At 32.7% G+C, this 72,089-nt stretch overlaps 1 protein-coding gene across 1 annotated transcript; it reads right to left on the bottom strand.

The window, feature by feature from the left end:
* Positions 1-13,248: 13,248 nt before the first annotated feature.
* Positions 13,249-67,566, bottom strand: LOC114328396 (F-box/LRR-repeat protein 6). Its single transcript, XM_028277235.2, has 11 exons — positions 67,408-67,566; positions 49,060-49,438; positions 46,393-46,663; positions 41,071-41,324; positions 36,472-36,629; positions 36,212-36,381; positions 32,644-32,769; positions 31,932-32,099; positions 24,254-24,473; positions 18,117-18,276; positions 13,249-17,737 (listed from the first exon to the last, which is right to left on the bottom strand). The coding sequence occupies exons 2-11, from the start codon at positions 49,326-49,328 to the stop codon at positions 17,488-17,490; spliced, it is 2,046 nt and encodes a 681-aa protein (XP_028133036.2). The 5' UTR covers positions 49,329-49,438; positions 67,408-67,566; the 3' UTR covers positions 13,249-17,487.
* Between the last annotated feature and the right edge of the window lie 4,523 nt (positions 67,567-72,089).

Genomic DNA, 72,089 nt, shown 5'->3' with positions numbered 1-72,089 from the left:
ACATAGGAAGGTAAAACGGTTGGGTAAATCCAGTAAAATATCACGAAAAACCCTTAAAAACTTGGTTTTTCGCATAAACGATGGTATGGTCCTTTTCATAAGCATTTTTCAGTGCGTCACAAATGATAGAAAAAATGGTAAGTCCGTTTTATAACATTTATTCTAACATTTTAGTTAAATCTGACAGTTGTCACAGTTTATTTGCAATTTGGCATAAAAACTAATCAATTGTGTTTATTGCATTTATAAAATGGTGTTTTCTTTGATTTGTATAGTCTTAGAATTATACAGATTATATTCGTAGATATATTAAATAATTCGTAAATATTTTTTTTATTATAGCGCCATCTATCGACAACTAGAATAAATGTTGTAAATGTCTGTAATCACCGGCGTGCCTTTTTTTCTGTCACATACAATTTAATGCGTTAGGAAGAAATCGAAAAACTGTGACGCACTGAAAGATGCTCATGAGAAAAAGAATAGTATTTGCTTTTCGAGGGATCAAAATATTTTTTTCATATATTTTTGAACATGATTACTACATGAAACATGATACCAATACTACATCATCAGTAGATAGTTGTTTCGCTGTTATGTGATCCAACACTAATGAGAATAAGAACTAAGAACCGAGGCTTGGTGCAATCCTACTTTTACACGAAATCGTGGTAAATATGACCTATATTTAGTTTAATTTAGCTCATCTTTTTATTCGTAAATTTGGTCTCTGTTTTGCAACTGAATTTCTATTACTCAGGACCTTGTTTGTGCTCTTGAATCTTTAAAAGTACCTTGTATTATTGTAACTTTTATTTCTTTCTTAGATTTAAGAACTGTTTATTTACGAAAAGTGGACAAATCAATTTTTGACCTTAGTTATATTATAGCATTCTTAACAGCTCTTTTCTTTGGTTTACTGTGTAGTAGTGCCTTTGTATTCGGGGCACTAATAACGAGCAGTTCTGTCATCACACAAACACTAAATCGTTTTCACCATCTTACAGCATTAAAAAAAAAAGGAAAATCTTAAATCATCCATGTCTGTCTATCCGTAAATACAAATCATCCATTATTAGAAGAGATAGAATGACAAATGAGGTGAGAAATTTGACTCTGACTTTCGGTTCGATAGTTGCAACTGGAAGGACTGTCTTTGAATCGCCGAAATAATTCAAGCGATATAGTATTCGACGGGCCTTAGCAAGACCAGAACAAATATATTCTTACGGTTTTTATATAACTTATAAATATGTAATATACTTCATAGAGACGTCTATGCTTTTAAAAGAAAACTTTCCATTTACCCGGCCAATTTAACTAAAAAGATAAAATAAAATAAAACTGAAACATTTTAGAATAGTGCTCAATATAATTCTCCCATAAAATATATTTTTTATGAATGTACAAGAGGTTCTTAATAATTGAACGACATTATATTTATTAATTATATATATCAGGTATCCCAAAATAATGCGTTTATATTCTTATAAGTGTTTTTATTGGTGGCTAATAATAAAACTGACCAATTAACCAGAATTTTGTTTTCAGACAATGATTTTCAGTATGAAAATGAGTCATTTTGTAAAAAAAGTTTATTGATGTCCTATTTTCAATTAATGTATCCTTAACTAATTTTAATAAAACTTGTTAGCTTTATCTAAGTCTTGAGATATAATAAAGACATAAATGGCTACACCCGATTAGACTATGGATGCAAAAATGGACACCATAGTGAGATTAGTGATGTTGATTATAGTTACTTTCGAGTATTCGTTACAAATCGTTACTTTTGTATAAAGTAATCATATACAGTATTCGTTACTTTGATTACTTTTGTTAGGTACTTTTGTATTTGAGTACCGGTAATCATATCGAAAATCGTATTTCTCAGTGGGTAGGTTGTGGATACAATAGTCGTTACTCGCTCTGATACGATTGGTACGAATAAATCAGAGTAATCAAAGTAGATACAACAGTCGTTACTCGCTCTAATACGATTGGTACGAATTAACGAAGTAATCAAAGTGGATAGAATAGTCGTTACTCGCTCTGATACGATTGGTACGAAGTAATCAGAGTAATCAAACTAGATACAACAGTCGTTACTCGCTCTAATACGATTGGTACGAATTAACGAAGTAATCAAAGTGGATAGAATAGTCGTTACTCGCTCTGATACGATTGGTACGAAGTAATCAGAGTAATCAAAGTAGATACAACAGTCGTTACTCGCTCTAATACGATTGGTACGAATTAACGAAGTAATCAAAGTGGATAGAATAGTCGTTACTCGCTCTGATACGATTGGTACGAAGTAATCAGAGTAATCAAAGTAGTTACAATAGTCGTTACTCGCTCTGATACGATTGGTACGAAGTAATCAGAGTAATCAAAGTAACGATTTGGCTCTCTGTATAGTAATCGTTACTTTCGGTATTCGTAAGTAACGAGTACTTTGTAACGAATAGTTACTTTTTCAACTTCACTAAGTGAGATTGTACGGATTGAGTCACATAAATTATTGTGGATCTCGTCTTATTGCAAGAAAAAAAATGAAAGATACCAAAATCTTGTTTTAGCTGCCAAAATGAAGTCTTTACACAAGAAATCCTCTTCAAAATATTGAAGAACACCCATTTGACATGTTCTACGTGTCGGACTTGTTAAAATGCTCAACATTTTTGTCGGACAAACATTTTTCATATATTATATAACGTTGGTTATTGAAGAAGAGAAACAGAAAAACAACCTGCTAGTTTTCACAATCATAAACTTGCCAGGATGACACGTTTATCACGTTCCACAAGTAAAGCTTCCCCTGTTCCAGTGTTTCCATACATCAAAGTTTGTCCAACTCGACACCGTTAAGCTATGTCGGCTTAACGGTGTTATTTTCAGCTTGTTATTAACAAATTTATTTTTGGTACACGGGATCCAGGACTATTAACACATTGTTGTTAACATTGGTGATAAGTTATATAGTTTAGAAAATTACTTATTTTACGAAACATTTTAATACTTGAAAATTTTACACTTTTTATATCAGACTCGATTTGCAGCGTACTTCTTATAATTGATTTTCTTTTCAATTGTATACCCATATAAGAACAAACGCCAATCTTCGGGATACCTCACACACATACCTATATAATTGGTGTTAACCACTGTTTGTTAAAGGACAGGTACTGTACAATTTTATATTTCCTAAAATTACAAAAAAGAAAATATAACAAATATATATATTTTTCATTTTAAACTAGCTTACTTGTAATAAATTTAATATCAATATAAAATTTATAAAATTAAATAAAGCCTAAGTTACAATAAATACAAATTTTGAAAACAATAGTAAGGGCGATGTACAGATTGTCCCTTTAAATCTGGTGCATAAGAAAGTGTTACAACCTTAAGCAAATGTCATTGGCAACAGTTATATTTAAAGCGCCTTGTTTCAGAAAGCTTTGCTGGGTAAAAATTGATGTTTTCAAATAAAAGAACTATGCGCAGAGAAAATAGAATATTAAAATTTAGAAGAGATTCATATACCAAAGAGAAGTCATAAATAAAGATAAAAATGAATATAAGAGGATCCATGTAATAATCAGGAAGAAGACATGCGAAAACACAATTTCATAGTAAAGAATGTAGTGAAATTGAACACTATGAAAAGAAACACGATACATTTCATCTGCACAAGAAATTAAAATAGATCGCTGGAAACAACTATTCCAAAACAAAAACAAACACAGATATTAGATATCAACGAACCGTTAAAAGAATGGAAAAACTACATTTTTGAATTATTTTAACATGAAAGAATAGAACACTATACACCTACATAATATAATACAGAAACTCTGCGGCACTACATGGGGTCCACAGCATCAACTTTAAGATGCTCTGCTCTTGGCCTGATATATCCGGTGGCAGAATACTGTGCACCAGTGTGGATAAATAGCAGGCATACCCACCTGGTGGACACCCAACTTACCCCCTCTACAATCTGCTAAAGCGTTGCAGCAATCCAACTTTGACTTTAATACCCGATGGAGAGAAGATTGGGAAAGTAGGACAGATCCGCATTACCATAGTCTACCGGACATCATAGGAAAACCTGGCGAATTTGAACGTCCCCGTAAGATTTGGGCAGCCCTTAATCGAATTCGAACAAACTGTGGAAGATGCGCCGACTCCCTCTACAGATGGGGTAAATCCCCTCGCCTTCTTGTGACTGCGGCGCTGCAAGACAGACGATCAGTCACATTGTTCAGGACTGCCCACGCAGAGCATACACAGGCGACCCTATAGACTTTGTAATGGCAACCGAAGGGTCAATCGAATATATAAAAAATACTGGACATCTGTTTGTGATGCATTGTATAATGCATAAATCTAAATATATTCTGTGATGTACTTAAGCCAGACGCTAAATAAAAAAATAACTATACACCGATTGCTATAACAAGTCCATCTATAACAGAAAGTCTGGTTAGATAGGCAACACAAATGGCAAAAATTGAAATCACTTGACCCCGATGAAGTGAGTGCTAAAATACTAAAGTTTTTGAGAGAAAATGGAATAGGACTTTTCAACGATTGTCATTTGTTTCGAGCTTCTGTCATATGTTGTATAATCTGATTATATGACATATGACAGGAGCTCGAAACAAATGAGATGCGTTGAAAAGCCCTATTAAAGCCCTGTGTGGTTGCTTTCACAGAATTTATGATACTGGGATATTACCAGCTGATTGGCTTAAGTCAATATTCGTCAAAATACCAAAAAAACATCGTGCAAAGACATGCACGGATTATCGGACAATAAGTCTGATAAGTCACGTTTTGAAAAGCTTTCTGTGATAAGTATTTAGTACGTTCTTTAAAGGTAAAATATTGCAAAACCTCTAAATTTTAAAGAACCGCTTGGATTGACATGAAATTTGGCATACACATATCTAACAAGTCAAAGAAAAAAGTGATATTGTGCCGATGTGTGCTTTTGCCCTAGGGGTGAGTTTCACTCCCTTTTGGAGACAACGGTATGGAAAATCGACATTATTATTTAGGGCGGCTGTCAATAAAGTCAGAATAGCGAACATGATAGCAACGATCGGTAACGTTCATGAAAATAGAAGATGAAAAAGATATTCCAATTGAAAATATGTCCAAACTTAATTTAATATCATCACCTCCCATCACCATACCTCATTAGAGCATCACTAGATTGTCTCACATCTATTAATGCTTCCTAGTGTTTCTAATTCTATTGTTTCTCTTATTGCTTCCATTCTGTAGGGCAGAACCAACAAATTGTAGTCACTCGACACTACAAAATGGAAATAATAAGGGAAGCAGAGAAATAGATGCACAAGAAAGCCTCAATAGAAGAGATGGCATCCTAAACAAATACTCCACATGTTAATGACTAAAGAACACAAGAACAGAGCATCGAAATTTACAAGAAAAAATCGAAAAAAAAAAACGAATCAAGGTAGAGGCCGATCCTACACATCACTGAAACCAGGCACACAGTTATATTCTCTTTGTCAGAGAAGAGATAGTTTAGACACATTGACGACATTTTTTTTTCGGAAGCCGTCTGTTACTGGTCGTATAGCTGTCAATTATTGACTGATGGCAAATCGAAAATCTTTAATTTTAACGCAATGTATAACGTATCGAAAGTGACTAATGATGATTAATCGAAACGTTACGAACCATTCCTGCCGAAAGGAAAACTGTTCGAAAGAACGAACAACACGAAAATCTATATCCTATACTATAAAAACAAGAATGAAAAAGCCGTAAGAGGGTGTAAACAATTGAGATGTCGCTCTCAACCTTCACTGTCCAATTACAGCAATAATCACCAGAACAATAAACGACCCTAAAGAAATAATAAACGACCCTAAAGAAACGATAAACGACCCTAAAGAAACAATAAAATTTATTTATACAATAATTTGTATTTGTTAAGATTGTAGCACTATTGCTCTATCCAACTATTAAAAGGACAACCTGCAGCATCCAACAAGGGATTAGTTTGTCATTGGGATAATTCTAATTTTGTTGTTGATTCAGCAAATGGATTTCTTTAGTATAAATGTATTGCTGATCATATAAAAATATGTTTTTTGCAGTTTGAGAGCATTTGTACCCTTTTAAAAACGTGACTTTTGGTACATTACGTTTGTTTCAGCACTGCATAAAATAGTTTATAAACATTGTTTGAGATAAGACATTAAAACTTTGCGGAGTCTTAAACTTGTACTTATAGCCATTCAAAAAAACGTCACTCTTTATCCCAATTTCAAAAATTCATTAGTTGAGGCAAAAATGGATTATGAAATTGTTAATCAGGTTCTTCCAGATGTTCAGATATATTTCTTTTAACAATTTCTCAATGTCAGCAGCAGAGATGTTTACTATATACCTTAATACAGATTTTTAAAATAAATTTAGCAACTAATTGAAATGGTCAGCTCAACCTACAAGAAAAGCAGACAAAATATGCAGAACAAAGAAGAGGAGATACGAAAACGACAAAATACTAAGGTCCACTTGCACCAACAAATAAACGATTGATTTTTTGATGTAGATTGCCCTTTTATTTAAAATACGTTGCACCAACCATTACTCAATTAGAACCGACGGATTTTGAGCTGTCAAAAGCAACCAACCGATTTTCTGCAGTTATTGGAATAATCGACTGTTTTAAACTCACTTTTAAACTGTTTATATTTTTTAGTGGCCTTAGCTTAGTTTTTAAAAAGCAGGCTGGAAAAACTATTTCGAAGACCTGCTAACAGAACAAGTGAGGCCTATAGAATCAAAACCTGCTAAATCCATGTTTAGAAATTTTTCAAGAGACTAAAAAACATTAAAAATGTAAATTTTCCACAAAGTATCCGGCATTTCTCAATCAAAGGGGCATCAATAAATGTCATAAAACGGCACACTAATTTGGTATAGAGGCATTTTTCTGCATGCCCCTTAAATCTTCTGAAATGTGTACTTTTAGTTTGGATTTAGCAGCTTTTGATTCTAAGCACACATAATATTATCCAAATTCCTCATTTTCAAGTGCCTTTAGGAATAATTAATGCACTAAAATTGGGTACTGAACCATTTTGTTAGGAAAACATACAAAATTTACAAAATAAGAAGTATTTTATTAAAATAAGAACATCTACGGTTTCGTTTTGATTAAAATCTGTCTTCCTCCATCCCCCGATAGTACTATTTCTAGGTCTACATGTTGTCAAGGAGGCTCTGAGGAAGACAGATTTTTACCATCACGACCGTAGATTCTCAATATAAATTAAAACAATTTATATAGCAGTATGGTTAGAACGCCCTCTAACGGGGAATAAGCGAAATGAATTTCGACTCGATTCAAGTTCTCTGTTTACCCAGGTATAACCATACCAAAAGGCACTGCTAAGAAAACATTCCACTTTGCGTTTCAGAGAACCCGTATGAAACGGGTCTGTGTACTCTATACAGTGTATGGCATTAGTAAAATAAAAAAATCTACGGTTTCGTTTTGATTAAAATTCAATTCATTTCAAGTATTTTATTGTTCATAAAAGTAATGGTACGGCAGGGTTTGATTCTAACATCAACATTTCACTGGTATTTTAAAGCGGATTTAGAAGGTTTTGAGCCGAAACCTTATGCATGTAGATTAATATACACTTAAACTTTGAAAATGTGTAAAAAAAGGGAAAACGAAAAATTTAGGATTTAGCAGGTTTTGATTCTGATGGGCTCAGGTACAAACACACCAAATTCAACAACGGATTTCGAGGTATCAGAAGATCAGAACCAAAGTAATGAATTATTAATACACTCTGGGCCAAAATTAACCATCCAGCTTAAAAATGGGCCATATTTGATGTCTTATATCTCCTAAACCTGTTGTCCGATTTAGGTGATTTTTTTAATATGTTATTATAGCCTTATTACTTGGCAATATCGTTATACTAATATTGTTGCTAAACAGGGATATTTTCATTGTATACCGGGTGTACGAATCAAACTGTGTTTTTCTCTTAAAGTTCGCATCACCCTGTGGAATATTCTAGCATTTGTAGAATACTGCAATTAAAACCTAACTATAGCCTCATGCTTTCTTAACATTTTGTTATTTGCTTGATTCGCTTATGTTGGATAATAAAAAAGTTGGGTGCTTTAACAACTAGACATGTTCTTTATCAATACAGGGTGTTTTTAAAAAATTTTGGCAAAGTTTAAATGGTAATTCTGCATGGAAAAATAATGACAGTTTGCTTTATAAACTTATGCCCGCAAATGCTTCGTTTCCTGGGGGTGTTGAAATCGATAGGGGGTGTTGAAATTTTTCTGACAAACTGACGATTTATTTATTACTTTAAAACGGGTTGAGACATGCACATGAAATTTGGTGGGTTTTAATACGTAGTTATTGCACATTTTTTGGCATACAATTAAGCCTTTATACGGGTAATATGATGGCTCATATTACCCGTATGCGCGTCAATGGTGAATATTAAATTCTTAATTGTATGTCAAAAAATATGCAATAACTACGTCATAAAACCCACCAAATTGCATTTTCATATCTCAACCGGTTTTAAAGCAATAAATAAATCGTCAGTATGTCAGAAAAATTTCAACACCCCCTATCTCGGAAACGAAGCATTTGCGGGCATAAGTTTATAAAGCAAACTGTCATTATTTTTCATGCAGAATTACCCCTTAAACTTTGCCAAATTTTTTTTAAAACACCCTGTATTGATAAAGAACATGTCTAGTTGTTAAAGCACCTAACTTTTTTATTATCCAACATAAGCGAATCAAGCAAACAACAAAATGTTGAGAAAGCATGAGGCTACAGTTAGGTTTTAATTTCAGTATTCTACAAATGTCAGAATATCCCACAGGGTGATGCAAACTTTGAGGAAAAAACACACTATCATTGAGAAACTATCACATGAGAAAAAAACACAGTTTGATTCGTACACCCGGTAGGCAATGAAAATGTACCTGTTTAGCAACAATATTATTATAACGATATTGTCAAGGAATAAGGCTATAACATATTAAGAAATCACTTAAATCGGACAATAAGTTTAGGAGATATGACATCAAAAATTACCCATTTTTAAGGGGGCCGGTTAATTTTGGCCCAGAGTGTACTTTCAGCTCCGGACCAATATCAGATATTTGTCTCATGAGCCCATTTATACAGTCATTGGAAAATTGTTGAAATGTAAACACGGTAGCCGTGTCGGTGGCACCTGATTGATAACAGTGTGAACACGGTAGCAGTGTCGGCGGACTTGAAAGTGTTAACATATTAACATACCCACCCACAAGACAGGAAATAATTGATGCCATTAAAGCACTGAAGAATAATAAAGTCCCAGGTATTGACAATATACCAGTAGCAACTCTCAAAATTGTGGGTGGGTATGTATCACACAGAAGCGCAAGTAAGAGTTTAAAATCAATTGACAGATCCCTTCCAGATTACGAAAGGGCTAAAATAGGAAGATGGGAGGTTGGCTCCAACTCTGTTGAATATGTATGGAATATGTTGTAAGTAAGAAATATGTCCCTAAAAAAATTGCACATTTTCTCTCTCGTTATTAACAATTTTGATGTCCCTGTTTTGTAATTACAGCCGTTATTGGTTTAACTAGTATCTTAATATAATATGTACTATTACTGTACTCGTATACCAGATTTCAGACATTGAAAAATTGTTTATTTTAAGAAACCACGATACTGAAATTTGGAAGATAAAATAAATATTTTTTTCTACAACTATCGTTACACGCAATGAATGACAAATGACAAGAAACGACCTCACAGAGCAATCAACCAGTTGATACTTAACTAATTTATTAGAGGAAAAAAATTGATATAAGAATTATATTGTTTGATCTGTTTCCTAAATTCAATAATTTAAAAATAACAGAAAAAGTCTTTTTGATCTTGCCCGTTGTAAGGAATATTTTTATTTCCCTTCTGTGCCCTGTAGTATACAGTGATGAGCGAGCTAATAACCGGCAAAATAGCTCAAAAGATGGAAAATGTATTAAGTTTTGAGATAAAAAAGAAATGAAACTACTGGAGGTGTGATTTTATCGGTATTAACTTATAATTTACTCCATTATGGATAGTTTCCACCAAGCGGTCTAACTGTGTATAATTTTACATGCATCTGATCTGGGACGGAACTGACGTCACATACTGTTTACAATTTCTGACGTGAAGTTCGCGGTGACAGGTGTTTTTGTGTTTAATAAATAATAAATATTTTATTTGGTGACATATTTTAATGTAAAACACATTGTAGAGCAGGTAACATTATGTATTAAGGAAGTATTAAGTCAATAATTTAATGCATTCCTGTTGGTAAATCAAGAAATTATTCCGGAAACCAAGAGTCGGCCATTGTTATGTCAAGTTATCGCCTACTTTTTATCAGCTACTTTGGACGCCGTTCATAGGTTCTATCCTGGGTATTTTTATATCAATGGTTTCCACCTTTATACCTTTAAACGTCAGCTAGTTAACTTCGGTCATAATTCTAATTCTACGTATGACGTTCTTTCAAATTCAGTTTTATCAGGGCCCGGGTTAACTCTACTGTTAACTCTACCTGCATGGGTATTTTGGCCAGCACTCAGAATAAAGGAAAAATCCCTTAATCATCTAAAATTTAGAGTTAATAACTCAATAATTTCAAATTTTAATATTTAGTTATTGCAAAAAAAGTCACAAATGTGGGATTTGAAACAACCTTCGACAATAATTCTGTAGTGACAGGAGTGAATGCGAGACGTCTAAAATTATGGTAGAAATTAAGTTAATTTTAGAATAAAAAATTACTACTAATTAAACTGTTTTTATGTATTTACATTTGCTTTATTGTCTTCAATTGATTTTTACTTTATTCGAAATCAAAATGTTAATGTCATACGTAGTTATGAGGAAAGCAAAATATTGGAAATGAATGGATAAAATAATAATTGGACAATATGTCAAAAATTACATACGACTAGATAATTCAAATCTAGGTAAAATAACAATACAATCTTTTGTATAAACATTGTGTAATCATCTGGGTTCTTCACTTCAATTAACCGAGGCCACATTACGCAATCTTGTAATGATCGGCAGTTGTCCCTGAGCTATAAAGGTTTTTGCCTTTGTTGTATTTGTCCCATGACAATTCAAAACTGCCAGTTAACTAACGAGAAGAAGAAGTAGAAGCAGATTATGTAATGGTCGGCAGTTATCACTGTACGAGAAAAGTTTCTACCTTTGTTGTATTTGTCCGATATCAACTCTAAATTGTAGGTGAATAAGGGATTTTTCCTTTATTCCAAGACGATGAACTAGCCAAATAGCCATGCACGTAGAGGCCAATAAACAAAATAAGAAGAAGACATACATATTTTATTAAAACTAGGTTTGAAAGAACGTCATACGTAGAATTATGACCGAAGTTAACTAGCTGACGTTTAAAGATATAAAGGTGGAAACTATGCATAATGGTAATGTAAATTATAAGTTAAAACCGATAAAATCCCACCTCCAGTAGTTTCATTTCTTTTATCTCACAACTTAATACATTTTCCATCTTTTGAGCTATTTTGCCGGTTACTAGTGCGCTCATCACTGTATTTCAGTTATTTTCAAATGACAACATAACCTTAAAATCTTATCAGTGACGCGTAAGGGATCTTGTAGAAAAGAATACATTTACTTGTACGCATGCTTAATATTATTTACCAGTAAATTAAGTAACTCATTTGAAAATACGTCATTTGTATATTTTCGAGTGATCATCAGTTGAGAGCTCGCTGAAAAGTCTACAATCATTTTATGACAAAAAGAAACCAAATTCTCAACGGATGGACACCCAGAAAGATACAAAAATATTGTATATCCAGTTACCGCCACGCTACTAGACACGCGGGCACATTGAGCTAATACAGTACTGGACCCTTCACTTTTTGCACTGTATAGAAATCAATATAAACATAGAAAGTTGACAGTTTATAGAACAATTGTTGTATTTGAAATTTATAGTTGTCATTGTGTTAAAGTTGTAAAAGTTATAAAGTATTGTAATATTGTTGGTATTTGAATAAAGTTTTTTTAAAGCAGAGTAACACATTACTATTAATTCATGTATTTTTTGCATGGAAAAAGAATTATTTTGAATAGTTTCATGACAGTCACATGACCAAACATAAAAGTCACAGGTGAGTACGAGCCAGATTAGCCCAAGCTTAGTAATTAGGTACCAGTGGCTACTAGCGTGGCGCTTACTGTATACAGGGTGTCCCGGAAAATAGTGCGTTCCTTCAAGGTACGGGCTAAGTGCACCATTTAGAGCAAAAAAGTCTGATAAAATTTTTTTGTAAAGTCAACAGTTTTCAAAAAAATAATTTATTAATTTTAATGCATTTGATTAATGTCCACAGAAATGCAAATAGAGCCGGCAACGCTGCGTTCCTTCTTCTGTGTAAAAATAATTTTACTGGAACTCAACTATCATGAATCATCGACCATTAGGCATAATATTATGTATTGATAAAATACTGATAACAGTGATAGAAAAACAGCATAATATTTGTGTTTATTAAATATCTAATAAATAAAGTTTGTATAGTGTTTTAACTTGCATGAAAAATTTTTATTACAATCAACTTAATCAAGCTACGTCTTCAAGAAGTATCTATCAGTAGAACATGTTACAGCCCATATATTAATACTTTTGGCATTATTTTGGCACAAACACCATTTCTCGTACAACAAGCTAGAAACCATCTAAAATCCTTAAACTTCGAGGTAAATCGCCTTGGTGTATGAGGTAATACCTAAATCTTGCACTAATTATACACTATAGGTACTGTAATTAACATGATACTTGCGATCGAAAGCATGACAATACCACAACAATACGATGTCTCGGGTTACAGGTAATTATGATATGACTGTTTGTGTTTACAATTTTAAATATCTTCGCTATATCAAAATAAATAAAATTGCCGGGTTGCCAAATGTAAATTTTAGTAAAAGACATTATTTTATTTTTTTGAGGCAACAGACGACTTTAGAAAAAAACATAAGAAAGTTTTCTTTTAAATGGTGCATTCTACCTACACCTTTAAGGAACGCACTATTTTCCGGGACACCCTGTATACATAATATTGAATAAAAAACCAAAAATAATACATCACATAAGATAATATTGTGTAATTCAACAAATAAGTTACAAAAACCCCAAAGAACAGTTTCTATTTCTTAAAAAATTGGTTTTTCCAAATAACAGGTTATAATTGCAAATGAGGACTATATTCAAATGGACTTGTCAAAAATATTTACAAAAAATTATGGTATAAAAAATAAAAAAAATAACGTCAACAATAAGTCTCAATCAATAAAAAATTAAACATGTTAATATAGTTTGTCATTTCATAAAACTTATTAATATATCTGACTTTTTTGCTAACTGTTTTCTGTATACGACCACATTACTTTTATTCCAGATCAAATTACGAAGAATAACGATTTTGACATGATTCGACGCCAAAAAGTTACACTTTTCATAGAGTGAAAGAAGTAAATTGAAATATTAAGAAAACAATAGATACTACGGTATACATACAGTAAATCATTATTTTGATCGATGCATTAATTTATATGTATATGTTACTGGATATATACGTATTGTGATAGTTCCTACAAGCATTTCTCCTGATGAACATTGGTGATGTGAGCCTTTGATATCGTAGCTAATAATTTTAGCAACCTATAGAAAACAAATATACAACCAAACATACAAATACTTGGGAACCTGGATTTCAGAAAATAATGAACAAACAATGAAAATACGGGCAAGGATAGAAATAACAGGAAATGCGTTTGTATTGTAAAGACCTTACATTAGAACTGAGAGTAAGAGTTCTGAGATGCTATGTGTTTTCGATACTGCAATATGGACTTGAAAACTGGACACTGAAGCATGAACACGTAAATAAGTTACAGTTATTTGAAATGTGGTGTTACAGGATGATGCTTAGGGGTCGAACCCAAAATCTCAACACGCCTAACTTCACGCGCAACTTTGATACGAGAAATATAAAAAAAATATGGATAATATTTTTGTACACCTTCAATTTACCGTGACTTCTCGTAGACTATTACCAATAAGGTAGAGTTGTTGCTATTTTGGGCCGTGCCCGATGCTTAGAATAGCATACGGACGTATTAGATTAAAAAGATTAAAAAACCCAAAATATCTCCTAGGATCAGCAAAGATAAACTTTCAAATGCGGAAGTGAAAGAAATAGTAACCGATAAATTAGAAGATCAGTTTCAGAAATTGGGAAATAAAAATTCAGAAGAACAATTATGGGAGTCATGCAAAGAAACATTGGAAAAAGTCCAAGAAGACCATCTAATGGAAAATCAGCGTAGGAATAAGCAACAGTGAATGACAGAAGAGATATTGAATTTAATGGATGCAAGAAGAAAATATAAGAATGCTAATCTGACAGAATACAAAAAGCTAAACAGTATGATTCGAAGAAAAATAAGATCAGCTAAATCAGAGTGGCATAAACAACAATGTAAAGAAATTGAGAACTACGAGCGTATCTATGACGCATTCAATATGCACAAAAAACTGAAAGAAGTTGCAGGACTGAATAAAAAATGTAATCCTCCACTAATCGAAGATAAAAACGGAAAAATTATAATCGATATCGAAGGTCAACTAATACGATGGACAGAATATATAAAGGAATTATTCGATGATGAAAGAAGCGAACTAGAAACGCTAAATGACATAAGCGGTCCTCCAATATCTAAGGAAGAAGTGCAATACGCTATAAAGAACGCAAAAAACGGGAAGGCGATCGGACCAGATGGGATTTACGTAGAAACACTAAAGCTTTTAGGTGTCGAGGGCATTAAGATACTTACGAAATTGTTCAACTTAATCTATGAAAGCGGAAAAATTCCTAAAGATTGGCTTAAATCCTCATTTGTTGTACTACCAAAAAAACACAGAGCCACAAAATGCAGCGACTATCGCACCATCAGCCTAATGAGTCATGTATTGAAAACGTTTCTTAGAATCATTCATCAAAGAACATATAGAAAAATTGAGGAAAGAATCTCAAGTACTCAATTCGGTTTTCGCTGTGGCCTTGGAACGCGTGATGCACTATTCGCAACCCAAGTTTTAATTCAGAGATGCAGAGATGTAAATCATGACGTTTTCATGTGCGCGATTGATTTTGAAAAGGCCTTTGATAAAGTTCGCCATGAAAAAATGCTACATATTCTCAAAACTACCGGTCTGGACGGTAGGGACATTAGAATAATCGCAAATTTGTATTGGGGCCAGGCTGCATGTATTAGGGTTGCGAATCAGTGCTCTGAAGAAGTAAAAATCAAGCGCGGAGTTCGACAAGGCTGTATATTGTCACCAATGTTGTTTAATCTTTACGCTGAAACAATCTTAAATGAAGTCTTGGAAAACGCAAAAGAGGGAATACTCATTAATGGTATGCTTATGAACAATATCAGATACGCAGATGACACCTTGTTGCTGACTGGATCAATTGAACATCTTCAAGCGTTATTGAATCGAATGGTGGCATTTTGCGCGATATATGGACTCAAACTCAACGCAAGAAAAACAAAGTTTATGGTTATTAGTAAACAGGCAGCCGTAAATAATAATAACTATAACGTAACAATCGGTAATGACTCAATTGAACGAGTAAGTAATCTTGTATATCTGGGTACTCATATTAATGAAAGCTGGAACCCTAGTACAGAAATAAAAAGTAGAATTGCCAAAGCAAGAACAAGTTTTATGAAATTTAAGAAAATCCTGTGCAGTCATGATCTAAATTTGGAACTTCGCATAAGAATGGTCCGATGTTATATATTCCCAGTACTACTTTACGGGGTTGAAGCATGGACACTGACAGAATCGCTTTTAAAAAACCTAGAAGCATTTGAAATGTGGGTCTACCGCCGTATTCTGAAGATAAGTTGGGTAGAAAGAGTCACAAACGAAAGGGTTTTGCAACGTTTGAATAAAAGTTGCGAAGTAGTGAACACGGTTAAAAGGCGCAAATTGGAATACTTTGGTCATATAATGCGTCACCCAGAAAAATATGACATACTTCACCTTGTCATGCAAGGTAAAATAATGGGAAAAAGAAGTGTGGGCCGCCGTACAACTTCTTGGCTTAAAAACCTACGCCAATGGTTTGGGAAAACTAGCACTGAACTATTTCGTGCGGCTGTAAATAAGACAATGATTGTTAATATGCTGCACAACATGAGAGCCAACGATCGACAAGCGGTCTCGGCACCTTAAGAAGAAGAAGAAGAGTATTGCGAGAAATGGGCAAAGAATACGAAATAATAAATACAATAAAAATAATAAAGTTACAATATTTGGAACACATAATGAGGGGGCAGCAGTATGAAATGCTAAGACTTATAATACAGGGAACGATAAGAGGAGGGAGCAGTATAGGAAGAAGGAGAGTGTCACGATTGAAAAATTTAAGAGACTGATTTATGCAGTTCCAAAGAAACTTTTCCGAGCAGCAGTAGATAAAGATAATTTTTACGGCACTTAAACAAGAATTATCCTGCACTTCTGAGTTATTTTAATAGTACAGTCGAATAATGATTTCCTGTATCCACGTTTTTTTTTCTATGCCACGAACATGACGTACTAATATTAAATTTCAAGCATCAAATGTTAACTAGCCATCTATAAAAAGCAAGTTAAAAATATCGTTAATGAAAACAGTTATCTTGTACATAATCAACAGTTACTTAAAAGAAGATATAATCACAGTACTAAAAACAAACAGTAGTGACACTCTCGTCGGCGCCTTTAAGTTTTTGAAGTCTCGTTTTGTAGAGGCAGCCATCTTGTTATCTATCATCTGAGGCTAAAAGTTACGACCGGACTGGCTCAATGAAAATTTTTTCTGGTAATCAAAATTACTAAAAGCCCTATTGTAGGGCTTAGGGTTAGAAATATTAGACGAATTAAATAGGTCAAATAAATTATCAAATCTTTGAATGATCTCAATAGTTCCAACAGCTTCAAGAGGCAACATGTTAAAACGAATGTACAAGGTTAAACCAGCAGCAACTGTGCTACTACGCATCTGAGTTGCTAGTTTAACCTCCAAACTACTTATTATGATTGAAAGTATGCAGAAGCGCAGTGAGAATCACTCTGCACGGAAAAAATGCGTGACTTCATCAAGGTCACAGAGTGTCATTACTGTTTGTTATATATACTGGGATATAATAAAGAATCATGTTCGTAAAAATGACAAAGACACATTCAGTTTCCCACTTTTCCTCAACTCACGCAATTGACAATAAAAATCAATCCAAAAAGAAAGATTCTAAACACGTTCAACAAAGTTCTTATTCATTTCTCGGTGAAACAGTCGTTTGCGCCGGTGACTGGTCAGTTTCCGATTCGATCGCTTCAGTCTTTGGCTTGTCCTGCAAACTCTTGCGTAGTTCGTCCACTTGACTTCCGGTGTAAAGACGTTTTATCCCGCGAGGTAGCGCTCGACACGATTGTAAGTTTATTGAATACAATCTTGGGCATTTTTCCAATACTGCTTTCACTGGTTCGAGGCTGACGGAGGAGCCGCAAAGATTCAAAAATCTGAAAAGAGATTACGATTTTATTATGAGTTATGTGGCAGCAAAACAAGTCCACCCACCATCATATTTTTGGACAGTTATGTTATAAGTTTCGAAGATAGTCAAAATTTATTTTTCTTTATGCTTAATGAATATGACTATTGGCGTCTCAAACGTCGTTACACGACTGAGGTGTCGTTTTATTGTTACACATTGGTTGCTTTATTATTTCAAATTGGCGCCTAACGTGGGGCTTGTGCATTATTGTGAACTCCCCTTTCTTTCAGGTATATATGTAAATATCTAACTGAACCGCTTCATTTGTTTATACAATCATATCAGGATTATTTAGATGCACTATTTTTTTTTTAAATTAGTTTAGACGCTCGATATTAGCTTACCTTATTTTCGACTCTGATCCCTTTTCGGCTAATGCTAAAACAGCAGCATCCAAAGGATTTGTGGCCGTGCTCCAAGCTAAATCAACCTCAACCAGACTGTGAGACCATTTTTGAACAATTAATTCCAAACCAGAATTCTGCAGCCTGGTTATATAACAAGCTGAAAAGAATAATTTATTTATAGTGCAATTAAAAGAACATGTTTAAAAGAACAAGAACTGTCTTAAAGATAATTATTAAATTGTTTTCGTTCAGAGTCATCAGAATAGATGTCACCTGTGTATGCTACCATTTAGACGCGAAAATTTCTAGAGACGTCTTATCGGTCTTTGTATGTATTTGAGTGTGTAAACATGACAACAGACACAGATCATCAAAGATAATAGTGGAAATATCATAACAAACCCAGACGGTATCGCGGAGGTTTGGAAACAATATTGTGAAATACTATTCTCTAACAACGACCCAGACCATAATACAGAGAAAAGTTTGAAAAAGAACCTCAAATATTGAAATCTGACATTGAGTCGGCAATAAAAAAGCTAAAATGTAGAAAAGCACAAGGAGAGGATGGAATAACAGCTGAAATACTCAAAGAAATGGGAGAATTAGGGACGGAAGTAATGCTTAGAATTTGCAATGAGATCTGGAATACCGGAAAGTGGCCAAATGACTGGGGTAAACTCACGTTTATTCCCATATACAAAAAAGGTTCTCCGACAGATTGCAGTAATTACCGAACAGTAGCGTTGATATCTCACGCGAGCAAAGTACTTCTAACAATAATCAATGAAAGATTAAAATCCATTCTCTTACCGCAAATTCCACAAGAACAATGCAGATTCGTCCCAGGTAGGGGAACAAGAGAACACATTCTTAATATTCATCAAATTATCACATATTAACATATTTATGCTTTGTTGACTACTCCAAGGCCTTCGATAACTTAAAATGGGATAAAATGTGGCATATACTTAGAGAAATGGGTACGCCAGAACATCTAATCTATTACAAGCACTTTATGAAAATAACACCGCTAATGTAAGAGTTAATAATGTGGTTTCGAAAAACTTAAAATTAAAATCTGGAGTGTGGCAGGGATGTATAATATCCCCCATTCTATTCAATATATATAGTGAACACATTATGCGTCAAGTTTTTGAGGAATGGCAAGGTGGAGCAACGATAGGAGGAAGAAAAATAAAAAACCTACGTTATGCTGATGACACTGTTATATTGGCGTCTTCACCAGAAGAACTGGAAGAAATTATGAATAGGCTAGGAACGGTGAGTACAGAATATGGTTTGAAAATAAATATACAGAAAACCAAAGTAATGATCATCGATAGAATCAGAAACAACCAACCGGAGATAAGAGACTTGGCATGTTACGAAGTGGTCAGACAATTTAATTACTTAGGCTCCGTTATTACTAACAGTGGAGGATGCGAAGACGAGATTCGTAGGCGCATCATAATGGCCAGATCGGCAACAGCCAAACTCACAAAAATATGGAAGAATACTGGCATTACAAAAAACACAAAATTACGCCTTGTTCGAGAGTTAATATTTACTATCGCCACCTACGCTTCAGAGACTTGGACTATCAAAAAGGCAGATTCAAAACGTATAATGGCATTTGAAATGTGGGTCTACCGGAGAATGTTGCGCATACCATACACCGCACATCGCACAAATAATTCAATATTAGCCGAACTTAACATAAAAACTAGACTCAGCACAACTATCAACCAAAATATACTGAGATATTTTGGACATATAACTAGAAGAAGGGAAGACATGGAAAGAATGATAGTTGAAGGCAACGTAGAGGGCAGAAGATCCAGAGGAAGATCTCCATTACGATGGTCGGACCAAATAAGGGAAATGACTGGTTACTCGTTCTCCGAAGCAAAATAACACGCACAGGAGAGAGAGGATTGGATAGAAATAGTCAAACGACTTACATGACGCCACTACATCCTTACGAAGGAGAACAGATAGAGGAGGAGTGTAAACATATACGCATGCTTAATGATTTTTGCCCTTCTCAACCTTTCCCGACCGATGCGGGATACATTCGTATCCCACAAATCGAAATTTCGTTGTAATTAATTATATTTGGTCCCCATTTGCTTTATCTATTTCTGTATATCTATTACTAACCGCAATGATATGTAAATTTTGTAATCCAAATTAACTAGTAATAAAAAACTTTCTTGTGGAACCCGTTTGTATCCCACAATATGTGGTTCAAGTTTCCCATTGCATATCTGTTTCGTATTACATGTATGCCTCATAAAGAATGAGAAGAGGATAAGAAGAATGTGTCAAAATTGTACTAAACCAGTGGGTTCAAATCATAGCTTTGCCAAAATAACAATTGTATGTATTCTTTGTAAGTATGATAATACGATGTAATATTCCTGTATTATTTTTTTAATACTTAAATAGAGTTTGATAACAATGATTTTTATTCATTTAACAGATCACTTTTAGAAGGTCACTAAAAATCCCTTAAAATCTGCAAGTGACACACAACTTCGAACTGGGATCCATTTGTATCCCGTTCGGCTAAAGTGAAAGTTTAAGACCATCGGCTGGGAAAGTTTAAATACATTTTTAATTTTTCCTAATTATCAGATTGGAAAATACCTTATTTAATTTTCATTTTAATATCTATTGAAAAAAAAACAAAACTTTTTAATATTATTGGATTTATTTTTATTGTTTCCAAATACCCTTTTTAAATTAACCATTTACATTTTAGATATTTCAAACAATGGATTTTCCTGTTAGTGGATCATTGTCTAGATATATTGTTTTATCAGAATAATTAATATTCAGTATTTTATAGGTTGATTGTAATTTGTTATGGATGATAAATTTGGAATGTAGTAAAAAGATATGTTCAATTGGAGTTCGAAGTTAGTATACAGAGATTTTTGATTGTAATGAGTATTACAAGAATTACATTTTAAAATAGGAAATGGTTAAATACTCGAATATACGCTCTGAGCTTCGCTGGTGTCGCTCCTAGCGGATTACTAATTCAACTTTCACCGGTAATTTTTAAATTTATTATTTAATTGTTATCGCTTAATATTTCAACGCTAAAAAGTAATTAAATTGTAATAGATTTTTTTAAGATTTTGCTAATCATTTTGACGTTCTATTGATGAAATATTAATTTCTTACTTCGGATACTTTCACAATTATCGTGTAGATGGCACTAAGATTAATAGATTAATTTATAATTACATATTACGGAACATTAAAAAAACGTAAATTCAGTATTTAAAACGTAAGTATATTTAAGGTAAAAAATACCACAGCTTTGACCAACTAATATTTTTTATAATTAATGTTTTTAATTTTAAATTAATCACTTTGACATTTATGTCAAATTTCCGGTAAACGTTTACAGACTTGTCACTACTGGCGCTCGCGAATTTACAAATATCCCCTCTACGTACGAGCTCACAGCGTATACGAAATTTATGGGAATAAAAGGCAGATATCGAGCACTGAGTTTATTAAATCTTGTTCAAGCATACTTTTGCTCCTAGAGCATCATCAGAGGCGTTTCGTCAAATCAGGAAGGTATCCTACAATGCCGTAACATTTGTTCCATGTAAGTAAAATGATGGTGGAAAGTAACACATAACACACACTGCACAATGGACCAACAGATTAAAATTAAATTAAATGCCGGTACTTACTTAGTTTTTTTACTGTTTAATTTTACTTAATTTCTGTTACTGTTCTCAGTTTGTTCCTGTCCAAATGGAGTAGTTGACTGTCAGACAATATATGGATCTGCTCTTTTCCAAGTGCTCTCTAATTACACAGGCCAACGATGAAAAAACTTTTTTGATAAGATTACCTTATGTATTTTAGTGTACTGAGTCCGAAAAACATATTACAAATGCTGTATCACCCACCATTCTTTTACAATTTAACATTTAAAATTGCATAATTACCTTTGAAACCAAGATGACTACTAAGGAAAAAGAAGCTTGTATTGCATTTAAAAAAGTTGTAACCAAATTTCTAGGTAATGTGAAAGACCCTAACTACGACTTTATAGCAGCTAATTTATTAGATAAGTTTTTTAAGATATTAGATTAGATTTAAGATTTGGGATGTCAAATGAGCCTCAAAATCCACCTTTTGCATAACCATCTTGACTTTTTCCCTGAAAATCTGGGCGACGTCAGTGAAGAACAAGGCGAACGATTCCACTAGAATATCAAGGTGATGGAGAAACGATACCAGGGACGTTGGAACACCAATGTGATGTGTAATTACTGTTGGTCATTTCATCGGGAACAACAGAGTGCCTCGCATAGGAGAAAAAGCTACTTTAGAAGTTTTACATAAAAAAGGGAAAGAAAATATAAAAGCATTGGGTCCTGGAATGATTGCACAGACCTATACTATTACAAAATAAGAATTACATAAAAGGTTTTATTCTAATAACGTATCATTTTAATGTATTTCGGTATTTTGTCTTTTTCAAATTATTATAATGTATAATTAACCAGTGTCATATTGTGGGAAAACTATGGGTGATACGTAAAATCTAATTTCAGATTCATTTTTAGCGCCAAAAAATACATAGGATTCACATAAATTTGTAAGAAGTTTTTAAATTTTTTTTTGTTGGCCTGTTATTTCCATTTGCACATTGCAGTATCGCATAAATCTCTGCTTTTCTTAGATTTTTTTTAGTACATTCCTGTCTCTACACCCTCTCTAGTCTTGGATCCGTTTGTATACCAGATGTTACCCTGTTGGTTGTGGTACTCCTTGTTACTCTATTATTCCCGCCTGGAATAGATACTGTATGCATTCTTAAAATTGTATCTTTTTGTCATGTGATTCGGTTCCGCATTAAAAATGTCCTTCGTCACAGACCTTTTGATACTCATACTCTCTTCATAGCAAAGTTTCAGTGATTGTTTTATTCTGTAGGCTCCTATTTCTTGCCTCACTTTTTATTATCAAATGCAACACAGGGAGGCTTAGTAGAGCCGCCATATCTGCTGTTAGAGTTTGAAATTCTTATCAATGTATGATTGTTAAAATTATTGTATTTAATTAATTTTTAAAAGAAAATACCATAAACAAAGATACAAAAAATATTACAGCCGAGCAAAACTCGATTCCTGAGCTTAAAATAGGTCGATTTAAGCTAACTTATCTTAGTACGAAAGTTGATAATAACTGAAATCAAAGTCAAGTCAAAGTTAAACTTTTATTTTATTTATTCATGAATATTTCCTGACAGGCATGAGCTAATAACACGAAATTTGGTAAGCGGGGTTTTTTGGGACGAGAAATCTAAATTCGCCACCAAAAATTAGGTATTGCCCAGAGAACGCCACATACGTCGTTCAGCGCTCATTTAATACGTTCAATTTTTTTTATCCCTCACTCTACATACTTTTTGAATAAAAATTTTTATTCTCTTAATATTTTTACTTAAAAATGATATACCACATCCACCTCGCTAAACTTAACCGTTTTCCAAATAAACGCATTTTAAATCTGCGATGCCACATAATAATTTAAAAATAATCATAAAACCATAATAATTCCGTATTTATGCTATTGCATCGACAATTCCATTAAAAAAAATTTGCGATACATTTATGTATATGTATTGATATTATGCAAACAATTATGTTTCATCGCAGATTTAAAATGCGTTTATTTCGAAAATGGTTTATATCTGTTTTAAGTGAAAATATTAAGAGAATAAAAATTTTGTTGAAAAAGTATGTAGAGTGGCGGATAAAAAAATTTAACGTATTAAATTAAGCGCTGAAAGACGTATGTGGCGCCCTCTGGGTAATACATCATTTTTGGTGGCGAAGTTAGATTTATCGTCCCAAAAAACCCCAGTTTGCCAAATTTCGTGTTATTATCTCATGCCTGTCAAGAAATATTCAAGAATAAATAAAATAAAAGTTTAACTTTGACACCCTGTATTTCAGTTATTATCAACTTTCGTATTAAGGTAAGTTAGCTTAAATCGACCTATTCTAAGCACAGGAATCTAAGGTTAAGCTATGGCCCATTCTTTACCAAACGTATATTTTTAATTTCGAAATAATACTAATTTTTCTTACCACTCAAAAAGAGATGCTCAAGATCCCAAGCCGGTACTCTAACCAATCCTGAATCAGTTAGCTTGCTGCATCCCCTGACATCCAATAGTCTCAGTTTGGTGCTATTCTTTAGTAGACGTTCTATGCAATCGTCGTCCACTGATCTAGAAGTAGTCGTCTGATCTTCCTCCAGTCCTGCAAGAGAAAGTTCTTCCAAACGAGGAAATCCAGGAGACGCAACCTATGGTAGAAAGAGGAAATAATGAATCTTTTGTATTCAAGAAAGCTCAAAAGTGATAATTTAATCTCGAAATTTTTAAAAGTTAATAACAGTAGGCTAATGTTAGTTTTTATTACTTGTACCAATGCTTGTACCAATAGGAAAACAAGATTGAAATGGAAAGAGGCTTTTTTGTCTTCACTTTCAATCTGTTTTTAGCATAGCACAATAAATAAAATTTTTGGTGGAAAATAAATGTTCTACACATTGCTCAATATGTACAGTCGGAAAAATGAAAGAATACCCATGAACGATCACATCAATCACTTATTTTGTATTTGCTGTCTTTTTCTATAAATAACAAACGTTTGATATAGAATAAGACAGTGATGACAATAAATACAAAATCAGTGATTGATGCGATCGTTCATGGGTATTTTTTCATTTTTCCGACTGTATGCAGTCAATTCCTGTATCATGTAGAATCAGTTAAGACGTAAATATGAGCAAATTTCCTTTCTTTTTTCTTTTCTGAACTTGCAGAACAATTAGCAACGGAAGATATACAAAATTCAATGTTACCATTATCCAAGAAAAGTGCAGCTTCAAGAAAAATAAAATTGTATGAATCTTCAGAGTTACAGCCTCCTATTATTGAGGAGCCAATTTTTTTAACTTATAAGTACCATTCCGGGTATGAGCGGCTCATTAAAATTAGAAGTGATGCTAAGGAGTGTTAAACCTTATACGTTTTATTGAAAAAATTTTAGGATCATTTGTAGGTATGTATAAGCGTGGGTCCTACAGCTTCTGCCGCTTCCCGCATTTCGATTTCCCGCTTTTTCTATCTCTCCAGGTATCTTAATCAATGGCTCTGTCTGTCATGGTTTCCATAACACCTTGTATCCAAGACTATGCGTCGTTTCCTTCTATTGGATTATATTCCAGAGCTCTTTTTGGCCATCTGCTGTCGTCCATCCGTGTGTACATACCATATTAACTGTCTAGTTTCTATTCATTTCGAAGTTTTATGTACTCTATCTGTTTTTCTTCTAATTTCAGTATTAGGTATACGTTCGGCTCTTGATATGCGAAAAGCTGTTCTCAGGTAGTCCATTTCAACTTTTTTCTTCCCTTTTGCTGTCATTTGCCAACACTATGCTCCATATTATGTAAGAATGGGCTCTCCAATTACTATGTAGATTAGTTTTCAAAGTAGCTCTGTTGGACCAAAGTATCGAATTCAGAATTTAATACTATTCCTGCCTTGTTGCACTCTATAATCGATATATCGTTCCGTTGTTCCTTTACTGCCAGATAATACTTCCCAAATATTCGTATTCGTAGCATGTTTTCATTTGTCTAATTTCCAAATCCGGGTCTTCGTCTTCACTGCCTGACATATTCTTCATATTCTGCCTGACTTGTTGACATATTCATACTCATCCCCCATTTTTCGTATTCATCTTTGAGTTTTCCAAACATATAATCTGCATCTTCACAGCTTGCAATTAGTACTTGATCATCTGCAAAGAACAGCGTTTAGTCCAGAGAAATAAGGTTTTTGTCGGGACACTTAAGCAGCCAAGTTGCAAATGGATTTTTTGGGTAATATATACCTAATACATTATAAATACAAAAATGCCCGTCACAGTTCGGACGAGAAACTTAGTTATTAACAAATAAGGGTCAAGAATGGCAGTTTTTTCGTTTAAATCGCCGCAGGTAAAAATAGGGTAATTATATATATTATTTAGAGTATTCGTATTTTAGTAGATCAGCCAAAGTTTAAAATGGCACTTTTTGAATTTTGGTCCGATCATTTTTTGCTTCGGAAATTGCAATATAAGACTAAAATTTCAAAAATAAAAAATGTGCTATAACTTTTGAGAAAATGGCCTTAAGACTTTCATATTGCACGAAATGTTGAGTCAAACATTCCATATATTCCATTATTCAATTTGTTTATCGCAAAGAGCTTTTTTTTCGCAATGTTATTGTTCAGAAAATAATAATGACATAGCTCTTCTGTGGAAACCATATGCAAGAAGAATAGTTATATTTTCAAAGGGTTGAAAAAAAATCATTAAAAAGTCGTTTTTATCACTCCGAAAAAAGTTTAGTAAAATAGAGTCATTTTTGGCTTATAAACAATTTGAATAGCTTTGTTAATATTGACTATAGAGTAAATCCACTTTAGGATTTCAAAAACTGGTGTTTTAACACGAATTTTCAGAAAAAATCTTTTTGCCTAGGTTAATTAGGTTCAAAGTTAGCCACTTTTATTATTGATTTCGCAGTTACTTCTATATACATCAAATTCTCTTGTAACAGTGTTAGTTACCATACTACTCCGAAACGGCTTGGCCGATTTTTATGAAATTTTACACGTATATCCTACAAGAATAAAAAACCGCTAAATGCCGTAAAAATGAGTGGCGCATAAAATATTCCAGCTACAAAAGATCTGATATAAATGTTACGTGGCGCGAAAATGGATTTTCATTTGATGCAAAACAAAATTTTAGTTTTGTTTTAAAATATTTTTCCATATTTGCTAAATTTGAAGTAAACGCGCCACAAAAGAGTAAATTTGATACAGTTTGAATTTTGAAACTCTTTTGTGGCGCGTTTACTTCAAATTTAGCAAATATTATGGAAAAATATTTTAAAATAAAACTAAAATTTTGTTTTGCATCAAATGAAAATCCATTTTCGCGCCACGTAACATTTATATCAGATCTTTTGTAGCTGGAATATTTTATGCGCCACTCATTTTTACGGCGTTTAGCGGTTTTTTATTCTCGTATCAGGAGTTTTTCAAAGGTATTTATAAATTAAATGTATGAAGTTGAATGCAATGTTCCTCTATTACACGTCAAGCTTTATAAATTGTCACCTTTGTTGCATTATCTCCCAAATGATCTAGTGTCCATCGAATGTACACTAGATTTTTTTCTACTCGAAATATATTGAAAAAAAAATATATTGAGATGGCCGGTAAATGAAGTTGGATTGCCCGTTGCCAGATCAAATTTAGCGTCGTAACCACTACAACTACATAAACCATTTGGGGAATAATCGTTAATTGGATTATACTTTTGTATCTTAATAACTTCTAAACGGCTTAACCGAGTTTGATCAGTAAACATGAGTTTGAAACGTATTAACCAGTAGTATCTGATGGATCTAAGGTCAAGTATGATAACTGAAGCTATTACAGGAATTATTGAGCTTTCGAAACCGTTTTTCCCACAGGAAATAGATTTTGTCATATTTATGAAGCCTATAATCTAAAAATTCGAATTTTCCCGGATATGAGGTATACATCGTTAGATTCGTCTTGAGTCCTTCTACAAACGCAAGTTATTGGCGCAATTCGTACGTTGAAATGTTGAGTAATTGTCGAAAAACCAAAATTTTCAAAGTTTAGTTTTTCAGTTTTTCGGCTATACTGAGCCGTGTATATGTCTGATCCTGACGGCTTAGACACCATTTGAAAGCTTAAGTCAACACTATTGATTTGATGTATTTGCGGTTCTCCTGCCTCTTCGTGATCCGAATATATATACCCCCAAAAAATATGCCGTTTTGTACCTACCAAGTCCTATAGCTGGCTTATGGGTGGTCAAAAGTAACAAACTACACCGATTCTAAATCGGCCCTGACCCCCTCTTTAAACACAGAGAAAAATATCAAATCGGTTTAACTTTCAAACACACATACATACATAGCCACAAACATTTTTCCTTTTTTAAATAAAAATTGAGTCACATTTTTTAAAATTAGACATGCGTTGGAAAGGTAATGATCAGTTCTATTAGAAGCCGCAAAAGTTGGACCAATTTTTAAACTTTTTGGGAGTTTTGGTGACGAGAACGAAAAAGAGGCCCTAAATAGGAAGGGCCGTAAAATCTACACCCTTGGACCAAAATCGATGGTTGACATATAATGGGTGAGTCTTTTCTGAACGTTAAGATGGGAGTTGGCCCAATTTTCAATTCAGTCAGATTTAGAAAATCGAAAATTTTGTGTATATATAGTGTCGCGTGTAGGGTGGTGTGGGTGTGCGCCACTGGCGAGAACTGCCGTTCTCTGGTAATGTTCAAAATAAGACATACGTTGGAAAGGTAATGATCAGTACTGTTAGAAGCCGCAAAAGTCGGACTTAAATTTTCGAAGTTTTTGGGAGTTTTGGGGACCAGGACGAAAAACAAACCCTAAATGGGAAAGGCCGTAAAATCGACACCCTTGGACCAAAATGGATGGTTGACATATGAATGGGTGAGCCTTTTTCTGAACTTGAAGATGGGAGTTGGCAAAATTTTCAATTCAGTCAGATTTAGAAAATTGAAAATTTCGTATATATAATAGTGTCGCGTGTAGGGGGTGTATTTCTGCGCCACTGGCGAGAACTGCCGTTATCTGGTAATCTTTCCGATATAAAACTAATAGCTTCGATAATTAATAAATCGAAAACTATTAATTTTTAAAAAAAATGTATAATGAATATTTTTTGCTTATAATTAATATTTTTACCAGCATTTGCGGTCAAAATATAAAAAAAATTTCCACCCTCGAGATGAGGTGGCAACCACCCCATGGTAAAAGCGTCTTTCGACATCATATAGATTTTGATCCTTAGACTATCCACTACTTATTGTCAAATTTTTAAGCAAATCGATCCATTCTGTAAAAATTGCGAAGTGAAAAATTTCAGTTCCTGGACTAATTATACTTTTGGAGCTCTATAACTTCTGAACGGCTTACCTGATGTTGATCACTAAACATGAATTTGAAACGTATTGACAAGTAGTATCTGATGCATCCAAGATCGAGTATGATAACTGAACGTATTACAGGAATTATTGAGCTTGAAAAACCGTTTTTTCCCATAAGAAGTAGATTTGATCATATTTATGAAGCCTATAACTTAAAAATTCGAATTTTCCCAGATATAAGGTATACACCGTTACACGCGTCCTGAGTTCTTCTACAAACGCTCAGTTATTGGCGAGATTCGTAGGTTAAAATTTTGAGTAATTGTCGAAAAACCAACATTTTCAAAGTTTAATTTTTTAGTTTTTTGGCTCTGGTGAGCACTGCGTATGTTTCAGCTTAATCGCTTAGGCGCTATTTGAAAGCGTAACTGAATCCTATTGATTTGGTGTATTTGCGGTTTTCCTGTCTTTCCTTGAACCTAAGATATATACGCCCAAAGAATATGCTATTTTGTATTTACCTAGTCCTCTAGCTAACTTACGGGTAGTCAGAAGTCAAAAATTAGACCGGTTTTGAATCGGCCCTCACCCCCTCTTGAAACACAGAAAAAAAAAATTCAGATCGGTTTAACTTTTGCACACACATACATACATACATACATATCCACAAACATTTTCCATTTTTTAAATAAAAATTGAGTCATATTTCTGAGCTCGATAATTTTTGAATGGTATAACCGATTTTCAAAATTAAACATGCGTTGGAAAGTTAATGATCTATGCTATCAGGAGCCGCAAAGGTAGGGCTTAAATTTTTGAAATTTTTGGGAGTTTTGGGGACGAGAACGAAAAACAGGCTTTAAATGGGAAGGGCCGTAAAATCCACACCCTTGGACCAAAATGGAGAAGTAACATATGGATGGACGAGTCTTTTCCTAAACTTTAAGATGGGATTTGGCTCAATTTTCAATTCAGTCAGGTTTAGAAAATCGAAAATTTCGTGTATATATAAGTGTCGCTTGTAGGGGTGTTGTGCGCCACTGGTGAGAACTGCCGTTCTCTGTGGATATGACGGAGAAGAGGTTTTAATCTATTTTTTATGCCCACAAGTCATAAGGGGCGCTGCCCCCTGACATTTTTTTTTTCATTTTTTTGGACAAAATTATCTACCTTAATTTTATATGATGTACAATCAAAAAATACATACAACCCTTAATTTTTCACTCTTTTATCACCAACCACTATTTGTTAATAGCCATCTATATATTTACATCTATAAAATTCTCCTGTCACAGTGTTAGTTTCCATACTCCTCCGAGACCGCTTGACCGATTTTTATTAAATTATATATTTATATTCGGTAGGTCTTAGAAGCGGTCGTAATCTATTTTTCATATACGAGAGATAAGGGGAGTTCTCCTAGCATTTTGTAATGTTAGGTGGGGATGTGTGTACATAATGTACTCTATAAGACTACGAGTACATACAAATTTAAAAAATTATGATCAAAATCCATCAACAAGCTCCGGCGATATTAATCGCAGCATATGTTTCATTTTTTGAGTGCACGGATTTTATTAATTCCCCTCCACTGACCACGAATTAATTCCGTTCGGACGCCATTTTTAAAACTTTATGAACCACTCTGTTGAGGTTCAAAGTTTACTCAAACTTTTACACATAAACCATATACCTTCAACTTCAAAATAGCTCAAGTTAGGTTGCTTAATTGTTATAAACAAAGTAGCCGTCAATTAAATAAAAAAGTGGCTAACTTTGACCGTAATTAACCTAGGCGAAAAGTTTTTCTTTGAAGATTCGTATAAAAATACCAGTTTTTAGTATATTTTCGTTTATAATTTTAGTAAAATATTTTCTGAGTGATAAAAATGACTTTTCAATGATTTTTTTTAAATGCGTTGAAAATATGACTATTCTTCTTTCATATTGTTTTCACAGAATTGTTATATCATTATTATTTCCTGAACAATAATATTGCGAAAAAAAAAACTCTTTGCGATAAATAAATTGAACAAAATTTAATCTAATTGACGAATCGTCTTAAAATTTTTTGTGCATTGTGTGGACTGTTTGACTCAACTTTTTATGCAACATGAAAGTCTTAAATTCATTTTCGCAAAAGTTATAGCAAATTTTTTATTTTCGAAATTTTAGTTTTATTTTGCAATATCCGAAGCAACAAATGATCGGACCCAAATTCAAAAAGCGCTATTTGAAACCTTGGCTCATCTACTAAAAGAAAAATATTATAAATAAGATATTTAATAACCCTATTTTTACCTGTCGCGATTTAAACGAAAGAAGTCCAATTTTTGACCCTTATTTGTTAATAACTAAATTTCTCGTCCAAACTGTGACGGGCATTTTTGTATTTATAATGTATTAGGTATGTATATAGTACCCAAAAAATCCATTTGCAACCTGGCTGCTCAAGTGTCCCGAACATGGTATATTTTTGCCTTATTTCCCTGGTGTAGTTGTCCGATAATGGTTGTTAAGCTTCAACCCCATTCCCGCACATTTTTGTCTCCACTGGTGCAGTGCTCCTTTGATAGATATTTTGAATGGGTTAGGGGAAAAACAGCATCCTTGTCTCAAACCTTTCGTGACTGTAAATATTCCCGAGAAAGTATTTCCTGTTATTACCGCGCTTTGAGGACTTATATTTTGAGGATCATTTGATCAACTGACTATTTTCCGATTTTACATAATTTAAATAATGTAGAAAACAACATACCTGTTCAGTTAAACTAGCTGCTGCCAACCAAATCTGACTATTAGTGATCCGAAGAACTCGTAAGTTTGGGCATCCAATTTGTAGTTTCTCAATATGTAATAATGACATGTTGTGAGCAAACGTCCTGATGTTGGATATATCTAGCAGATGAAGATTTGGACAATTTGTCTAAAAAATTGAGATGTTTAAAAAAATAAATAATAAATAGTGGAAAAATAAATATGGGAATAAATCTAATCCAAATATTTATTTACATTGGCAGATGACGCTAAGCAAAACCAATCGCAATTTCTTTCTAATCCCACGAAATCCCTCTTTTTCTTTAAATTTAGGGAGGGTCAAAATCTTTAAGTCGCTTTTCAATTCTAGAAATGAATGAAAGAACAAGAAAAATTTATATTTTAATAATCATATACAAAAAAAGATTAATCGGTAAAAAAAAACTGTAATCTCCTTCGATCTTGACCAAATTTATCAATAACCTTGTTTTATCTTAAGCTGTAATTATCCAGGGAGGGTCGGCGGACCCTCCCTGACCCCCCTTGCCGGTGGCCCTGAATCGAGGTAGATGTTTTTGTGCTTTTATTATTGGTGGGGCTATACTATGTATACTATGTTTTTCTTAATTTCTGGTGTATCTTTTGTGATCAAGATAACGCCATACACTAAATAAATAAATAAAAAATGTATTATATTATAAAGTTGTACTTACCGCAATGGCTGCCATAATTTGTGTGAAATTGGCAATTTTATTGTGAGCCAAAACTAGATGAGTCAACCGACCTGCCATACTCTGACTTAAATTGACTAACGGTTGTGCATTTATGGGAGAAGTAAACTGAAAAAATATTTATAATCAGTTAATATAGAAAATAAAATACTTGAAATATTTCAAAGGTATTCAATACATAATAGTAAACCAATATCACTACCAAGTTAAAAGTTTAGCTACCCGGGATCGCTAAAAATGCAATGTTTTTTGTATTTACCACCTAAAAAGTGGAAAAAGGGGTCTTTTTCATGATTTTTTTTTTCGGAAACTATGAGAATTAAAAAAAAATTAAATGAATTAAAAAAGAGCAGAAAATGCAACAGAACGGTATATAAAATATAAAACTTTTTACAAAATCATATGAAATCTATTTAAATAAATTTGTCGTCATAGGAGCGTTAAAAATGTTACTTTAAAGCACTAGTGCTTTAAAAATTTTAAGGCTCTGCAGTTAAAATTGAAATGTCAAATTTTGAAAACAAACGTCAAAATATTTTTTATATTTCATTTATTAACATTAATATTAACAGTACAACTTGCGCAATTTGAAAAAGGTTTTTAGAAGGTTTTTTAAAATTTAATTTAAACTGTATTATTGCATTTTTAACACGTTTGTAGAAAAAAACTATTAAAATTTGTTAGAATATACAACAATAAAAGTAGATGTTATTCTATAGTTGTCATGATTTACGTAGTGACAGTATAGGCAGTTTTGATGTAATGTCAAGAAAAATATAAAAATGGAATGTCAGTCAAGTTCAAGTAAAAGTTTTTGTAGGTATTGTCCTGTAATTGAGAATGAATAAATTATAATTGTTGATATATAAGACGTTTGTAGAAAAAATATTGTACGATATACGTGTTAAAATTACATTCTTAAGGCACTCATGTGAATTGCAGAATTCGCTTCGCTCATTCTGCAAACCTTCACATGCGTGCCTTACAATTGTATTTTAAACACTTATATCATAAATAACTATTTGCCATAGTTTTGCAGTTCAACCATGTTAAAATAAAATATATTAAAAAAAACACAATTCATTCAAATTGTAAAAATAAATCGTATCATCTCAAGAATCCTCAGTAACTCAAATCTAACCTTAACCTAACCCAATGTAATTTCCTAATTTCCTTAAACGAATCCTAATATTTTTTGATAACGCACTTATTTATAAGTAATATATAGATAGATGAATTGGTAAATAAATAGAATATGTTTCTTGTTCGATTCTTAGTGGTAAAATAGCTATAACTTGCAATAGCACACACAATGCTCGAAGTATTCCTTATCATTCCCTACTATATGAAGCAGAAACTCTTTCGCTGTCAAAAGAATCAACAACTAGATTTAGAATGACAAGTAGAAAAATATTATCAATGTCTGAAAGTGTGAATCTTCAGAAACTAAAAGAAGAACAACAGCTGAGAATGCAAAGTAGTCATCAGATAAAAAGATTGATGAAATGAAAAAGGTGGATAAAAGAAGCAGTATACATTAATAATTGAAGGGCTTAATGTGAAACAATGACAAGCTTCAAAAAGGTAAAAGTGAGATATTTGACTTTGAATGTTAAAAATAATATTAAAAAATCCAGTAACAACTTTTAATGTTTTAGTTTAGATATTTCGATGCATCATGCCCTATGGGACTATTCGAGGTGTGCAAGTACTTGGAGGGGATACGAGAAATGATCATGCGCGAATAGCGGAAAAATATTGCAACTTTCTTAAATAATTGATATTGTCAATTGAAATTGTCAAATTGACGTATATTTCATACCTACTGGCATTGAAGAAGAAAAATTATTTATTGCTCCACAATATTGATATGATATGTTATTATAATAATATATTATTATAATATAATAATTGCATATCATATCAATATTGTGGAGCAATAAATAATTTTTCTTCTTCAATGACAGTAGGTATGAAATATACAATCAATTTGACAATTTCAATTGTCAAGGCCATAGTCCAAAAAAATAATAAGAAGAAAAAGTCAGATTCAGGTTATGTTATTAAAATGTAAACAATTATATCGTCGGCTTACTGCCAAGACCAACCAACTCCATTTTTAAAAGTTTTGACAAATCTACCTTTTAAACTTTAATTTGAAATGAAAAATCGTCTGAATTTAAATAATGATATAATAATTGAAAAATATGACAAAAATATTTTTCAGTTATTAAATAATTTTTTTGAATTCAGTCGATTTTCAATTTCAAATTAAAGTTTAAAAGGTAGACTTGATGTAGTAAATAAAATTAGTTATTAAAATGCAGTACTGCATGCAAAATACAATTAATTAAATTTACCTTTAGAATATATAAACTAATTTTATTTACTACATACAATTGTTTACGTTTTAATAACATAACCTGAATCTGACTTTTTCTTCTTATTATTTTTTTGGACTATGGCCTTGACAATTATCCATTAACCAGGACTAATATAATTGGCCAATATAATTAAAAGTACGAAAAATGTTGCTGAGCGTAGAAACCAGGTGTCGCTTTGCCGAACTTGCACGGTCCCAATAGTTGACAACAATATTAATGAAATTACTTGAAATTCGAGAAAAAACAGACTTTATTTTAAAAAAATGTTGCTTGTTACATTATTCCATTAATAATAAATACCCAAATTTTAGATATATGTAGATTCAGAATTTTCTATTATTGACCGAGTTCGGGGTAGTTTCAACCCTATAGGTGTTAACCAGTGTTTATTTCTTTGTCCCCATCAACTTGTTGGAATTTTTGACGGGTGTGTTTGGTTTTGTCTTTGTTATTGATGGACCTTGTTCATTATCCTACAACCAAATGCAATAATATAACAAGCCACGTCACAAGCCACTACATTAAACTTGAATTTTAATAATGTGACAAGCCACATTTAGGAAAAAATTACATATCGTCGTATTTCCGTTACTTGAGTCACTTCTAGATTATACATAGTCAGGGTCACGGTCACTGTCATCGAATGTAAAGTCAACTTTACTATTTTTCTTTCTAGAATCGTCAAAACTAAATAATTATCCGGAACGCTTCCGCCCATGTTCACCATTTTGATGTGGCTTGTCATTATGTCGAGTAGATACTAGAGACAAACCAGGCCTATGCAATAGTGTGACAATAGATTTATCGGGCCATCTATTAACGAAGGGCTGAGATAATTTATTAGTGGCTTGTTATACTATTACTTTAACCAAGAATAACACTAACTCTTTTTGAACTCATGTGTGGCTTGTCATTGTTTCACATTAAGCCCTTCAATTAATAAAGCGATGATAAATTATCTAGTCTAGATAACCACTATGCTGGATTGGATTTGTAATAGAAAAACAACAATGTTGAAATCTATGGTATGAGACATTTTAACAGCGAATGAAGAACAGTGACACTTGATGACTAGAATTTTAATTCTTAATCATATTAAAGAAATATAAAAAGCGGTTACCACTAAAAAATCTCTATGTAAATAGTAGCAGGTAAAATATACTTACATTAATTGAAGACAAATCTAGTCGCTCTAGACTTTTACATTCCGTGGAAATATATTTCAAGTGGTCAGGTGAAATACCCTTCCATCCACTTAAATTTAAACCTTTCAGTTTACTACAGTGCTCACAGAGAGCTTCCAGGAACGCCTGAATATCTCGGATTTTCCATTCACCTGTGAACAAATAAATTATTTGATGAAATTATTCAACATTAAGAATGGCAATTATTGGAAAGAAGATACATACAATGAAATGCCACTTACCCATATTTAAATCTTGACAATCCATAAGCCTGTTTAATATGAGCCAATGTAATCGCAGGTCAGTCCTAAATCTTTCCTTTACAAAGTTTAGGTCAGCTTTATGCCATAATTTTGATTCAACAGAAACATCTCTCCACAGCTTGCACACTTTACTAAATCTAAAAATGAAAATGGGACACTTCATATAAGATAATCAACCGAAACAACACTTATATTTACAAGGAACTACATATGAATAAAACACTTGAATTTGACCAACTTGGTTTTTTGTACTGATTCTACAGACGTACATTTGTAGCATTTTTTTCACACTGTACAATACAGTCATATGATATTATCATATAAATTCCCTAAGGTTTTATTTACCACTATGAGATTTTTTCTTAAAATTTCGAACGAAAAATAAACACAATCTATATGTATATTCGCGTGAGAATCAAAATATCCCGAGTAATCCAGAAGAGCCTTTTGGACGCTAACATCTCATCGAGAAACATTCCTTTTTACTTTTGTTTTCGACAGGTTTCGAAAGGTGCGACATTTTACCTAGGCTGTCTGACCGTCGGTCTGTCTGACCGCGAATATAACTCCTCCGTCCTTATACCAGCTAGAATGACATATGAGGTGTCAAATGAAAGCTTATAATCTAAGGATGGTACCAAAGGTAAGAAATTTTACCTAAGCTGTCTGTCCGTCGGTCTCTCCGACCGCGAATATAACTCCTCCGTCCTTATACCAGGTAGAATGACAAATGAGGTGTCAAATGAAAGCTTATAATCCAAGGATGGTACTAAAGGTGAGAAATTTGATCTAGGCTGTATGTCCGTTAGTCTGTCCGACCGCGAATATAACTCCTACGTCATTGTACCAGGTAGAATGACAAATGAGGTGTCAAATGAAAGCTTATAATCCAAGGATGGTAATAAAGGTGAGAAATTTGACCTAGGATGTCTGTCCGTCCGACCGAGAATATAACTCCTCCGTCACTTTACCAGGTAGAATGACAAATGTGGTGTCAAATGAAAGCTTATAATCCAAGAATGGTACTAAAGGTGAGAAATTTTACCTAGGCTGTCTGTTCGTCGGTCTGTCTAACCGCGAATATAACTCTTCCGTTCATATACCGGTAGAATGACAAATGAGGTGTCAAATGAAAGCTTATAATCCAAGGATGCTACTAAAGGTGAGAAATTTGATCTAGGCTGTCTGTCCGACCGCGAACATAACTCCTACGTCATTGTATCAGGTAGAATGACAAATGAGGTGTCAAATGAAAGCTTATAATCCAAGGATGGTAATAAAGGTGAGAAATTTGATCTAGGCTGTATGTCCGTTAGTCTGTCCGACCGCGAATATAACTCCTACGTCATTGTACCAGGTAGAATGACAAATGAGGTGTCAAATGAAAGCTTATAATCCAAGGATGGTAATAAAGGTGAGAAATTTGACCTAGGATGTCTGTCCGTCCGACAGAGTATATAACTCCTCCGTCACTTTACCAGGTAGAATGACAAATGTGGTGTCAAATGAAAGCTTATAATCCAAGAATGGTACTAAAGGTGAGAAATTTTACCTAGGCTGTCTGTCCGTCGGTCTGTCTAACCGCGAATATAACTCCTCCGTTCATATACCGGTAGAATGACAAATGAGGTGTCAAATGAAAGCTTATAATCCAAGGATGCTACTAAAGGTGAGAAATTTGATCTAGGCTGTCTGTCCGACCGCGAATATAACTCCTACGTCATTGTATCAGGTAGAATGACAAATGAGGTGTCAAATGAAAGCTTATAATCCAAGGATGGTAATAAAGGTGAGAAATTTGATCTAGGCTGTATGTCCGTTAGTCTGTCCGACCGCGAATATAACTCCTACGTCATTGTACCAGGTAGAATGACAAATGAGGTGTCAAATGAAAGCTTATAATCCAAGGATGGTAATAAAGGTGAGAAATTTGACCTAGGATGTCTGTCCGTCCGACCGAGAATATAACTCCTCCGTCACTTTACCAGGTAGAATGACAAATGTGGTGTCAAATGAAAGCTTATAATCCAAGAATGGTACTAAAGGTGAGAAATTTTACCTAGGCTGTCTGTCCGTCGGTCTGTCTAACCGCGAATATAACTCCTCCGTTCATATACCGGTAGAATGACAAATGAGGTGTCAAATGAAAGCTTATAATCCAAGGATGCTACTAAAGGTGAGAAATTTGATCTAGGCTGTCTGTCCGACCGCGAATATAACTCCTACGTCATTGTATCAGGTAGAATGACAAATGAGGTGTCAAATGAAAGCTTATAATCCAAGGATGGTAATAAAGGTGAGAAATTTGATCTAGGCTGTATGTCCGTTAGTCTGTCCGACCGCGAATATAACTCCTACGTCATTGTACCAGGTAGAATGACAAAATGAGGTGTCAAATGAAAGCTTATAATCCAAGGATGGTAATAAAGGTGAGAAATTTGACCTAGGATGTCTGTCCGTCCGACCGAGAATATAACTCCTCCGTCACTTTACCAGGTAGAATGACAAATGTGGTGTCAAATGAAAGCTTATAATCCAAGAATGGTACTAAAGGTGAGAAATTTTACCTAGGCTGTCAGTCCGTCGGTCTGTCTAACCGCGAATATAACTCCTCCGTTCATATACCGGTAGAATGACAAATGAGGTGTCAAATGAAAGCTTATAATCCAAGGATGCTACTAAAGGTGAGAAATTTGATCTAGGCTGTCTGTCCGACCGCGAATATAACTCCTACGTCATTGTATCAGGTAGAATGACAAATGAGGTGTCAAATGAAAGCTTATAATTCAAGGATGGTAATAAAGGTGAGAAATTTGACCTAGGCTGTCTGTCCGTCCAACTGCGAATATAAGTCCTCCACTACAACAGGCAGAATGACAAGAAAGTTGAGAAACTTGACCTAGGACTTCCGGTTTTAGAAATGCGACCCGAAGTACTGTTTTAAAGTCATCGGAATAGTGCAAGTGATATATTATTCGACGCGACTTCGCGCAAAAAGAGAACAGAATATATACTACCGGTTTCATGACTGTCTGCCTGTCTGGCTTTCTCCTCCGTTATTAATACAGATAGAATGCCAAATAAGGTGTCGAATGAAAGCTTATAACCCAAGGATGGTATTAAAGATGAGAAATTTGACATCGGACTTCCGGTTTTAAAGTTGCAACCGTAAGTACTGTTTTAAAGTTACCGAAATAGTATGAGCGATATATCATTCGACGTGCCTTAGCAAGATGAGAACAATAAATGTAAAATTTTGGTTTTTATATCATTTCCGGTTAAAATGTTCTAACAATCAATCGAAGCGTATTGAAAAGTTGAGTTTGAATCTTTAGTTTCGGTTTTGAAGTCATTTCTGTTTAAACAATGATGACCCAAAGTTTAGTAAAAATGACTCAAAATTAGTAAACTCGTTTATCAATCGGCGCAAAGATACACGAAGCGTTCAAATATACACTTCCAGTTCTACTTTCGATTACTTTGGGTGAAAACCTAGGACTTACGAAGTCCAATTACTTGTTCATTTGGCAGTCGCACTGTGGTTCCACATACCGAAAACGTGGTCATGAACCTTTAATTTATATTGTTTCGTATATTGTTTATACACTTCGGAATTACTTTCGTTCTTAAGGGTTTTTGGCATCGCTGATTACGAATCTGACATTATTTTTTCTGAAAAACAAAATGGCGGATCCAACATGGAGGAAAGAAATTGAAAATGTCAATCAAAACGCAATTTTTTCGTCAAATTTTGTAGTGTAAGGTCGCTGATTACAAATCTAACATTACTTTTTTTTTATAACAAAATGACGGATCCAATATGGCCGAAAGAAATTCGAAAATTTTATTTTAAATGCATATTTGTTTAAAATTTTACATTATAAGGGACTTTTGAAATTGCTGATTACAAAAATATATTTTCGTTATGAAGTACAATATTCAGAACCTATTATGTACAACCGCCCATACATACTCAACAATCGCCAGAATCATGTAATATGCGTCATTTCCCACTTGTGCATTTAAACAACCGCCAGCAACGCATAGGCACTTATAGGCAGCTAAACCAAAGTGATTCTGTATCTTCTTACTATATATTTTAAGATTAATAAACATTAGTCGCAGAATTATGCAGAATTTTGTACTTTTTGAATGTATCTTTACAAAATTTTGATTATTTCAAGTATATTTTCACTATTTAAGGCATTTATTGTTACTAAATCTTAAAGTAACTTACATCTTACATTTACTTAAAAAGAAGAACCTGCTTTACAGCGATAAAATTGATAAACTACAAAACGTTTTACAGAGTCTTCAATATACGCGTTCTTTTTCACTTTAACATTAAAATCCCTAGATAGGGACTTTTTTTTCGCCTCATGACCACGTTTTCAGCATTTGGAACCACTGTGAGTCGGAATGGGAAGTCTCAGGATAGTCATAAAAGCTACCTCGGAAATATGACGCCGTTCATGTACTATTCAAGGCTGCCTGAAGGCATTAAAACCATATAAAACTGGAAATGGTACTAGCAATAGCATTCTTAAAAAATGCATACATAAATATATAAATACTAACTTCACTAACGAAGGTAAACAACCTTCTTGATTTACAACATGGTCAAATATCCTTTCAAGCACAGCAGTTGGTAGTTTTTCGGGGTCTCCCCACACGCTTTGTTCAATCGGTTCATGTTCCTGCGTACTAGAAACATCATTTTCGGTACTCCAAGGTTTGGAGCGTTTTGGCCTCTTTTCATAATCCGAGACATCGGTGTCCGAGTTAACTTTGTGTTTTTTCCGTCTACCGGATTTCTTTTTGCTCGGGGGCATCTGGAAAGACGAGATTCTGTTAGTGCATAAAATTTATGTTATCTGTTTACACATCAACACATATCAGTATAAAGACCACTTGGATACTTTTACATTTAAAATACAATATACAACATAAACTAAAGTAGGTTAAAGGATAATTATTTTAATAGATAAATTTTTATTAGATTCTCAGATATCAAACAAAAAAACTTTGAATCTACAAGAGAACACAGATACAAAATTAATTAATACATAATATATCGATGCCTCAGAAGCCAATCGGTGTAAGTCAGTAAATCTTTAAAATGAGATAATAAGATGTTTGTGAAAACAGTTGCAGAAAAATAAGGAGTCATTAGAAATAAATAAACCTTCTTTATTTATGATAATGTAAGTACTATATTTATAAATACAAACAAAGAAACTAAAAAACTTTCATTATTTTTGAAAAATAACCACTTTTCACCAAAAATATTGACTTACGTGAAATGTCCATCGAAAATAAAAAACAATTAAATATTCTTATGACTTAACTTAAACAGCTACACGAAATAGAACAACAACTGAGTACATATTGTTTAATAGATGTATTCTTCAGCATCTGATAATAATTCTGAATCGTTTTCGAGGCAGCTCTCGTTTGGTTTATTGTCGGCAACTTTCTGTCTCAGAATACAAAAGATCTTGAACTATATTAGACAAAATTTGAGGCCTTCCCTTTGATGGCGGTTGTGAAATATAAATTTCATCGAATTCAACCCATTCCTGCAATGTTTGTTTATAAAATATAGAGTTTGGTTTATTTTTGCTAAACCGTAACTGTTTTATTTGTAGCCAGTTCACTTTTTGACCATTTATATCAATTTTTCTGTTGGTAATAGCACAGTATATAGAGGTTCCACAGTAGAACCACTCTCCGAAAAATTGGAAGTAAAATCTTTCAACGCGCAGGGCGACTGCGCATATTTCCTGGTCGCCCGAGAACCATTCTTCCATTGCTAGTCGAGTAGGAACGTACGGGTTAACAGTGCCGTATTTTGCTTAAATTGAGTTAGTTTTGTGAATAATTGTTAGTATTGTGAAGTTGAACATGAGTAAAATTCGAACTGGTATTAGTCGGTGGTGTTCAGCGAAAATGTGCACGAACAATTCAAAAAATTGTAACTACAGTTTTTCCGATTTCCCAAGGAAGCTGATAGGTACGTATATAATTTTGAATTTGCTTATTTAACCACCTTAACTTAGCAAGAACTTCTTAATACGTGTTTCCGATTTTTTAATAATTTACAGGTAATTAATTTTAAAGGTGAAAATGTAACACCAAGAATAAAATGTGTTAATGGTTGGAAAATAACCATTAATGAAGTGATTCATTTGTGGAATCTACTACAGTCACATGGAATGGATTATTTTTTAACAAGGCGGATGAATCAAGATTGTCTAGAAAACTTTTTTGGTTCAATCAGGCAGCAAGGTGGCAATTGTGTTAACCCTACTCCGGTACAATTTACCGCAGCATTCAAAAGATATTTTTGTTTAGACATGATGCATTCCGGTACAGAAAATTGCGAAAGAGATGCCGGCGATATTTTGTTAAATTTAACCGATATATGTAACGACGAATCACTGCCCGAAACCCCTGCTTTGGTTCCTGAAAACACTTTGCATGACCAAGAATATCAAACATCAGACAAATTACGGAAAAACTTCACAAGATATTTATGCGGTTATTTAATAAAAAAGTGTCTTAGGAAACATGTTTGTCAAATCTGTGAAGCATTTGGGAGAGTACGATGAACTAGACGACTCGTCTCTGTTTTGTTACGTTAAAGCCTACAGTGGTAATGAAACAAACGTTTTTGGCAATCTCTATATGCCGAGCCAAAATTTTGTGCAGTATGTTACAGATTTGGAAATTATTTTTCAAGAGAATTTTCAAAATTTTAGTCATCAACCGAAAATCTTACAAAACTACGTTAACTTATTCGAAAAAATACGCATCCTTGCAGCAATTTTCCAAAGGTTATCTCATTACATTATAGGCTAGAATAAGAATATATTACACATTAAAAACAATTAATAGAAATTTTAAAGTATCTAAGACAAAAGGACATAGGAAATTAATAATTTGGAAACATAATTAGCTTTAAAACTTGTTGTTTGTTTGGGTTTATATGACTGCGGACACTAAATCCATTCGCAAATTTTAATTTTTTTTTACTTATTAGTCATGTTTCGTATACAATTTTATCCGTAAACTAATACTAATATTAATTTCTAATAGATAATCCTTTTTATATTTTTTTGATAATTTAGTTAGTTAAGTAATTCATAATTTAGTTTTATAATGTATTTTTTTGATAATTACTTCTTCTATAACAGGGGTGGCCAAGCTTCTTAATAGTCCGAGCCACTTTTCACAAGTTAAAGTTTTTCGCGAGCCGCAATAAAATACTTATTCAAACAGTATCTATATATGTATAGAAGGTATTTACAATTTTTTTAACAGAACTTTTACTTACTGAAAACCGAAATACAATTACGAAATATTTAAACTTAATTACATTTTTGTTTTCCTTCTTTTGATAATTCTTTAGAATTTGGTGATTAATATGTGACTTCTCAGTAATTCTTTTAGATGCTGGTTAGGTAATATTGATCGGTGTTAGGATTTCACGAATTATAAAATGAAATAAAATGGTCCACACAAGTACGTTGTTCCTAATATGGAAATAATTCGACAAGCATTCTTTTTTAGGGTACCTTCTTGGATTCTGGTACAAATTTCCAAAATTCGGTATTCGGCGTCGACTTATAGTTTTATTTTCGAGCTTGATCTTCTTGCGTCTCTATTAATTTTAATTCTCCAGATGTTTTTTGGGTCATATATTGGTAATAATAAAAAATTCACCTTATGAACTATGTTCATTTCAAACGAATTCGGAAAAAAATGAAGAGACGATTTAACATATTTTAAGTCTTCAAATCTATTTTGAAGTTCGGTCAATATTCCTTCCGGCTTTTTTATATACCTACTCGTTAAGTTTTTCTAGTATAATATGGTAAACATTTTTTTCTAAGTCGAGTAAAATGACTTGAATGCAAAATGTGTACCTAATACAAATTACATCTGTAGCAAGAGTTATACGAAAATCGGTCTGGATTCGGTTGATTACTGACTTTTACATTGCGCCACTCTTATGTAATGTTCGTTAGGGCAGTTTTCGATGTGTCATATCATTCTTATCTTGGATGGAAATGGAATTTGTTACAAAGTCTTTCATGTTTGTTGTCAGTAAATTAAAAGACATTTTGAAACACATATTATGGAACGATAATAATTTTTTTAAATCATATCTAATACAAAATTGAAAAATAACTCGGGTACAATCGAGAGCCACAAGTAATACTTCAAAGAGCCGCATGTGGCTCGCGAGCCGCAGTTTGGCCACCCCTGTCCTATAATATTATATAATAAATTTTTCTGCAGCTCTATACTTAATTCAAGAGCTATATTGAATAAAATAATTTAATAAAATATATATATTGTTCAAGTTCCTCATTTTTTTAGGGGGAGAATAGGAATCACCCGGTACTCTCTCCAACTATCTGAAATATCTTCTGATAGCCATATTTGAATAAAAAAAAATTAATAGTGTTTTTTTTCTATTTTGATATAAATTTGCCAACATAATATAAGGTATATTCCTATTCCTGCCGAAGTATTTTTCTTATTAAGACTTATTTCTAATTCATACAAACTAAATGACACTGAAAGTGGATAACACTGGACATAATTTTCTTAAAAACGCATCAACCCATTCTCCTTTGGTCACTGGATTTACTTGTGGTTTAAAAATGGATTTGACTAGACTATGTCCCGCAGACATCCTGACAATGCAGATGCTTTGTTGATCTGACTCCTCAGGTACTTTACTGGGCCACAATTTAACTTCAAAAAATAATTTTATTAACGTTTCTACTTCCAATTCGGACGTCGTTGTCAAAATACAAAATATTAATTTATTTTTGTATTTTGACAACGGCGTCAGAATTGGAAGTCGAAACGTTAATAAAATTATTTTTTCGAGACATTTTTTAGAATTATGGATAGATGGCGCTATAATCGGAAAAAACGGTTGTTGGAAATGGAAAATTAAATTAAAAAATGGAGTCCCCACTAAAATGGAAAATTTTACTTTTTTTGGTTTTAGGACCTAATAATCACAACCCAATAGGTCCCCATAACGCTTGAGTGACTGCAAATTTAGCATACTTTGCTCCCCTACCATAAATGAAAGTAAAGGACTTTTTGGCATAAAAAATGAACAAAAGATGTCAAAACAAACCTTTATTTACAAAGTCACAATACCCTAGGCTATTTTTCAATGTTAAGCACCAATGCCTTGGTGGTTAAGGTATTTATTGTATCATGGAATCAGTTTTTCGATGCCGCTGTTGTAGTCTTCCACCGCCAAACGTCTGAGCCAGGAAACCACTTCATCTTTGAGCTGTTGGTAAATTCCAAACTCCTTTCCACCCAAAAAATCCTTCAGTTTCGATAACAGATTATAATCAGAGGCACAAGGTCTGGGCTGCGAGGAGGCTGCTCGAAAATTTCCAATTGAAAACGTTGAAGTTTTTGCCGATGCATCGGGCTGAGCATTGTTGTGAATCAGAAACACCTTTGTCGACAACATACCACGTCGTTTGTAACATTTTTTTTTTATTTTTTGTCTTTTTTTATAAAGTTAATTTTCTAAAATACGGCGCCATTGAGTGTCCATGTCGCTTTGAAATCATTTTTACTGCTTTTTGTTAACTTTTAAAAGCGCAACATGGTTTCTACAGGTTAAGAATTATAGAATTGTGTCCTCTAACCCTCGGGAGATAAAGTGAAGAGGTCCGATTAGGCGCATGTACCTTTTCCCATAAATCTAAGTGTCCTTTTTAAAAATTTTTAAATCAAATCGGGTAAGAAATTTTTTAAATGCATAATGAATTAATAACTTTGTACCTTTGAAATAATTTATACTAAATATAATGCTATTCTACTTGTATAATATTAAATAATTGAAAAAAGTACCTGTGTACAAAAATTGCTTTTTTTAATTCTGATTTTTATGGCATTCTTGTCTCCACTGATCTGACTCTGGTACATGGTCACCAATGCTTTTCTTGGCCGTCCCCTTCCGGGTCCACTCGAAAGCTTCTTCTTCTTGTTACTCTTTTTAATGACACCGTTCCTGTACTCCGTGGGCTCGTAGCTGACGTCGTCATCATCGAATGATTTGTCATTGTTAATATTGTAAGGATCTTCAGAGTCGTCCTGAGAGTCTGCTTCCTGGTCCAATTTGCTAAAATCGGAAAAAGAGGATCTTAGAAACCAATGTGTTAATTACTTAATACCCCTGCCTGGCCTGGGGTAATTGCAGGGGGGATCGAGTAGCTCTGCGGTTACCACAGCTGGCCCCAAGCCCGGATAAAATGTGGAGGGTGATATTGGCAAGGTTAGCAACCTATAGACGGAGAGGCAGCGCCGAAAAATATCTCTGAATTTACTAAAGCTGGATTTTTCACAGTTGATTACTGTGAGTGTGTAGAGAAACATACTGCGGTCGGTCAAGCGAAACGTAGAACAGGGGTTACTGAGAGGTTATCAAAGTTGCTTTCCTACGAAGATAATGCAATCAATTTACTAAGGCTGAAAATCAGTACACACATTCTAAATTGAATATAAATAAAAGTTATTATAGTCGGTCAGCTGTATGACGGGACAGAGCCGGTTGGTCGGCCCCAGTAAATGTACAGGGTTATTCACTATATTTTGAACCGCCTGTAAACTGCTTTATTTACAGAATTAGAAAAAAATGTGAAGTACAAAAGTTATTTGATTTTTAAATTATGATTTTTGACATAATATGCCATAATATATATTATATATCGTACTAGTGACGTCATCCACTTGGGCGTGATGACGTAATCGACTATTTTTTTAAATGGGAATAGGAGTCGAGTGCTAGCTCATTTGAAAGGTTATTCAATTCCCTATTCAGTAATATAAACATTAACATGATTAATTATACAGGGTGTCCAAAACTATTTTTTTTAATTAAATTAATTGACACAAGAAGTAGAATGTATGAAATTTATTTAATTTAAAATACATTTTACTTCTGTTAGAAAACAGAAATAAGTTTATTGCACAAATAAACATTGATTTTCGCTTAAATTCAATGTTCAAACTGACAAGAGGCAGATGGGTGTCAGCTTGAACATTGAATTTAAGTGAAAAGTAATGTTTATTTGTTCAATAAACATTTATTTCTGTTTTTTGACAGCAGTAGAATGTATTTTGAATTAAATAAATTACATACATTCTTCTTTTTGTTAATGTTTATATTACTGAATAGGGAATTTAATAACCTTTCAAATGAGCTAGCACTCAACCCCTATTCCCATTTAAAAAAATAGTCGATTACGTCATCACGGTCAAATAGATGACGTCACTAGTTCCATATATTATGCCAAAAAATCATAATTTAAAAATCGAATAACTTTTGTATTTTACATTTTTTTCTAATTCTGTAAATAAAGCAGTTTACAGGGGGGTCAAAATATAGTGAATAACCCTGTACATTCACTGGGACCGACCGACCGGCTCTGTCCCGTCATACAGCTGACCGACTATAATAACTTTTATTTATATTCAATTTAGAATGTGTGTACTGATTTTCAGCCTTAGTAAATTGATTGCATTACCTTCGTAGGAAAGCAACTTTGATGATAACCTATCAGTAACCCCTGTTCTACGTTTCGCTTGACCGACCGTAGTATGTTTCTCTACACAATCACAGTAATCAATTGCGAAAAAACTAGCTTTAGTAAATTCAGAGAGATTTTTCAGTGCTGCCTCTTGGGACTACTACCAATCGTAAAAACGAATACTGCTCAAAGAAGCCATGTGAAACCTCTGAACCGAATTGATAATATGAAGACAACTACAGTAAGAAATAAGAATAAGTGAAAAATATTCAAAACAAATGGAACATGACTTCTGCGGAACACCAAAAGATGAAAATAGGAAGTGGTTGAATGTTCGAATATATGAAATTTACGAAATTAAAAGGTAGATATCGAGCACTGAGTTTTTATTAAATCTTGCCCAAGTATACTTTCGCTCCTAGAGAATCTTCAGAGGCATTTCGTCAAAAAAGGAATGTATCCTCGAATGTCATTAACATTTGTCTGAATGGTGGCAACACCAACAATGGATAGGCTTATCAAGAAGAAGAAGATTGTAATGTGTGTTTCGAAAGCTACGACATTAAAGGTAAAAGAGGAAGAAAAACTATTTTTTTAAAGAAAAGCAATAAGAAAAATATTGAGACCTATCTTAAACGAAAAAGAAGCACGGCATGGATGAACCCTGAAATACATATGTGAATAAAAAACGAGAACATAGTGATATTAATAAAAGACAAAGGATTAGATGGTACAGCATATAATGAGAAAGAAATAATAGACAAAAGGAAGGCCTAAGGAATGATGGAGAGAGCAGATAGAACAGGATTTGAAAAAGTGGAGGTACGAAATGTGGGCAGGAGGTAACAAGATAGAATCGAATGAAGAAAAATAATGAGTATTGAAAAAGAGTGAATAGTAAATATAAAGATTTTATATGTAGGTAACAATGTAACTATGCATGAAGTGAAGGGATTGTAAGTTTTTATTTGCAAAAGAATATATTTACCCATCAAGACTATCTTCTTCTGTGTCGTCCTTTGCACCTTCCATTCCAGGGCTTTTTTCGCTCGATTCAGTCGTGGTTTGCGGTGTATCACACTCTGTATCAATGTCTGTATCGAATCTAGCACTATTTGAAGACACTATGTCCTCACAAATATTATTATTTGGTAAAAAATTACACATGTCACCGTTAGTTTTTAAATCATCACTCGGTATCAAAGTAGAACAACTTTCTGTTGACAGTTGTTCATGGAGTAAGTTTATATTTGACATTCTACACTGGTTATTTTACATTTTATAAGGAAAGAAACAAACTACACAAAGTTCTCGATTGCTGAATGCGTTATGTCGGCAGGAACATTTTTGGAGTTGTAGTCATTCCCCTGCAACAAAAGAATTTAACGTTTAGTCCAAAGATACACCTTTTAAGTGAGTCATCACACAAAAATCACGACAGCTGCTGAAATTGCAACGCATTTTCCTATTCCAATTTTTAAAATTGATGTAAATTTATTTAAATGGAAGAATTATACACATAATATAGTTTCAAAAGTTATGTATCACCTAAAATTATGCTCATTTTCACAGTTGATTTTTTCGTGAACAGATTAACTGATTCCGCTATTTTTTTTTGTTATTTTAGATTTTTCTTTGGTATTTACACAGTTGAGCAAAGGTTTATTCCAACTTCTTTTTTGAACTTTTACCAGGTGCAAAAAAGAAATGTTTTTCTTATGTTAAGTTTGAGACACCCCGTACGGAGGACAAGGTATAAGTATGGGTATACATAAAAACGTATTGTTGTCCTATGTTTTTTGAACATTTTGTTTTTTAAATGTCCCTGATTTCTTTAGAAACAAAGAAAATATACGGAATTATTTTTTAACATGACATTTTAACTAAAATAACTAAATTAACCATAAAAAACAGTTAACAAAACCTTAAAAAAGAAAGGCAGATAAAGTTAACAATTCTAGTCGACACCTTGAGTTATTTGTCGATTAAGTGAGCGGTACGCACAGCGCAACATAAGAGAGACGAGATTATTTAACGGAGGTTCTGTGATGTTTTGGGATGGGAATTTCCTTGGGAGTAAGTACGGATTTGGCGTCTACGTGGAGACTCTTTAACACATTGCGTGCCACGCTTTAATCGGGATAATAGTCTCAGGGGCCATTGATATCCAAGGCAATGAAAGTAAGACGTACGTGTATATCAAAAATGAGCGACGTGTCCCCTGGCAAAATATCTGTATTGGGACCGTGCAAGTTCGGCAAAGCGACACCTGGTTTCAACGCTCAGTAACATTATTCGCAATTTTGATTATATTGGCCAATTATATTGGTCCTGGTTACTAGATAATTGTCAAGGCCATAGTCCAAAAAAATAATAAGAAGAACAAATAAGATTCAGGTTATGTTATTAAAACGTAAACAATTGTATGTAGTAAATAAAATTAGTTATTAAAATGCAGTACTGCAAGCAAAATACAATTAATTAAATTTACCTTTATATAATAATTGCATATCATATCAATATTGTGGAGCAATATATAATTTTTCTTCTTCATTGACAGTAGATATGAAATATACGCCAATTTGACAATTTCAATTGACAATGAATTATTTAAGAAAGTTACATATATTTCTACGCTATGGCAGCTAATCTGGAAAGCTCAACGTAGGTGGCGCTCGTGTAGTTGGAGGTCATGTCAACTTACGTCAATACTTCAAATCAATATATTTCCAAGTAAATATTGCATATTTGTTTCGCTGTGTGAATTAAACTTGAGAAAATAAAATCCCTCAATGTTGTGCTGTGCATTTGTGCTCATCGAGAACATCAGGACACAGGTTTCCGAAAGATATTCTGATGAGAAAAAAGTGGATTGTAGCAATAAGAAGGAATAAATATGTGCCGAGAATAAATGCACGTATCTGCAATAAACATTTTGTTGAAACAGATTACGTATTGCCCCCAGATTCGACTGTAAAAAATAGAATACTTCACTATAAAATTCAGATCAAAATTTATTATAAACGCACGGATTAAGATATGCAATTTTATATACATTCACACTGTTGCCACATCTACAATGACCTTTTATGGAGTGAACATGTAAAAAAATTTATATTTGAAGTAATAATATCGAAAAATGTGAAATACTAATTGTTAAATAATTCTCAAGTTCTCAATATTTTTTAGTGACTACCTAAAACATAACCTGACCAAACCTAACCTAGCGTCATCGAAAATAATATAAAAAAGTTAATATGTAACTGAACATTTTAGTGACATATTATCTTTAAAATATGCTTTAAAATGACTAAAACATAACCTGAGCAAACCTAACCTAATCGAAAATAATATAAACAAGTTAATAACTGAAAATTAAAGTGACCCAGTACCATTCAAATATTCTTTACTGACTAAAACATAACCTGATCAAACCTAACCCTAATTTTTTCTAATTTCACCTTAAATTTAAGGTCGCCTTTCACGTAGACAAACACCCAAATAATTATACTTAATTAAAATTAACACATTCTATATTTCCATAAGGAATTATAATTTTTTTTAATAAGACAACATTGCAGAATCAACTGCGCTCAACCCATGCTTAAACCAAATTTACACCAAATGCGCAACTGCCATGGCGGCCATATTTTGAAAATATCACATTTTTAAATAAGATAAACACAAAAATTAATGCTCAGCGCACTTAATTGTGAATTTTAAATTGATAAAAAAAGTAAGGCAGATCGCACATAGGTATCATATTATACACAGCTGTCAGACTCGTGTGGGGAGTGAATCAATACCAAATAAATACCCTCTGAGCTATAGAAATAAAACATTGAGACGATTATTAATATAGTTTATCATTCGATAAGTGCTTCCTTTTTCCAGTAACTCTCGCATCCCTTCTTAATTCGTTTTTTCAACGCACAAACATTCTCCAAGATCCGTATATTTCGGCCATAATTTATTATTTATTAAATCGTAATAAAAAACACCATATACAAACTTCACGAATAGTCAAAACTTTGACCTCCAACTACACTAGCGCCGCCAGGCGGAAGCAACGGCGTACATAGGTGCCATTCTCGCACGATCGTTTCTCGTATCCCCTCCAAGTACTGCACACCGCGAATATCTCATATATATGAGCCACGCAGCACGCAATGTGTTAAATAGCAAGATATACATTGCACACATTTTCTTTCTTTGAACACTTTTTCCTTTCGCACTAAATACAGGAAATAATTTCATTTTAGTATATTAAGACATGGCCTCCTCACGTATATCATGTCGTCAGTTAAAACACATAATAAAGAATAAAACCGTCTAGTTTCTTTGTTATTAAAGATATCAGAAAAACTAAAAAATAAAATGTTCATTAAATACGAGACTACAACATAATTTCGATGTATATGACCTTTGTACAATTTCCTCCATACAGAGTGTCTCAAACTTTTGTTTCAGTTAAAACACATGTTAAAGAATTAAACCGTCTAATTTCTTTGTTTCTCAAGATATCAGGGACATTCAAAAAACAAAATGTTCACAAAACATAAGACTACAATACGATTTCGATGTATACTCACACTTGTACCTTGTTCTCCCTACGGGGTGTCTCAACTTAACATAAGAAAAATATTTTTTTTCATCCACCCTATATAAGTATGTAACATTTGCCCAAGTATGTAAAAATTAGCGGAATCCGTAAATCGGTTCATGAAAAAATCAACTATGAAAAATGAGCATAATTTTATGTGATGTATAACTTTTAAAACTATGTATGTTTATTTTTATGTACGATATAAACAGAAATTATTTTTAAAAAATAATTTAAAATAGATTAAAACAAATTTATTAAGGGGAATTTTACTTCCCGTGAGATGACCTACCGACCCCCATACGGTAGGTCATCTCACGTGCACTTATTAAAGATGATGAAGGTGCTATGTTTAACCAACCTAAACATTGATTAACCTCAATACCAACCTCATATTATTTATAGTGATGGCTTTTGCCAGATTCTTTAAATCAACCTACACAGGTTCTAATATATGGAGTGTTAAACAGCAGTGTTCAAAAAATACAATTTCGCTCCAACATAGATCGAAGTTACCATAGTCCAGAGAAATAAGGATATTCTCGGGACACTCAAAGATCCAGGTAGCTGACCACTTTTTTAGTTATTGTAGGCCTAAAGGAAGAAAACCTACCTGTTTCCTGACTAGAGTTCGCGTCCGTTTTTTAATTATTAACAATTTAGAGCAAAAATCGTGATTTTTTTGATTTTTTGCACCCCATTCAAAATCCAAATAGTTGACATAAAATTACAAAATTTAATTTTTTAGAAAACCTTCAAAATGCGGATTTTTGAAAGTTAAAAAGTTAATTTGTTGCTACGAAAACTGCAAAATAAGTGAAAATCGTTATTTGTTAATAACTTTTACTAAAACTACCTTAGAACTTTAGTGTTTCACCCAAAGTTGTGTATTGGGGTACTTAACAAACCCTCAAAATTTGAGACCGATCCATTTATTAGTTTAAGAGTTATTCTATTTGTTTATCCCAGAGACCTTTATTTTGCAATAACATAAGACATAAAATAGTGAAGATAGGGTAATTCTGGGTATGCCAAATGAAAGTAGAAGAGTGATAGTATCAAAATATATTAAGAAAAGATAAAAAAATTAATTAATATAGTCAAAAATCCTAATTCCAAATTTTTGAAATTTTGTAGTTTTTAGAATAACTTTAAAAATCTTACTAAGGAAGTAAAACTTCGCTTGTAGGTAAATGGTATATAAATTTTGGTATATAAATATGGTATATAAATTGGATAAAAGTGGGTACATCTATAGTACAAAATCACACAAACGTTTTCGGACCAATCAGTCCAACATCAGGTGGTAGAAACTTTAGATCCAAAGTAGTTGGAACTAGCTACATAGATAGGTCAATAAACCTTCATTTTACAATAATTATGCCATTTCGGCTACAACAATGTCGACAATAAGTCGATGTTAAAAGGATTTAAAAATGCAGCGTTATTATAATGTGGTCTTCATCTTGGCTTCAAACTGACAGACTAGTTTGGCAATACAAATTGCATATTTGTAATACATATACAGAAAAATTACATACAATTTAAAAAAATAACGATCAAAATATATTCAGCAGATCTCGAGATATAGAAAATGATAGTAGTTTTAAGTTGCCTTTTTTAGTTTTTGAACTCGTGCATTTGTCGGCTCCCAGCTCCTCCTTCACTTACCATGACTAGTCACCAATTGAACTACATTTTTCAAAATTCGTGTAAAATGCCAACTTTTCTAATATGTAAAATGATTTTTTCTAAGGACAATATTTTTAAAGTTATTCTAAATGTTTATAAACTACAAAATTTCAAAAATTTGGCATTAGGATTTTTGACTATATTAGATAATTTTTTTATATTTTTTTAGTGCATTTTGATAGCATCAGTTTTCTACTATCATTTGGCATACGCAGAATTGCCATATCTTCACTATTTTCTGTCTTATTGCCAAATAAAGGTCTCTGGGATAAACAAATAGAATAACTCTTAAACTAATTAATGGATCGGTCTCAAATTTTTGAGGGTTTGTTAAGTACATACCCAATACCTAACTTTGGGTGAAACAATAAAGTTCTAAGGTAGTTTTAGTAAAAGTTATTAATAAATAACGATTTTCACTTATGTTGCAGTTTGCGTAGCAACAAATTAACTTTTTAACTTTCAAAAGTCGACATTTTGAAGGTTTTTCAATGTTCTAAAAAATTAAATTTTGTAATTTTATCTTAACTATTTAGCTTTTGAATGGGGTGCAAAAAATCGAAAAAATCGCGATTTTTGCACTAAATTGTTAATAATTAAAAAACGGACGCGAACTCCAGACAGTAAACAGGTAGGTTTGTGTAGGTAAATGAAGCAGAAATGTCTCAGAAACAAAGCCTGAAGCGACTGGCGACTATGAATGTCAGTTACACGCTCAAAATCAATATTTTTAAATAAAATATGTATCAACTCAATGGTAAAAAATTCGGTATCTTTCTTTTGATCAGAATGTCCTACAGATCAAAATGCATGTTAAAGGTGAAAAGTGCAGCTTTTGTAAGCAATTTTTGCACTTTGCCACAAATTAAGTCAGTTTCTGTAAAGCTGATAAATAAATAAACATTGCGCGATATTTGCTATTTTTTACGATTCTCATTAGAATAATAAAATCGTATCACTTCCATTGACCGTTCGCTGTAGAATTTTCACTGTTAAAACCTAATCTTCAAAAAGTATAACGTGAAATTTCAATTTTGGGTTATGGCAAAAAATATGAGGTATTTTAAATATGCCTAAAAACGCTGAATTTAAACTTTCACATTACAAACGATATCGCATAACGGGAAATGCATTTTTAAATGTTTTAGATCGTTTGTAATGTGAAAGTTTAAATCCAGCGTTTAGCATATTTGAAATGCCCCATATTTGTTGCTAAAGCTCAAAATCAAAATTGTTATAGACCAGGGCGGATCTGTGAAAAATCGTCTATTTTTTGATGTGCGAGGTGGCATTCGGATTTTTGCAGATAAAGTTAGGTATTTAACAACTTCAACAATAATAATTGACAAAATAAGTTATCAATCGAAGTAGCACAGAAAACAACAATAAATATCATTCCCATACCACCAGATTGGTTGGTTTTACCAACAGCTGGTTACCAACAGGTACTTTCTTTGGTTACAGCCTCCCGAGATTTTCAAAAATTATAAATCATACAGGATGCCGAGGAAATTAAGATGAGAGAATTTTAAATAATTCACAACCCATCTGCTCAGCGTGGTAAAAGTTCCAACAAGAAAAATTCCTTAGTACTCAACAAAAGAGTAAATGAATTAAAATGTATAAACATTTTCAATTTCTAAACCAGAGTATTATGCAGCTGCTGCATTTTCGTGTTGCAAAAGAAATTGAAAATGTTTATACATTATAATAATAATTGACATAATAATAATTGACTTATGCTCCTTCTCAAATATGCCCGGAACATTAATAAAAAAAATAAAATGTACTTTAAAAATTTCGAAAAACATCGATTTTTTTTCTACTTTCTTTGCTCAGAACCTTAAAACGATTCATTTTGGAACAAAGTCGTACATAAATAAAATAAAGATAATTGAATTTTGTATGATAAACGACTGGTTAAAAATGTCTTAAATTATTACCTTTTCTGGAAAATAGCAATAAATTCAAAAGAAGGGGGCAAAATAAGCCTGTTTTTATTCAATGTTTTCAACCACTTTGGTTGAACTTGAACTTTCGTAATTCGCTTAGAAAATTCTTACAACATACAGTTCACCAAATACAGCTGAAAGTGTGAAAACGCGCGACGATCATGATGCGCATTCGTCAAACGACGGACCTCGCACTCGCACTGACGGTCCAGACCGTTTGTATGTGCGTTCTCACTTCATTGTTAGCGCAGGCAATGGGAATTTCACACTTTCAACTATATTTGGTGAACTGTACTTAAATCGTTCACCAAATTTCATTAAAATCGACCTGATAGATTTTGCAGAATAATTTTGCAATCTAATTTTTTTAAAAAAGTTCAAATTTTTTATAAACTTTCTGAAGAAAAAGTAGATTATCTAGAAGTTTGCTAATTTTTTTACAAATAAAGAGGTTCTCTACATATCTAATACACTTTACAGAATTAAAATCGGATTATTTAAGCGGCCTCAGCACTGTTAAAAAGTCAACAATTTTTTTTCTTATAAACAATTACAGTGAGGACGTTTGAGTTGGCATAATTTCATTTTCTCGAGAATAGGCGTCGCAGGAGATAAATCTCGAAACAGGTCGATTTTTATTTTTAAATTCTAATTTTTTGGTATATATATCATACTAGTGACGTCATCCATCTGGGCGTAATGACGTAATCGATGATTTTTTTAAATGAGAATAGGTGCCGTGTGATAGCTCAATCGAAAGGCTATTCAATTTTGTATTCACTAATATAAACATTAACATAATTATTTATACAGGGTTTGCATTAAAAAAAAAATTTGAATTAAATTAATTCATGACGTCACTAAATAGTATGATATTTACCAATGCCAAAAAAATTATAATTTAAAAATAAAAATCGATCTGTTTCGGGATTTATCTCCAGAGTCGCCCATTCTCAAGAAAATGAATTTATTCCAACTCAAACGTAATCACTGTATTTCTTTATAACCCAAAACATTGTTTATAATTATTTTAAAACAGTGCTGTGGGCGGTTTAAGTATGTTATTAAGAATTATGAAGGTCCTAAGGGTTGAAAAACATTGAATAAAAACAGTCTTTTTGCCCCCTTATTTCCTATTTATTGCTATTTTGCAGAAAGGGTAATAATTTAAGACATTTTAAACCAGTCGTATATTATACAAAATTCAATTATCTTTATTTTCTTTCCCTACGACTTTGTTCCAAAATGAATCGTTTTAAAGTTATAAGCAATGAAAGTAGAAAAAAATCGATATTTTTCGAAATTTTTAAATATTTAAATTTTTTTATTAATGTTCCCGGCATATTTGAGAAGGAGCATGAGTCAATTATAATTATTGAAGTTGTCACCTAACTTTATCTGCAAAAATCCGAATGCCACGTCTCACACCTACCTCAAAACAGATCCGCCCTAGTCTATTATAGGTTTTGAAGATTAGGCTCTAACAATGAAAATTCCATAGTAACCGGTCAATAGAAGTAATAAATTATTTTATTGATCTCATGAGAATCGTGAAGACTGAAAAAAATCGGGTTATGTCTCGTATTTATTTATTTATAGAAAATGACTTAATTTGCGTCAAAATACAAAAATTACATGCACTGCACTCTTCACCTTTAAAACACATCTTAATTTTTGTCGAGAAGGCATTCTGATCAAAGGATACCGAATTTTTACCACCGAGTTGATACAAATTTTATTTAAAAAATTGACTTTGTGCGTGTAATAGTACGTTCTTTAACCCTGCTGTCCTGTTCGGGTCTATTTGACCCAAAAAATAATTCTAACAATAAAAAACTGAAAACGTTTGTTTTCTATACTTCCACAAAATTTATTATATCTAAGTGACTACAGCTGTTTCGGCGGAGTGCCTTTCTCAAGTAATATAGTTTACAATGTGTTTGCCTTTTTAATCTTCAACTGAAGAGGTTGAGGAGTGGGGAGCTGTTTGTCTCGAGTTGGTCATTCAGAATTATATCTGTATTTTTCAGTTTATTAATTTCCATAGATTCTAAAAAAGATAGCTTAAGGCCTTTATTTTGAATATGTAGAATTTTAAACTCTTCATTGAAAGAATGATTATGATCTAGTTGAATATGTAGAATTCTACATATTCAAAATAAAGGCCTTAAGCTATCTTTTTTAGAATCTATGGAAATTAATAAACTGAAAAATACAGATATAATTCTGAATGACCAACTCGAGACAAACAGCTCCCCACTCCTCAACCTCTTCAGTTGAAGATTAAAAAGGCAAACACATTGTAAACTATATTACTTGAGAAAGGCACTCCGCCGAAACAGCTGTAGTCACTTAGATATAATAAATTTTGTGGAAGTATAGAAAACAAACGTTTTCAGTTTTTTATTGTTAGATAAAATGAACTTCCATCAAGTAACGGTCGAATCCATCAATTATTTACAAAAAATAATTTATTTCTTATTTTACAAATTATTATTACGCGGCGTAACGATTTGGTGTTTCGTGGCTTTATTACCTAATATGAGGTCTTTCAATTGCATATGAGATAAACAATCAACTTCCTGACTTTTTTGATAAAAATGAAATTGCTACCTAGGGTACGTTCGGGTCAATATGACCCGCTTATTTAAACCGTTAAAAATTACCTATGTATGTGTGTTTAGTTGGCAGTATTCTATATTGGCAGTACCTGTATGTTTGTCAGCCGGATACGTCTATAAAGAAAAACAGGTTTCTGCAAGCTAGAACTTGTAAAATAAACTGTAGTATAGCTGGACGATGTTGTAAACCAAATTATAAATATGACCAACATGGACGGACAGCATGTCTTTGGAACCAACTGGAAAGACATGAATGAAGTTGGTTTCCAAGCATACATTGGTCTTTTATTTTTAGCTCGAGTTTATAAGTCCCATGGTGAATCAACTAAAAGTATGTGGAATGCAGAAACGGGTCGTAGCATATTTCAATCAACAATGTCGCTTGATATATTTACAAAAAGTTTGCAAGTAATACGTTTTGATAACAAAACTACTAGACAGGATAGGAGACGTTTTGATAAACTTGCTGCAATACGTGAAATTTAGGAAACATAAGTTGAAAATGTACCAAAATTTTTTAACCCTGATGAAAATGTTACCTTTGATAAGCAACCAGTTGCCTTTAGAAGCCGCTCTCCTTTTAAATGATACATTCCAAGTAAGCCAGCGAAATATGGTACAAAAGTTTGGGTTTTATATAATTATAAACAGTAAAACTTCTTATGCTCTAAAATTGCAGTTCTATACAGGAATTCGTGTGATATGTGGCTTGAGTAGTGATTTGGAATGCCACAATATTACGTGTAATAACTTTTTTACATCATAAATTTAGGACAATTTCTTCTAAAACAAAGTAAATACAATGTCGGGGACTATAAGTAAAATAAACCGGAGTTTGAACAAAAATCGCGAATAAAGAAGTTCATAGCTCGTCTTTTTTGCTTCACTCAAGATACCACTGTTGTTGACAATATTCCTAAAAATAATAAAAATGTTGTTCTTATGAGTACTTTGCACTACTTTCATCAAATGAAAAAGCCCCAAATTATTTTTGATTACAATTACAATAAGGGAGCAGTGGATACTCTAGATTAGCTTGTTGGCTACATGTCAGAAGAGATAAATCGCTGGCCAATGGTTGTTTTTTATAATCTGCTGGACATTTCTGCCTACATCACGTTCGTGTTATGGGCATTAATAAATATCCAATGGAATACCAATAAACTGGCAAAACGGCGAATTTTTCTTGAGGAATTGGGAAAAAACTAATGAAACCAGTCATCATTTCCAGAAAAAATATACCAATAACTAAAGGCTCTCACCCTAGCCTAAAGTAGCGAGTACTCTTAGAAAGCGAGTACTAAAATGTTATGTATTTTGTGTTCTTTTGTATGGTGTGGAGACATAGAATCTCAATAAACAATTTCTCAATAGATTGGAAGCATTTGAGATGTGGACGTATCGAAGAATGCTGATAATCTCCTTGACAGACAGAATAACCAATGAGGAAGTACTAAGGAGAATACAGAACAGCAGGGAGATACTGGATTCCATCAAAATAGGAAAACTTCAATACTTATGTCATATAACACGTGGTGACAGATATGAACTTCTAAAATTAATTATGCAGGGAAAGATTCAAGGAAGGCGCAGCATAGGTAGGAGAAAAATGTCCTGGCTGGGAAATCTTAGATAATGGTTTGGATGCAGCTCAACTGAACTCTTTCGGGCTGTAGTGTTAAAAGTGAGAATAGCAATGATGATTTCCAACCTTCGTCGCGGATATGGCACGTAAAGAAGAAGAAGATAAACATATTTTTTGTAAAATCCATTCTTTTTATTACTGTCCCAGTTGTAAACTGAATTAAATTTTTTAGATAGTTACTAGGCATTTTTGAAAGAAAAAAATACCTTTTATTTTTGTTAATAAGGTTTAATTTACATAAACAACATAATTTTTGTTTAATTAACCACAATTTCTTGTTAATAAAGTTTTATTTATCACCATTAGCGTATTTTATTTCGGTTAAGGAGCGTAAACCATAGTTGGGTCATATTGACCCGAACAGTACATTTGTGTAGTTGACTCGAACGGGACAGCAGGGTTAAAGGTAAAATATTGCAAAACCTCTAAATTTTAAAGAACCGCTTGGATTGACATGAAATTTGGCATACAAATAGCTAACAAGTCAAAGAAAAAAAGTGATATTGTGCCGATGTGTGCTTTTGCCCTAGGGGTGAGTTTCACCCCCTTTTGGGGGTGAAAAATATATGTTCGAAATAAGTCCGGAAATGGATAAAATTACTAATTCTAAGCAACTTTTGTTCTTATCATAAGTTTTTTCACCAAAATAATACTTTTCGAGTTATTTGCGAGTGAATATGTTAATTTTTCTACAAAATAACCACGTTTTCAGACGGTTTTTCGCTAATAACTCAAAAAGTAAGTATTTGGCCGAGAAAAAAATTCTTATCAAAAATAAAGCACGTAAAAAAGTGAAAAACATGGTGGATATATTAGGTCACATTACCTAGTAGAAGCTGAGTTATAGCTAATGAAAAATAGGTTCATAAATTCCAAATCGAATATTTTAACGTGCCATAACCAAAAAACGAAGCACTTTTTTGGGGAAAACTCATTATAACTTTTTTAAAGTGTTTAAAAAATGCTTATTTTTGTTTTTTAAATAAAATTTTTAGCATCAAAAGTAAACAAGTTACGCTCAAAATAAAGTTGGTCCCTTTTTTTTGGTAAGAAATCGGGAAAATCACCCCCTAATTAGCATTTCAAATGAACTTAATTGTTACCACTTCACAAGTTTTTTACTCGCGTACGTATTGATCATATGATCTGTAAGTTTCATCGGTTCAAAGTCCTTATTTTTGAAAGAGCTGTAGGTTAAAAGGCTTGAACGAGTCACTTATCACGAGTGTATGCAAATTTAGAAACACCGAATCTTAACCAATTTTTGTCTTACAGAAAAACAAAAAAATACAAAATATTCAGAAAAGTAAAGCTGACTTTTTTTGTTGTTTAAGATTTTTGGTATATCTAACAATTTTTAAGTTATTTGGAAAAAAAGCATTTTTTTCAAAATTAATTTTTTTTTAAAATTTTACTCTAAAACCAAATTTTTTCAAAAATAAGCACTTTGAATCGATGAAACTTACACATCATACATCATATAAACACAACATAAGTAAAGTAACTTGTGAAGCGGTAACGATTAATTTCAAACGATTAATCTTCGTGATTTTCTTTGCTAAAACAAAAGGGACCAACTTTATTTTGAGCGTAACTTACTTACATTTGATGCTAGAAATTTTTTTTATAAAAACAGAAATAAAGCTTTTTTTTTAAAAAGTTGTAATGTGTTTTCCCCAAGAATGCTTCATTATTTGGATATTTCACATTGAATTATTCTATTTGTAATTTTTCGAATATGAACCTAATTTTCATTAGCTATAACTCTGCTTTTGCTCGGTATAGAGACCTAATAGATACACCGTTTTTTTTTCACTTTTTGATAGGCTATTAGTTTTGCTAAGAATATTTTTTTCGACAAAATGCTTACGTTTTGAGTTATTTGCGAAAAACCGTCTAAAAACGTGGTTATTTTATTGAAAAATGAACATATTCACTTGCAAATAACTCGAAAAGTATTGATTTGGTGAAAAAACTCTATAGAACAAAAGTTGCTTAAAATTAGTCAGTTTATCCATTTCGGGACTTATCTTGGACATATATTTTTTCACTCCCGAGATGGGGTGAAATTCACCCCCAGGGCAAAAGCACATATCGGCACCATATCACTTTTTTTCTTTGACATGTTAGCTACGCCTATGCCAAATTTCATGTCAATCTAAGCGGTTCTTTAAAATTCACAGCAAAAACCGTGAAAGAATGTACTATAACTGACATTCAAAATTGCCAGTCGCTTCAAGCGTTGATTATGAGGCATTTCTGGTTCATTATACACGAAACATTGTGTAGAACGTGCAAATAAACATTTTTGTCAAGATTATCCTATCTACATTTCTTATTTGAAACATTTTTTTCTATGGCGTAAAAATTCTTGGTAAATTGATATTTCCTGTTCTTCCTCCCCATACAGGAGGGTTTTAGGGGAAAGTCTATTGGTAAGAGTGGCAAACTTTGGCAAACCGTTTTTAGGGCAGTAAATGAGGTTATCTGGCTCCGAATTCCATCCTACTAGATCGATTTACTTGATATTTTCACAATAAGTAGAGAATAGCTCAAGAAACAAAGCCTACCCTATGCCGATGTGCGCTTTTATCTTAGAGGTGGTTCCCACCCCTTCTCGGGGGTGGAAAATTTTTTGGTTAAAATAACTACTTCTAAGCAAAAACTGTTCAATAATTTTTTTTTGAAAACTCAATAATTTTTGAGTTATTCGTGGTTGAAAATTGACCGTTTTCATTGAAAAATGACACCTTTTCGAGCGGTTTTTTGCGAATACCTTAAAATCTATGCATCTAACGAAAAAAACTATACAAAACAATTTTGTAGCTTATAAAAAAAACAAAGAGATTCGTTCCTTCATATATCTTCTAGTTATATTACAAAAAGAGATATGGTAGGTGAGAAGAGTTTGTTTTTTTGGTGCATGCTGAAATCGGTGTATTCAACTTGAAATAAAAGAGAAACGGTCGATTTTAGTTGTATAATGCTACCAATACCTTTTGTAGTGATTGAAAAGACCTTTAGAATGAGCCACATTAAAAGTCGATTACATGCAAAGTAAGCGAGATATGCTGCAAAAAAAATTGATGACTAATGGAATTTAAAAAAAAAGTGAAGTACACTTAACCCCTCATCCATCAGTTTAAAAAAATAAGATCAAATTATAGAGCGCATTTTTAAATTTTCTTAAGAATCTTAGTTTTTCTCCATGTAACTCGAAAATGATAAGAGATACGAAAAAAGGTACCACACAAAAATGTAGGATTTTGTTGAGTAAAAATTTTGTTTTATGTTTCATTATTGTATCTCTAATCATTTTCAAGTTACATGTAGAAAAAGAAGATTTTTAAGGAAATCTAAAAATGCGCTCTATAAATTGATTTTCTTTATTTTTTCAAAAACAAATACTAAATCTAGGAATCTTAGGAAATCTAAAAATGCGCTCTATAAATTGATTTTCTTTATTTTTTCAAAAAATACTATAACAAAAGGTATTGTAGAAGTAAAATGATGCATTAAAATTCTGGTGGATGAGAGGTTAAAAATATACTTCTCACTTTTTCTTAAAATACATTAATCATCAATTTTCTTGCGGCATATCTCGCTTAGTTTGAATGCAATATACCTTTAATATTACTCATTTTAAGCACTATAAAAGGTTTTGGTAACATTATACACCTAAAATCGACCGTTTGTCTGTTCATTCAAGTTGAATACAACGATTTGAGCATTCACCAAAAAAACAAACTATTTTCACCTACCATATCTCTTTTTATATTATAACTAGAAGATTTATGAAGGAACTAGTCTCTTTGGTTTTTTATAAGCTACAAAAATGTTTTATATAGTTTTTTTAGTTATATGCATGGTTTTTAAGATATTGGCAAAAAACCATTCAAAAAGGTGTTATGTTTCAATGAAAATGGCCAATTTTCAACCACAAATAACTCAAAAAATATTGAGTTTTCAAAAAAAAAATTATAGAAAACAGTTTTTGCTTACAATTAAGTTCTCTAGCCACTTCCGTGGTTATTTTAACCAAGAAATTTTCTACTCCGTAGTTATAGACCAGGAAGGATCTGTTTTTAGGTGGATGTGGGAGGTGGCATTCGGATTTTTGCGGATAAAGTTAGGTGATAACTTCGTTAATAATGATTGACTTATGCTCCTTCTCAAATACGCCCGGAACATTAATAAAAAAAATAAAATATTTAAAAAATTTAGTTTTTTTCTACTTTCTTTGCTTATAACTTTAAAACGATTCATTTTGGAACAAAGTCGTATAGGAATAAAACAAAGATAATTGAATTTTCTATCAGATACGATTGGTTAAAAATGTCTTAATTTAACACCCTTGCTGCAAAATAGCAATAAATATAAAATAAGGGGGCAAAACAAGCCTGTCCTTATTCAATGTTTTTCCATCACTTAGGGTACACTTGGAACCTTCCTAATTCGCTTAGAAAATTTTTGTAATGTGCTAAAACCGTCCACCAAATTTCATTAAAATTGACTTACTAGATTTTGCATAATAATTTTGCAATCTAAACTTTTTTTAAAAAATTAAAATTTTTTAAAATCTTTCACAACAAAAACTAGAACATACAAAGATTTGTCAATTTTTTTACATATAAAGAAGCACTCCACCTATCTAATGCACTTTACAGAATTGAAATCGGATTATTTAAGCAGCCTCAGCAATTTTTTAAAGTTATAAACAATTTTTTGGCTTATAACCAAATTAGTGCTGTGTCCAGGAGGGGGTGCTACAGTCTGCTACAGGCTCCTTTATTTAGATGAACTTACCCAAGTTTTTTTTTATGTATTTTGACCCGTAGAACACGAATTTTTTGGGTAACAGTTGATCCGGATGTCAATAAGATTGTTATAAACAAAGAACTTGAGGAATTACATAACATCGATTTTTCGCAAAATAAATTAATTATGCATATATACTCAGTTGTTCCATTTTATCTTTGTCCAAACGGCATGATCCATTTTCAAACCAATTAAATCAAAACATTAATTGAAACATAAGTCAATGTGTAGTATCACTGATACATATTGTCAATATAATAATTAGGAAATGGTTATTATCGGTAGACATATTTTATAAAGTTATATTGTACATTTATATTTTACTATGATATAATATATTTAAGGGCACCCGAAGTCCCATTTCACGACAATGTTAACATTATGTCACATAGCTCTGTAACCAAAGCCCCTAGATACCAAATTTTTTATTTATTTTGAAACTAGATGTATTGTTTAGTCCCGCGTAGATTTCTGTAAAGTTAGAGTGAAAGGAACGTTTATTTTAAATTTTTTTAAAATACTCTTACAAAAAAACCCAAAAAAGTTTAGATTTTATTTTTTATTTTACTTGTTTTTGTACATTTTTCAATAAAACTTTACGCGGGACTTGATATTATCTATCTACAACTATTGTAAAAATTTGGACCTTCTATCATCTAACGATCCAGGGATATTTGACATCAAAAGTTAAAAACCTAGTATTCAGGAAATCGCAAAAACATAAAACACTCTAATAGACTATAAAGCTACCGGTACAGTGTAAGTTCAGTGCAGACGTTCAAAAAACAAATAATTTTGTAACCATGTATATTTTCGACTATAATCTGCACAACAAATGTGCTAAAGTCACTGTCATTGAAAATGAAAAATGTCAAAATTCATAGTAAACAAGGTATCAAAGACATGCCATATTGTTTATTCTTGTTTATAGTATTTTTACTACAAAAGCGATATTACGTAGGTCAAAGTTTTTGAGGTAAGAGAACTGTCAAAACATTAGAATTTGACTTTTCATTATTGCCATGTTTATAATAAACATGGCAATAATGAACATGGCAATAATGAAAAGTCACATTCTAATGTTTTGACAGTTCTCTTATGTCAAAAATTTTGACCTAGGTAATATCGCTTTTGTAGTAAAAATACTATAACTTATTATTGTGGTTTCTATGGACAAGTGGCTTAATTTTTGGATACTAGTTTCTGTGAGTAAAAAAGAGATCTAGCATAAAAAGTATTTTGGGACTTCGTGAATAATTTCAAGCATGCTTGATAAGATGTAATAATAATCATTATCTTTAAAGTATTTCTAGATTTATGAAGGGCATCGATAGACTTGCACTCTCAATTTCATAAAAAATCATATCAAAATAGTATTATGACAATTATGTCAGAATAAGAATACAGAAAAATAGGTAAGTAATAGGAACGGTAGGTGGATAGAATCAAATATGTTGATTCCTAAAAATAGATTACTGTATGATCTACTTAACCAAATGTTTATTTGAAAACATGCAGTTAAAATATCTTGAGTATTTGATCAATGAATCGGTAATAACGATAATAGTTAACTATTTTTATTATTAGAACACATTCATAACAATTCCATATTTGTGGGGGGTCTGTCAAATCACATTGTTGCTAAATCAAATCATAAAGAAGCTAAAAATCAAGTAAACTGAAAGCAATATTGTAATATAACCGGAATTTTGACAAGAAAGACCTATTTTGACATCGAAATGAGTACAACAAAATTTTGAATTCGGCGCAACTTTCTATGGGGACAATTGGTAAACAATTAAAAATATCAGATTTTTTTAATAACCCAAACTGAGTTATGACAGCTGATTATCGTGAAAATCATACGTGAGTCTCTACTGAAGCATTAAGTGTCCATGTATTGGACATATTTACGATTACAGGAATATTTAAAGTAAAAAATCGTTATCAATACAAGGAATCCATTGTAACATTACAAAGAAATAACATTTCCAGAGCTACTTACCCCTGTTGTTTTAATCCAGAATTGTAAAACACACTTAAAATTACATATTAGTTAAACTTGATTATTTAGTTGTTTAATACTTTTCGTTCTCATCAAACCTAATGTTGATGACCTTGTTACCCAAGATGCTGATATTTTTTATTTTTGTGAAATGAAGTCGACGAAAGCGACCTCAAACTAGTTTAAGCAAAGTGCATAGGATTTTACTGACATCTGTCGTGTAAATAGGATACTTATTTCCATGCTTTTTACAGGTTGCTGTAAGTACGAGTAAGGCGCAACTCATCGAGTCCTATCTCATCGAAAGACTTTTCATATGCAGCCACTTCATCGAAAGCCCCAACTCATCAACTGGACATGTAGACATTTCATATATTAACCAGCAAATATCAAACTCACATTCTCCACTTTTTCAAATTTTACAAAAAAAAAACTTTCAACAATTTTTATTTATTTCTTTTTGTAAATAGTGTAACTAAAGCAACATTTTTAATAGCTTATAAAATCATTAACTGGTCTAATAAGGTAGAAATTCTACATTATCGTTTTTCGTATTTTTGTTTCCATGATTTTGAGCGCTAGGCTACAAGCCACAAGCTACAACTACAACCTACAACGACAAAAATGTTCTAAGTTCTAAAAAACGATATATCGGTATAAATAAATGTTCTATACTTTTTAGAGGTAAATGTATAATATATATGTTACAGTTCAAGTTGATTATCCAGTTGGAGTTGACTCCAACTAGTTGGAGTCAACTCTAACGGCTGGCATAGGCGTAACCAGGGGGGATTTTGGGGGTTGTAACCCCCCCATTAGGATGTACTTTGAGCTCTATACGCTTAACACCATAGCCCTCAGAGACCTTCCAGTAGTTGTAACCCCCCTATGACGGCTGGTTTCAGTAAAAGTTGATTATAAATATAAAATGAAGATTTATATTCAACATTTACTAGTAAAAGTAGACTCCAACTAGGAAAAGTATACTCTTCCCAATGCCATTTAGTAAAAGTAGATTCTGATTCACACAAACAGCCGATTCTAGAAATTAAATGTTACTGAATATGTTCAAATTAGTCTAGGCTGTACTGTCGCCCCCGTTAGGCAAATTACTCCGATTCGAATTTTTTGCACAAACTTACTCAAAAAGAGGTCCTTATAACAAATCTACTGGGTGCCAGGCAGTACCTTGATCGATAAATTGTTTAAACAATTATTCTTTTTAGACAAATTCACAAAAATAATTTTTTCACTTCGAACATTTTTTTTTAGATCATTTGGGTTATTCTGAGCAAAAAAAGGTATTTTGTGATTTTTCTCTAAAATTGATTGTTGTCGAGTTATACGCGATTTAAAATTTGAAAAATGCGAAAATAGCCATTTTCAAGGCTTAATAACTCAGTTAAAATTCATTATTATGAAAGTCAGAAAGTGACCAAATCAAAGTTTATAGCCCCCCCTACAAGATCCAGCAGAAATTTTTGTCACTATTTTATTACTAAGCTTTATCTTTAATTATTAACAATGAGCGCTAAGTGCGTATTAGGCGGCCGTCAATGGTGAGTGCTAAAGAGATGCACCATTACGGCCGTCCAATGGCGAATCCCACTCGCACTCACATTGACGGCCGCCCTCAATACACGGTTAGCGCTCATTGTTGATAATTAAAAATAATATCTTATTAATGAAATAATGACAAAAATTTCTTCAGGATCTTATAGAGGTAGCTTTAATCTTTGATTTTTTTTAGTTTCTGACTTTCATAATATATAATATCGTATGTCATTTTTGCCTTTCGGACAGTTCCGGCGCCAATTACATCTTTAACCCTGTTTCAAGTAACTAGTGTCGATGTACACTAGCCCAGGGGGACCGACGGCTTAACGTGCTCTCCGAGGCACGGTGAGACGGCTCGTGTCATTATTGGAAATGAAAATGGTTTGTCTTTAGCAGGGCTCGAACCCACGTGCACTGGCGTATGAGGCCAGCGATTATGCCGTTACTCCACGGCCGCTCGCTCGACTTTCACAATAATTATCTTTAACCGAGTTACTTAACCTCCAAAATGGTTATTTTGGCGTTTTTCAAATTTTAAGTAGCTAATAACTCGACAACAGTCAATTTTAGAAAAAAAAGGCCTAACGGATCTAAAAAAAATTTGTACCAAGTGAAAAAATTACACACCGGCAAAATTAGCCGAACACCTTAAAAATGGGGCATGTTTGATGTCTCGAATTTCCTAAACCTGTTGTCCGATTTAAGTGATTCTTTTAGTAAGTTATAGCCTTATTAGTTAAGAATATCGGTGTAATAATATTGTTGCTAGACAGGTACATGTCATTTTATACCGGGTGTTACAATCATACTGTCTTTTTTCTTAAAGTTCGGAACACCCTGTGGAATATTCTAGTATATATAATATTTTAAAATTAAAACTCGATTGTAGGCTTTCGTAACATTTTATTTTTTGATTCATTTGCTTATGTTGGAAAATAAAAAAGTTATGTGCTTTAACAACTAGCCATGTTTTTTATCAATAAATCCTCATAGTAGGGGAGGAAAGTATGCTAAATTTGCAGTTTGTACAGATGTCTCCTATTTAAGATTTTAAAGTAACCCCAGCCCACCTCCGTCGGGATCGTGTTTGGTGCCATTCGGTAGATTTTTGAAAAATATTGAATAGGTGTATTTTGCAGTTTTACGATCTGATGTTCATTTCGCGAAATATCGCAGGGTTCGTATTTAAAATTTTTAATTTACCCCCTCCCCTCTCCGTGGGGTGTCACGAACCCCCACGGAGGTGGGGTGGGGTGGGGTATTTAATTTAAAATCCCAAATAGGAGCCCCCAATTTTTATTGCAGATTTGGATTCTTCACGTAAAAATAAGCAACTTTTATTCGACACATTTTTTCTAATTATGGATAGATAGCGCTATAATCGGAGAAAAATGATTGATCAAATGGAAAATTAAATTAATAAATGAAAAGTCTCCCGCTTTATGGAAAATTTAACTTAACCTTTTTCTGATTTTAACAATTTTCACAATCCAATAGGTTCCCATAAAGCTCGAGTAACTGCAAATTTAGTATACTTTCCTCCCCTACTATGAGGATTTATTGATGAAAAACATGGATAGTTGTTAACGCACATAACTTTTTTATTATCACACATAAGTAAATGAATCAAAAAGAAAAATGTTAAAAAAGCCTAAATCTACAATCGAGTGTTCATTTTAATATTTTACATGTGCTAGAATATTCTACAGGGTGTTCCAAACTTTAAGAAAAAACACAGCATGATTTGTACACCCGGTATAAAATGATATTTACCTGTCTAGCAACAATATTATTACAACGATATTCTTAAATAATAAGGCTATAACATACTAAAAGAATCATCCAAATCGGATCAGTGGTTTAGGAAACTCGAGACATCAAACATGTCCCATTTTTAAGGTGTTCGGCTAATTTTGCCGGTGTGTGTATTTTTGCGAATTTGTTTAAAATCTTTGTTTATCGCCAAACGTCACTAAAATCATTCATTATTGTACTCATTTGCCCTCATTTTCGACAGTAAAGTAACACTTTGTTGTATTGAAAGAAGAATGTTACTTTACCTGCCGCGATAATTAATCAAATTAACCGAGATTGAATGTAAGTGTTCAATGGCAGCAATCGATTATTTATTTAAGTGAAATTAAAGTTTATTTACTTTAATTATTAAAAATATTGTACAAAATTTATCTTGATAATTATTGATAAAATTTATGTCAAAAAGTGAAATTCTGTAGTGTTTCGCAATTATATTCATACAAAATAAATCAAAACTTTACAGATTTAGTAATTAGGTAGGTATACAATATTGATAAAACTATCGATTAAACATCAAAACCGGCCATCATGCAAAAGTCATCTGTGATTACTGTCATTACTGTCATACGAATTTTTTATTTCGTCTAAAATTAAAAAAATTTCCTCAAAGTTGTAAGTAAGTGTTAATGTTTTTTATGATTGACGATACAATTTTGTACGCACCACCTCAATACTCTTTATCGAACGCGTCTGTTCCTCTGCTCGTAATATCAGACTCGTTCGATAAAGTGTCACTTTACTGACTGACTTTACTGAAATTGGCTAAACAATTTTTGTATTTCTTTTAGTAAGTTTGTGCAAAAAATCGAATCAGAATAATTTACCTAACGGGGGTGACGTTACAGACTATACTAATAAGTAGTTGAAACGGTCAAAACAAAGAAACGTACACTCATTAAAAATGCACTTGAGATTCTCGTATAATCAACATTTACTGAATCGATCAAGGAAGAGTCAACTCCAACTAGTAAAAATTGATTTAAATTTTTAAAATCAACTTTTACTGCTCGTTTCAGTTTGAGTTGACTCGAACTAGTTGACTCAACTCTAACTGAGAATCAACTTGAACTGTAACATATACATATAATAGTATGTAGTATGACATCAATTCAATTTCATTCAATTCAATTTCTAAAAAAATTATTCCTCCATATTTTTATTTTCCTCAATATAGACGGAGAGGCAGCGCTGAAAAATCTCTTTGAATTTACTAAAGCTTAATTTTTCACAGTTGATTACTGTGAGTGTGTAGAGGAAACATACTGCGGTCGGTCAAGCGAAACGTAGAACAGGGGTTCAATCAAAGTTGC

This window comes from Diabrotica virgifera, chromosome 5 (genome assembly GCF_917563875.1).
Source record: "Diabrotica virgifera virgifera chromosome 5, PGI_DIABVI_V3a".
NCBI lineage: Eukaryota > Metazoa > Arthropoda > Insecta > Coleoptera > Chrysomelidae > Diabrotica > Diabrotica virgifera.
Note: the sequence above shows the minus strand (reverse complement) of the source record. Positions and strands in the feature narration are given on the sequence as shown.

Bases quoted from the DNA above. Each gene is read 5' to 3' on its own strand.
- LOC114328396 (XM_028277235.2), bottom strand. From the start codon at position 49,328: ATGTCAAATATAAACTTACTCCATGAACAACTGTCAACAGAAAGTTGT. The intron at 24,474-31,931 runs GTATGTTGTTTT...TTTCTACCATAG, and splicing joins CAGCTAGTTTAACTGAACAG to GTTGCGTCTCCTGGATTTCC. The intron at 17,738-18,116 runs GTAAGCTAATAT...ATCTCTTTTCAG, and splicing joins GGATCAGAGTCGAAAATAAG to ATTTTTGAATCTTTGCGGCT.